Source organism: Electrona antarctica, assembly GCF_951216825.1.
Source record: "Electrona antarctica genome assembly, chromosome: 2".
NCBI classification, from domain to species: domain Eukaryota; kingdom Metazoa; phylum Chordata; class Actinopteri; order Myctophiformes; family Myctophidae; genus Electrona; species Electrona antarctica.
The window spans coordinates 43,371,798-43,432,745 of record NC_136807.1 but is presented as its reverse complement, the minus strand read 5'-3'; the positions used below and the strand labels follow the sequence as shown (position 1 = coordinate 43,432,745).

At 41.8% G+C, this 60,948-nt stretch overlaps 3 protein-coding genes and 1 long non-coding RNA gene across 5 annotated transcripts in view; all 4 read right to left on the bottom strand.

Moving 5' to 3' along the window:
• Positions 1-1,406: 1,406 nt before the first annotated feature.
• Positions 1,407-3,649, bottom strand: msmbl (microseminoprotein, beta-like). The gene is made up of 4 exons (XM_079496022.1): positions 3,521-3,649; positions 3,012-3,093; positions 2,404-2,509; positions 1,407-1,609 (listed from the first exon to the last, which is right to left on the bottom strand). Exons 1-4 carry the CDS (start codon positions 3,521-3,523, stop codon positions 1,483-1,485), a joined length of 318 nt encoding a protein of 105 aa, XP_079352148.1. The 5' UTR covers positions 3,524-3,649; the 3' UTR covers positions 1,407-1,482.
• Positions 3,650-6,224: 2,575 nt separating this feature from the next.
• On the bottom strand, positions 6,225-36,726 carry LOC306938461 (uncharacterized protein). 2 transcript variants are annotated; one of them, XM_079522652.1, is made up of 9 exons: positions 36,648-36,726; positions 31,303-31,431; positions 31,130-31,181; positions 30,470-30,568; positions 30,233-30,328; positions 16,515-16,756; positions 15,707-15,898; positions 12,484-12,550; positions 6,225-7,276 (listed from the first exon to the last, which is right to left on the bottom strand). In XM_079522652.1, the coding sequence occupies exons 2-9, from the start codon at positions 31,353-31,355 to the stop codon at positions 6,782-6,784; spliced, it is 1,296 nt and encodes a 431-aa protein (XP_079378778.1). In that variant the 5' UTR covers positions 31,356-31,431; positions 36,648-36,726; the 3' UTR covers positions 6,225-6,781. The 2 variants fall into 2 exon arrangements, with proteins under 2 accessions (XP_079378778.1, XP_079378777.1); XM_079522651.1 differs by lacking the exon at positions 36,648-36,726 and adding an exon at positions 35,552-35,716.
• A 10,370-nt stretch (positions 36,727-47,096) lies between these two features.
• On the bottom strand, positions 47,097-50,556 carry LOC306916742. Its single transcript, XR_013789021.1, has 4 exons — positions 50,414-50,556; positions 49,696-49,783; positions 49,412-49,517; positions 47,097-47,123 (listed from the first exon to the last, which is right to left on the bottom strand). It is a non-coding gene; the product is annotated as an uncharacterized lncRNA (long non-coding RNA).
• Positions 50,557-60,596: 10,040 nt separating this feature from the next.
• Positions 60,597-60,948, bottom strand: part of LOC306933392 (nicotinamide/nicotinic acid mononucleotide adenylyltransferase 1-like) — an 11,576-nt gene continuing 11,224 nt past the window's right edge. Inside the window, exon 9 of the mRNA XM_079515606.1 lies at positions 60,597-60,799. Coding sequence (XP_079371732.1) covers positions 60,743-60,799 — 57 coding nt within the window. The 3' untranslated portion in view covers positions 60,597-60,742. The remainder of the gene's footprint in view (positions 60,800-60,948) is intronic.

The following is a 60,948-nucleotide window of genomic DNA, read 5'->3' as shown; positions in this document are numbered from 1 at the left end:
GTATTCACGTGACATCATCATCATATCCGGACGTTAACGCCCACTGAGTGGCAAAAACTACTTTCTGGCCTTGACAGTCCATACATCCAAACAGAACAATCTTACTGCAATAAACAACGTTAAACTCACTTTGCCACTCGATTTGCCACGCACTTTATGCATGCATGCGCATATCCTCTACTACATTTTCTAATGTTAACATAGGGATTGCAGGTATTAGCCCTACCCTCTGGATCTGAAAGAATGTGTCAAGAAGAAGGATGACCCCTCTGTAGTCTGTGCCATGCACGATTTATTATTCTGTATAGGGAATTAATATAATTACAATTCTGTTTGTCAGGCTTATACTAGGCTGACATTGTCTGAAATTCAGAATTCTACTATATATATACTATATTTCTAAAATGACCCAACACGTTTGCCTCATGTTTGTCATTATTACAATAGATATTAAATTACTATTACGCTATAGACGTTAAAGCCACATATTCCTCAAAATGACTCAATAGTTAACACAATGTGTCAAATTGTCTATGTATTACTTGCATAGGACCTATATGGAAACAAGACCGCAAGCCTTGCGGTCTTGTCTTGCGGTCTTGTCTTGCGACACTTATTTCAAAAGGGATAGCACCAAAAAAGGTCCTTGCGGTGCAAGGACCTTTTTTGGTGCTATCCCTTTTGGAATAAGTGTTTGACTGTACTCTGTTGCTGTTTTTACATTCATGTCTAATAAACTATTCATGTGGCAATTCAATGGCAATGAATGATTCATTGTTCATTGATGAATGAAACCCGTCTCTTTAATTACTGGTAAATAATACAATAATTGGTCAAATGTGCTACTCTCCCTCATAAACTCTTGAACTAAAGATTGGTTAATATTTGTGGCCGTGGCCCTGAGATATTGTGGTCCCCTGGGATGGTTCTATTGGCTGTTGCAGTAATACTTCTTTCCTGTATAATGTACAATACAATCGTTGCTGTCAGGAGGAAACCATGCACCTATAACTCAATCAATGCTATTGAACACCCTTACGTCTGTGTGTTTGTTCAAAAAATATTCTGATCTGATAAAACAGCTAACTCGACAACCTCTCCCCCTCTCATGCAAGTAATTACAATACTGTATATAAAGTCACAGCACCAACTTTTTCAACGTTTTCTTAATTTCCTGAAAAAAATATATTTTCCATTTTCTGAAATGAACATTTTCTAGTTAGGTAGTTTCTTCCCGGCACAGCATGGTCTTACTCTGAATGTATGTGACTTTTTGATGCATGGTTGCCACTTAGTGGCATCTGGCAAGCATAACCTGTTTAACTTAAAAATATGACAACAAACATTTTGTTTCACAGAAGACATTCAGTACGGCATATATTGTTATGGAATTTATTTGTGTCCTCATCCTCTTTACTGAGAATTGTCATGGAAAAGTCTACAAAAGACTATAGGCAAATATAACAGACAGTAGTGATATTACTACCCCACGGAAGCATAAATTGGGCATTCTACAGAGGGGTCATCCTTCTTGTGCACTCTGTAGACACACGCTTTCCAATCCATCTCTGCCACACAGTCATCCGGAAATTTCCTGGGTTCTGAATACCTGCAATCACAGAGTGAACATTAGAAAATGAAATGGCTTCTGTTCTGACTTCTGACTTCACAAGTTCATCAATTAACCCCAACCCTAACCGTAACCCTATACCAATTGGTTAGTTAGCAGTGTGGAAAGTACATTTGCTTAATTACTGTAGGCTACTTAAGTACAATTTTGAGGTATTTGTACTTAACTTATTTTTGTGGACAAAGAAATACTATCTGAAAAATGGTTGTATAATATGATTGTGGATGTCCTTAAATAAAGAATAAAAGAAAAAAGAAAATAGCCGATCTACAAGCTCACAATGTGTCCCATCATGACAAATTGTGAGCTTGTAGATCTGTTATTTTCAAAAGATTTGTATACATTTGAAACTTGAAACGGGACATTTCTGCATAATGAGTACTTTCTACTTTTGATACTTTAAGTACATTTTGATACCAATACTTTTGTACTTTTACCCAAGTCCATTTTGAATTCCGGAGTATTTCTACATATTGATACTTTTACTTTATCCATTGAGACCTGGAACGCATCCATGTCACGTTAGCGTTAGCGTTTTAAACATTATGTTATAATTTAGCTATTGAAAAATAGCAGATCTACAAGCTCATAGCGCGCCACCGAGTGGCGCGCTATGAACTTGTAGGTCTGCTATTTTTGAAAAATCGTTAAAATGTGCCTCAAATCTTTCCGAAAATTGTCATGATTTAGAAAACTTTTTTTTTAAATTTCGACGTCAGGCCTGAATGGGTTAAATAAACAATGTGAGTACTTTTTCCACCACTGGTACTTACGCGTCACAGCATCCACCGCAGCCACAGTCCCTGCAGCGACTGTTCCTCCAGCTGGATCCGACTGCATGCCATGTGCCATCAGTATCATCCACACAATGAGTCATATCTACAGTATATGGTTAGATTATAAATTCAAGTTAATACGCACTCTCACTCCGTGTGTGTGTGTGTGTGTGTGTGTGTGTGTGTGTGTGTGTGTGTGTGTGTGTGTGTGTGTGTGTGTGTGTGTGTGTAGATCATCTCTCCTCCTCCTTAGCCGGACAGGGCACTGTTTTTTTGGCAAACTGTTTCGCATTAGACAAAAATAAATCAGCTGGACCATGTCCGACCAGCGACCAACGTTAATGCATGTGACGTAGGACCGCCACACTGTCACAACTGTAGAAAACATTATTTTGTTTTGAGTGATAGTTGCAGTTTGACCGGATAGCTAGATTAGCTACACTAGTAGGCAGCGTGTGGGCTAAATGCCCTCTGTTTACTCTGTCAGTGCATGCGTGTATGTGTGGCGCGGAGGAGGAGGCGTGCGGGTGTGTGTGTGTGTGTGTGTGTGTGTGTAAGCGCGCGCGCGTAATGTTTTACTTTGTTACTGTTCTGTTGGCCTTTACCTGACTTGATTTCCTTTGCATAACAGGCAGTATGAATCACTGAAGGCAGGGCACACAACAGTAAGGCTACAGCCAAGTGTTTCTTCAAGGGAAAAAGAAAAATACAGATTAAAATTGAATATGCCGGCTTTAATGAATTGCTTCCTTTACATAATGTTATACTGAAAAACACAGGAACTCAATGGAAATCTTTTTAACATTCTTTTGTATAGGTCTGTGCCACCATGCCTTTTTTGCAAACTGTCGATAAAGTAATCAATCATTCAAAATGGTCTATTTTGAAATCAGAAAACGAACTAACAACATTGATGTGTTTAATCAGAAATAAGTGGATGAGTCATTATGCAATTTTTTTTTTTTAAACAATCTGTTCATAATTGTGTAGCTTTACGTATGTAGACTATAAACCATTGAATGATATTCTAGAGTTAAAATCATCTGTAGTTATATGTTTCAATCTACACTACCAACTAAAATGACTATTATTTTCCATGCAAAACAAAACTCACCATGGTGGCAGCTGAACCGTGACTCCTTTTGAAAAGATGTTTGTTCTTGATGTTTGCTAGCCTCCTGTTTTAAACCAGTGAGTCCTCAGAGACTTTGGAATTAAACAAAGGGAGGAGGCGTGTCCTAAGTCCATGGGGCATGTGTAGGAGTCAAATCAAGTCAATTATATTTATAAAGCACATTTATAAACAGCCAACGGCCGACCAAAGTGCAGTACAGCAAGAGAAAAAACAAAACACATACACATTGCACAAAATATAAACACATTGCGCAAAACATCACATATTACACCACATCAAGGTTAAAACACACAAAAAGAAAGGGCAACAAATACAATAAAAAGGCGTCAAGCAGTGGTTCTCAACCTTTCCTGGCCCCACAGAAAAATCAAATTTGAACTGGAGACCCCCCCCCACACACCCTGATAAGTACATTAGTGCATTACATTGAGTTTGACTCGGTTCCACAGACATAGCATTGTGAGCTTGTCGACTATTTTTTTTTTTTGCCTCTTACATTATTTGACAATCTGGCCAATGTTTGACCAGTTTTTATAGTATGGGTTGTTGATTACTTTTGATGCAGTCAGTGTGACATTGTCTGATAAGACATCTATTTGATTGATGAATGGCCCAAAAACAACAGTTTTACAGAGACCACCCGTCCCCCATATGATGACGTCGTCAACGCTCTGTCTGATAGACAGAGCGTCATTCAACTAATAGCCTAGTTGAATGATTAGATCATTAGAAACTCTGCAATGAAAATAAAAATGAATAGGTTAATAACAATTGCTATGTCTCTGAAACAGTGTTGAAAGGAGTTAAATGTTATTTAAAACTGCAGTTTTTTATTACAAGCCTGCCCTAGTAATTCTAGTAATTGCTTTGTTTTCAAAACATAAGGTTTTCTTAATTTCCTGAAAACTTTATATATATATATTTTTGTTTCATTTTGGAGTTAGGTGGTTTCTTCCAGACAGCAGATGTGTAGGCCTTACTCTACATGTATGTGACTTTTTGATTCATGTTATATTTAATAGGACTTAGTGGCATCTGGCACAGACCAGGATTTAACAAGCCTGGTTTTGTCTTAAATCCTGGATTAGTTCATCCAAGTTTTCGTGAAACAGGTCCCTGTGCATTCTCAATGTCCAGAGACATCACAATTCATTCATAACACACATTATAAAGTGTCACATAATACATAATATAAATTATCCACATAATGTAATTAAAGATAAGTGTTCTCTATATACAAACCCACAGTTAGTATGCTCCCTCAACTTAATCTGGCAAAATTAACCAGCTTTCATGAAACCGGTTAATCGCTGATCCAGGATATATTAAGCCAGGATATCTGTTGAATCCCGGTTTAATCTCTAATCCAAATTTCGTGAAACGGGCCCCAGGCCCATTGCAAGTGGCTGTACTCATCCTCAACCCTATACCATTCCAGCCTATCAACATGGGCATGGGTGAGGTGGGTTCTGGGAGTAAGGCCAAGTAGTAGCCTGACCAGCCTTGTTTTAAGGGCCTTTGTGGTGCTGTGTCTGTGGTAGACAGTGGTACCATAAGGTGCATGGGTTAGGGTCTTCAAGGTATTTTTGTTAGAGATTTTGTTTGGCGATCCTGTACACTGTAAAGGAATCTTGTTCTTTGGTTGACATTTTATTGAAGAATATGTCTCAATATATATTCTATGTCTCAATAGAAGAGTAGGGAGACAAAACCCCATTGTTTAGCCTAAGTTAAATTTACTTGGAGGAGGTATTGAGCATGCAAATGTGTGAATATCGGATGTCATCTAATTTCAGCTCGGTAGCATTAATATTAGTAGTAGGTGGGCTTTCAAAGCAGTTCAAACTGTAGTCATGACAACAGTTCCTATGCAGTCCCGCCCCCTTTCAGAACGACGAGGGCAACAGGAAATAATTACCTATTCATTTTTCTCATTGACGTTTCAAAAAGTATTTATTTAAAGACCTTTAAAGCCTACAGCCTACAGCCAAGTTGACAAATAATGACAATAATTTTTTTTGGAACAAATAAGAAAGAAGAAAACAAAAAAAGTGTTGTACCCTGCCCTTTTTTCGTCTTTCTAATTATCTGTTCAGCCCAAAAAATGTGCTTATTGTCACGATTTGTCAACTCGGCTGTGTCCGAGGCTTTAAAGGCCTTTAAATAAATACTTTTTGAAACATCTATGAGAAAAATTAATGGGGAATTATTTCCTGGTGCCCTCGTCGTTCTGAAAGGAGGCGGGACTGCAACACTATTTGTAACACCTGCACAGAAAACACCAAACTGACGTGCACAGAAGGGTTGCCCTATAGTCTCGTGTGGTCAGACTGTTGCATCCCACAATTTTCAAATTCTTCCTGTCTTCAGAGATTGTGGAATAGTTCTCTGGCTATACGCAAGACTAGGGCTGCCCCCATCGGTCATGATGGCTATACCAAATTGACCCCCCCCCCCCTCCCACATGGTGAATAACAACACAATAGCACAACATTAAAATGGGTACTTCCTCAACATGGGCACCCGAATGGAAAATGAAGCTGGGGGCATTAGTGGGGGGCATGGTCAGACGTTGGGCTGCTGGGCATGGCCAGACGGTCATATCACAATGTTCGCTGTGAGTTTCTATTTAAGGTAATTTCAAGCTAAAACCTGAAAGTTAGAAGAACTCATGAAAGATTGCTTTAAATAGAATAAGCCACTTTATTTAGTAATAATGAAGGCAAAAGGAAGTCAGAATAAACAACATATTAGATACACGTTAGTACATGCGAGAAACCAGTACAACAGAAGCACAACAGGAGCACAACAGAACTAGATCCGAGTAAAAATAGGCTTTGAGCTAATGTCCTAAAGCTATGTTCACACTAGCAGCCCGAATCATGTTTTTGGCCTATCCAGATTGGAATCTGATTGTTTTATATCAAGTCTGAACAGCAACACACATCTGATTTGATTCACATTCCTTAACCTTGTTTGTTCAGACAAAAAACAAAAACAAAAAATCGACTTTTAATGGAAAAATGCAAAGACTCCTATTCAAAAAAAAATCTCTTGGAAACCGCACCTTGGACAATGTTGCACCTTGAATAACGTCCTGAACCTGAAAAATGACCAGTACACAGCGCCTGCTATGATCATGCACCTGTGTGTATAATCTCAGGTAATAGGCTATATATGTTTTTCCTTGAAGAAAAGAGACCCCCTTGGCTGTAGTACGTCTGTACGGCCTGTAAATAATCAATAGTCAACGTCAAATTTAAAGTCATCGTCTGATTCTGAGGGCAAGATATCGTCATCGCCGGCGGGTTTTAAAACATCCACGTCCTCGTCTTCTGGATGGTCTCCTTCATGTTCATGCAAATTCACGCCGGTTTGGCCATCAAATTCAGCTTTCTCTACAAAGGCTACGCCGGCTATGCCGGCTATGCCGGCTACGGCGGGTACGCCATCTTCGTCATCTTCGTCATCTTCGTCAGTTCCTACCAGTTTCACCTCTGAGCCGTCTGTGTCGATCCACTTTCGGCGAAAGCTTTTGTTGATGGTATCTTCAATTTTTTTCAATTCATTGTTGCCATCTAAAATACATTCCTCTAGGGTAACATTAGACAGTTCCTTGTTCATTGTTAACCCCACAATTGCAGTTTTCAGCTCACAATTGACCTCGTCCCCGATTGTCCTCACATTGATTTTGATCTCGAACTTCCAGTGAACCCTCCGCAGCTCTTGGATCGCCTTGGGTTGAGAGAGGAAAGTGTAACATTAGTATATTTGATCGTTGATATCGTTGCAGAAAAAGATGTGTGCCCTTATACCGGATCATACTACAATGTCACACAAAAGTATAAAAAGTAGCAAATCCAAGCTCGAAACACGGCACAAGCGATTTGAGCTTGTACATCAGCTACTTTTGATAATCCTGAAAGGTAAAGGTGGTACATCTCAAGAAACTTGAATCATCATAGTTTAATTGATATAATGTATTCATGAATGAATGTCCCCCATTGAAAAATGCAAAGACTCCTATTCAAATAATTTTCTCCCGGAAACGGCACCTTGAACAATGTTGCACCTTGAATAACGTAGCACCTTGAATAACGTCCTGAACCTGAAAAATGCCCTGCACCTTATATATTGCACAGTACACAGCGGCTGCTATGCTCATGCACCACCGTGTGCATATCATCTCAGGTAATACATATGTTTTTTTCTTGTAGAAGAGACCCCCCTTGGCTGAAGTACGTCTGTACTGCCTGTAAATAAGATAAGAGAGACCCTACAGTTGTGCCGTTTGTGAAACAAGCTTGTACCGGTATATATCTGGAAAACCCTTATTTGTATTTGCATTGTAAATAAGATTAGAGAGACCCTACAGCTGTGCCGTTTTTAAATTAGCTAAGAGAAACCATACGACTGTGCTGACATTTTTCACTAGAGGGCCATCGCAGATTTGTCCCGTGGGCGTATATCTTTTCTACGTCCGAGCATAGACATGGTAACGCCCCGCCTGCCTCTGATTGGCCTACCGACACTGCCGGCCTTACCAGAGTTTCCTCCGAGGTGGAAGATCCATGCTGGATAGTCTGCCGCAAGGTTACTCCGTGGTGGGAAGTAAATAAATAATACAAGTACGATATAATACAAGAGAATGACAGCTTGGCACGCGCGACAGTAACTTTATTTTTGTAGAAGAGACAAACTAATATTGTTTATGCCGTTGGCCTGTTTATTTGTATACATGTGTAAACTTGAAACATCATTGCACTGTAAAAAGGTCTCTTTTATCTTGTACGGACAAGATAAAATATATTTTGAATGCATGGCCATTCAGGGGCTCCGTATTTCTCCCTTGATCTTTAGTATAATAGTATTAGTTTACTAGAATTAGATTAATACCTTGATCTTTATCTTTTTTAGTATAATAGTTTACTATACACTTTAATTTAGAACACAGCCAAATCAAATCATAGTACATAAGTGTTCAATCAATTATTCAATCAAAGCAAACGGCACAAACAATATTAGTTTGCCTCTTCTACAAAAATTAAAGTTACAAGTTACTGTTGCCATTCTCTTGTACTTGTATTATTTCCCACCACGGAGTAGCCTTGCATCTCGGAGGACAGGCAAGACGGGCAGTGTCTGTAGGCCAATCAGAGGCAGACGGGGCTTGTATATCCGATATTAGCAAATAGCAGATATACAAGCTCACAGCGCGTAGCATTCGTGACCTAGCAGATCTGCTATTTACTGTCTGCGCAGCAGTGCGCACGAGTCACGTCACAGGCACGCCAACACTTCGGTGTCACCGTGTCGGGTTGCATTCTGAGCAGCTGATCGATGTAAATATTATTTGAGTGCGAATGGAAGCTTGGTAGTTTGGACTTTGGAGAGATCTCTTGACTACTAGTAGCAAGTATATGCTGCGTTTTGATGACTTAATGTCATTCACACCGTGACCATGGCTACATACATACACCCCCCATCCCTCTTATTAAGTCTTACTCTGCTAGCATTTATTGAAAAATTAGGATCTAATTCACGCCAGCATTTTTTAAATTTGAGCTCTTATTTTAAAAAGCCAGTTCCAGACTTCCGGTAGGGAGCTTAACAGTTAAGTTTAACAGGTCCCGTTCAACTGTTTACAATATGGGTCCATGCCAGTGCACTTGGGGGCTCCTCATCGCCGGCTCTGTGCCGTCAAAGAAACGCTGTTTTGACCAAAATGCCATCTGGGACAAGGAATAGGAGATACAGGCGATTGAAAGAAACGGATAGAATGGATTATTATGGCGACGACGGGCGATCCAGTGCTGTGCTAACAACACAGCTAGCTAACCGGCTAACGTAAGTAGCATTATGGCTCGATCCATCGAATGAATTATAAAAGCGCAATTGCCATTAATCTTCGGCAATGACGTTAAGCGTCAGTATCAAAATTAGGCTTCAATTGACAATGATCTTCGGCAATGGCGCGATAGGAGTTAAGTGTTTTTGCAGATTCGCACTGATCTCATAAATGGCCAATATGAAGTCCTCAAGACGGAAATTCCTCCCCAGGACGGAGAACTTTAAGCCCCGAGGAATACAGTGGTACTGTTTAGATTTGTCCTGTGACCATGGCAGCCATTTTTCTAAATGGCCACCACCCACTGTTATTTTACAATAACTTGAGTTCTAGACCACCTAGGATCTTGATTCTGGTGGCTAATCATACATTTTCAAGGATGAGGAATACACTGGTACTATTTAGATTTGTCCTGTGACCATTGCAGCCATTTTTCAAAATGGCCACCACCCTGCTGTTATTTTACCAATAACTCAAATTATAGACCACTTAGGATCTTTATTCTGGTGACTAATAATACATTTAAGGACGAGGAATACAGTGGTACTATTTATATGTTCAAAAATAGTCAAAACATCAAAATGTGTAATATCGATGTAGTACTGTACATGTTTTCAAACAGACATGTGAGAGTCAAGTGAGCCCAGGATATCAGCTGGCAGACCCCCTTCCAGCTCGCAAATATGCTCTGCCCCTGAGTCACCCAGTACCCAGTCAGCTCAGAACACCAGTCTGTGTACTCCTAGCCAGACCTCCATCCAGCTCACCAACCAGCTCTGCCCCTGAACTGCCAGTATCCGGCATGGTCAGAACACCAGCCCTTGTACCCCCCACCAGATAACACAGTGGAGCAGCAACACGACCTACCATCACCGACTTCACCAACAGAGACCTGAGTGAGTTTGCCAGCCTCAAATTATCACTCGAACCTGCTGCCAAGCCTGCCATCAACGCCACCCAGTGGTTCAAGTATCAAGTCCTAGTTGAACACCTCAAGCTTGAAGAGCCTGGTGGCCGACGCTTACCTGAACTCACACACAGTGGTGCTAAAAGACAAGTTTGCACAGGCCCACCAATTAGCGTTACGGAACATAGCCAGTGTCCTGGAGGCAGCCGACATCTGTCGAGGCGATGGGGCAGCCTTTGAGAAGTTTGCGCTTCAAGTACAGTCGATGGTAGGCATGCTAAAAACCATAGGCCGTGTTCAGCTCCCTTGTAATGAGCCAAAACATTGGTTAGCTCAGAAATTGGGTGGATATGCCCATAGTTCTGCATGGTGCCGAAGACGGAGCTGAGTGCGAGGCGGCAGCCCAACCCTAAGAGACAGGGAAAGCTAATGCCTACTGTCCATTCTGTGAAAAATGGAAACTCCCTCAGTCAGTGTACTAGTAGCCTCCGAAACCCAGACGTTTTTATTTCCAGGGAGAAAAAAAAAGTCTGGGACCGAGTCCACTTCAATTCGGCATAGAATGGATTCGAACCAAGAAGTGGTGCTGGCGCTGTGGTAGATCACACCTAGCTGCCCAGTGTGATCTCTGGAAGCCATGTATAGCCTGTGCAAAGGCGAGACTCAGAGACTCGGAGAGAGACACCCAGAGATGAGACCTGTCTGGTGAACACCACTGCCAAGGTGCTCTACCTTGACAAGCAAGTTGACTGGAAAATAATCCTACTCAAAGTAGGTAGAGTTATGTTACACCACGGTGACCGTTCCCTCGACACTTATGCCCTTCTCGACAATGGGTCAGAACGCACAATGCTTCTTCTGCAGTGGAAAGACTCTACTCTACCTCAACCGAACACCTGAAGATCTGCCCTCAGAACTATCAGGCAGGATGTGCAGACACTGAAGGGGGCATCAGTGTCGTTCTCTGTCCGCCAAAGCCAGACACTTGGCCAGACTGCCGCTACAACAGTTTGAAAGGGTCAATCCTGATTGGGGCAGACCACCCCACCTAATCATCCCAAAACGAGCAAGTGAGGTTGGGGCCTCCAGGTGGGCCAGCAGCCATCTGCACAAGACTGGGCTGGACCCTGCAAGGCAGAGCCCTGGAAAGCAACCTCCAGTCAAGACAAAGTGTATCGACTATAGAGCGTCGCAGTCCCGCCCCTCGAGAGACCGGAAAAGAAATCCCCGTTCATTTTCCTCAGACTTTTCAGAAAGTATTTATTTAAAGACGTTTACGCCGTGGACAAAGCCAAATTGTCGTGACAAATCATGACAATAAACAATGTTTTGGGCCAAACAAAGAATTAGAAAGTAGAAAAAAACGGCAGGTTACACTTTTTGTTGTTTTTCTTTGTAATTATTTGTTTGGTCCATGATTTGTCACGACTCGAGTTGGCTTCGTACGATGCTTAAAAGGTCTTTAAATAAATACTTTTTGAAATGTCTATGGGAATAATGCATTGGGATTAATTTCCTGGGCCTGGCGTAGTCATGAAAGGGGGCGGGACTGCGACGCTCTATAACAGCGTATCTTGGTGGCAGGAGGCCACCAAGATACAATGCCCCAGAGAGTGCCACCGCTCGCAGTAAGGAGATCAACTGCCGCAGCAACGATGTCATGAGAGGCAAGTCTCCACCAAAAAACCCTGAACCTAATTGGGGTATCAAGAGACCAAAGTTTCTCCCCCACTGCAGTGGCCAGTGAAGTCAAACACTGTGCCTGAAAGGGACGAGTCAAAGGTCAGAAAGCCCACCTCCTGAAATGTCCTGTGGCCATTTGGAAAAATGGCTGCCATGGTCACAGTACAAATATAAATAGTACCACTGTATCCCTCATCCTTGGATTTGTCACCAGAATCAAGATCCTAGTTGGTCTAGAACTGGTACAACAGTAGATGGCGGCCATTTTGAAAAAAATATGCCTGTAGAGCCTCCGCTATGCATACTTCGTGCTCTGAAACGTCCTACAGCAAGACCAATATACGGGTTTGGCTGTCATTATTTGACGATTTTGACTATATCGCAACATCGGTATTGGCAATAATGGCTATGTGTCCCATTTTTTGACAACTTTCAACTTGACACGCCACTTTTCAAAAGTCTTAAAAAACAAAAACAATGAATGAATAAATTAATAAATAATACCTTTTTCTTCATGTTGATGGCAATTAGGAAGCTGGTGAACTGGTTTGCTTCGTAGCAACTTCTCAACCTGCAGGGCATGTACAGTAAAACAGAAATTAACTTTATTGACACATATATATATTTATTACATGGCTTGGTTGAATGCTTGATTCTGATTGGTCAATCGCTTAATTCAGCGGTGAATTATGTGTCGATAATGACCGCTCCGCTGTATAACAGACCGCTGCCTAATCAAACCCTCTGAGCACCAGCTGCGCGGCTGCGCCCCGCTTGATTTACTGCTGTTTCCAACATGACAGCCATGTAAACACACACACACTAGTGACACACGTCATTTATAGCTAAACATTGCTCTTAAAAATGTTTTTGAAAATATTTGAGCGAGAAATAGACGAAGCAGGACCCGAAAATGGATTCTATTTGATCAACTCACTTCCTTGTTTTCCGACAGTGCTGCAGCTGCAGACGCAGCCAGCGCGAACTTATGGAATACTTTTTTTGTTGTGTTTTGGGTCAATGTATTAATTTATGTTAGTTAGCCATGTAATAAGCGGGATAATATCTGGCTAGGTGGTCATTGTCGGGAGATAATTCACCGACAGGGAGTTTAACCACCGAGGCGGTTACACTCCCTGAATTACCACCTAGCCAGATATTATCCCTTACATAACTTCCCAGTAAAAGAGACGCTCAGGACAAGGTTATATTTGTCAAAGCACCTGGTGAAGCCTACACGGCGAAATGCGTCATAAAATGAAGCAGATATAACCTTGTCCTGAGTGTCTCTGGAGTGTGCAGTCCCTTCCTTTTACTGGGGAAGTTCTTTGGCCTGCATTTTACACCTTGCCTACCAGCACCTCCCCCACCTGGATGTGCACAAGCTATATATTTATATTATCGAGGGATGATAATGGTAATGTACACAAATCTATATGGGCCATTCTACCGAATTGGTTCAAATTGCAGTCCCACAATGAAAAACTATTTAGTGTTCAGACTTTTCACTGTAGTAATGTCATAGTATGGTCTAATTCAACAATACATTAATTGAGATAATGTAAAATTAAATATATGAAAAAACTGAAAATCCTTTATATGTTACTTCCTATTGGAAGGTGGCTGTCCCAACCTCTAACCCCTGAGATTTTCACTTTACTAAATGTATTTTTAATACCCCCATTTGATTTCTTTTATAGGGAAGTTGAAATAATGAAATTGCTTTTGTAGATTATTTTTTTAAATTAAAAAATGCTGTCCCATGTTTTCATGTCACTACCGAAACAGAGAGAGTTTAAGCCACACCCCCACACTCTTCACCAAGAAGTGACAGACTTCATGTTCGTCGTGGCCAAATGATGAGTAGCTAGTTTACTTCAGTCTGAAATTAATGTCTTCTGAAAATCAGTGTGTGGTTTTAGGCGTGTCACTACCGAAACACATCATTTCTCATAAATTATAAACTATTTGGGGTTTTCTGCTAAATGTCATGTTTCTATCCATGTACAATTTGTACATCAGTGCAAAGCTGTTTTTCTTAGCCATTTTTGCCTAGCATTGTAGAGTTGAGCTAAAAACTAGATACAATTGTCACTACCGAAACAGTCACTACCGAAACAATTAGTCATTAGTGACGATTGTTTCGGTAGTGACAACATTGGATGTTTATGCTTTTTAATGTACTTAATTCTGATTTCTATTTCATCATGTGGTCCAAAATACAAAAACATAACAAAAGTGTGGCAGAGAGAGACAGAGTGAGAATGCAGGCAAAGGAGATGGAGAGGTTTGTTGGGCTTCCACACGACCTGGCACCGAAGTGATCAGGCAGTAGTAGTAGCTTGAGCATCTAGTAAAGCAGAGTTAATATTTAGCAAAATAGTTAAGTGACTATGGCACCGCATTGTAAAGACAATGCTGTGGCCACTACCGAAACAGAGCAGTCACTACCGAAACACCGGTTGTTTTGTCTAAAATCAAAGATAGTGAGTTATCAACCAATATTTTAAGATCATGATTGTATTTCATTGATACACTTCAGCTCAGATTGACCATAGACCATTTATTGCAAAGCTATTGCATGTTAGTACGGCGGTGTGGCTCTGCTCATGTGATATCAGATGATCTGTATGGTATTCATATCATTGATAACCTGTGAAGTTTCGTGGAAATATCCCTCAGTTAAAAATGTTGCCCTATTCACCTGCATTATAGGCTAATGGGGGCTAATATTGTGGCGGCCATATTGGATTTCCAGCAAAGAAATGGACCGGTGTGTCCATATAGGTTGTGATTCTATTGGGTCATAGATATTTCTGGTGGAAAACCTTTGATGTTATGGCAAATGCAGGTATGTATCCAAAAAAGGGGTGGTTTGCCCCCCTGGGTAATAGGATCTGACAGGAAATGTAATGTCTCTTTTCGTAAAGAGACAATTTATGTTGAGAGCCACTTCCTCAATTTCATGGTCTGTTTGATAAGCGTTCGAGAGGGGAATTCAGAGCATTCAGAGTGGTGACCACGGGAATCATGTGATATTGCGATTATGCAACAGTTACCCTTAAAAAAACATGTCAACTCAATTTGATTGTAAATAAGATATTTTACAGATAATCTAATTTTGAGCCCCTCCTATAAACATGTAGATTCTGTCTGAACACAAACATTAAATGCCATTGACAATGAATGGAGAATTTACGCCATGCGTGTGAGCAAATCGTCTGGGTATGTCGTGGCCACCCTCTAATCATTGTATGTCCTGACCGCTCTAATCATCGTAAAAATCAAATCAAATCAAATCGTACATCATCATCAAGAATGGTGGCCAATAAGGGACCACCATTCTTGATGTACGATGATTAGAGCGCACCTCATTTCACACCCGTGTGAAATGAGGTGCGCTTATTAAAAATTATTTAATGCTATATTTAGCCATTACGACCATTGCCGGAATTGACCTGGCTCGACCAATAGATTGATGATGAATAGTTGACCTAGCCAAGTTTGAATCTGCTGGGCAACACCTACAAAACACAGGAATTTGCATATACGACCTTTAACTTTGCCAAGCAAGCCATTACAAAATAAAGCCTTTTTTTAAAGTGATTTGGATTTTTCATAAGGGGGAGGCGTCATTAGGCATCATGTGGCACTGAGTGAGTTAAGTTCACCAGTTTTTTGCATTTGGATGTCCTACTACAAATGGAAGGAACTTAAATGTGTTAACCTTATATTTTGGTCTGGTGTCGTCTGGTTGGAAGGATCATACCAGGGGAATTTTCCCGTGATCAGGTCATGAAGTTTAATCGTGTAGAACTGCTTGCCCTTTTTCAGTTCTACAAAACTATTCGCACTAAACCAGGGCAGCTTCCCTCCATATGAGTCAAGGCAGGCCCCTTTGCTGAAATCAATGATCATCCTGTGGGCAGAGAGAGAGAGTGAGCAGAACAGATCGTCAGTGAGAGATTCACTGACAATGAACAACTACAAATAAACACTAGCGCTTCTGGTCTTCTGTCTGTCTGTCTGTCTGTCTGTCTGTCTGTGTGTTAGCGGGCAGGGTGTAATGATGCGTCAAGTGATACTGTGATACTGTTTTGTGTTTGTGTTTTTGCTTAGAAAAGCAAATCTAGCACCCCGTAATGTTTTAAAGGTTTCATGACATTCATTTTCATTTATTTTTCGTTTTTCTTTTAGGTTTTAGGACCTCAATTACACCCAAACAACCTGAACTTTGAACATTCAGTGGATTTCCGGTGGTTTGTGGTTTTCTCTGTGTGTTCTTAACCCTTTTGAGCTACAATGAAAACAGGCAAACAGGCCTCGACAGTGACATCTGCTGGCAAACCGCTATTATAAAAGGATTTGTGGAGGATTACCTCACACTCCACAGGCAAATCAGAGCACTTGTTTTATGCCAGAAAACCCCAGACCACAGAAAATCTACTGAATGTTAAAAGTTCATGTTTTTTGGGAGCAATTGAGCTCAGAAAACCTAAACATAAATAAATAAAATTAACTGCCACAACACTTACTTTCCAACATCCTTTTTATCATCGTCTTCATATGTGGCGGAATTGTTCATGTAGGAAATCCCTTGGACCCAGCCCACTTTTACATTGCTTTCATCTCCCCAGGGTTGTTCCAACTCTAGTTTAGCCAATAAATCAATGGGGCCAACACGATAAATCATTGCCTCCGCATAGCCACGACACCGCCCTTTTCTTTTAATCATTCCGGTCACCTTGACCTTCGGGTTATGGTCCAGTACTGGGGTCTGCAAAGAAGATATAAAAAAACATACATTATTGTTCAAGTATTCATCTTACTCAAGTTATATATAAATATGACTATGCTGTCTTTTCTTAGCAAGGAAAGTAAATTAGTCTGATCATTTCCTCTAAAGGTTACGGCTAGCGAGGTGGACTAGTCATGGACTAGACAAACACCTTTTACAAAGGGAAACGTTTTGGGTTTTCCAACTGAAAGCCATGGTGTTTCCAGGTCTTAAGAATTTGTTTATTATTTACCTTTTTTATTTATTTTGCAGTATATATATTTTTTGCAGTAATGTATAGGATGCTGTGCCATTGTTGATTGTTGTTGCGTGATTATCTTCTCTTCCGGTCATGTGCCGGTCATGTGATGAACCTACTATGATGTAATTTCCTACTCTGTGACAGTTTTCTTGTTTTTGTGTGATTTTAAGTGGTACAGTATAAGTTAGGTTTTCATTAGAGATGCTACGATTGATTGATCGCCAATTCACCCTTTGTCAAGTACCGCCTGTGATTGTGCCCCTCTTCGCACCCATTGGTTGCCGTTTCGTGGTTGGACAAAAATATATTTGTTTATCAGTTGCATCATATTGTAGTCCACACGGGATTTTCCGGGAGGAAAAACGGGTCGCGGAGCGTCCGTATATAACATGACAGTTACTTATTATTACCAGTAGGTAGTAAGAAGTAGGTAGTCTATGTACTATAATAAGGATTTGTACATGGTGAGGTGTCTGACAACACGCGTGTGTTTTTATGTCCTGACTCAGAGGGGACATAAATAAGGCGCGGGCCGAAACGACAGTCCGCCATGGTCCAAATGGTTCCTTCTGAAACGGAATCTGTGTAAATGGTTCCTACTAAAACTGAATCCATGTCCTGGCTCCTGACAATGACAAATTGACAATGCTAAAGCAGAAAATAATAAATATTACACCCACATTAAGTATTGTGTAAACTGTAGTTACTGTGGGCAGGGTTTGAATGACAACCTTTGCAACCAAAACAAATAATTAAAACAATAATAATCAATCCCCAAAAACAATTTGAATATTATGACTCATCCATAATTACAATTAATTGTATCTATTTCATGAAAGATTTTACTTATTAAAATTACTCTTCATGTGACCACGCTCTGACTGTAGGTGCGTTACCCGTTCAAAACATATCAAATAAAACAGGGACAAACGTTTCGGCTATCCAGCATTCATCAGTGTGGAGTTTGACTGAATGTAGGTTCCTTTTAAGGGAGTGGTGACATAGTGCAGGTGCACAGAATCACTGCTAATCACCTCACATCACACCCGGTGGGTAATCACAGATTGGGACTGTGTAATAAAGTCTCTGTTAGCCATCAACAATGACTAGCAATTACATCTCAAAATATACATATATACAAAGCAAAACAATGTCGGGATTGTTTAAACACAGCTAATGTAGGTCGCTGGGGACATCAGGCTTTTTGCCGTTCATAAATCAGTTTCATACATTAGAATAGAGCATCATTCTTTTCTACCGTCAATAGCATCCACCTAATATATCATGTGTGTGGCACCGGGGAGGCAGCTATGCCCAGATATCCTTATTGCGGGATTAGATTCATTTGATTTATTTTTTAGTATTTAGAATGAATAATCAAAATGTAAGGAGATGGTCAGGCATAGTCGCCAATATCCCGATGCCATTCACAGAAACGGAGACATGTTACATTCATGCACAAAGGAAAAAAAGTTTTTAAACAGTATATCCAACAGCATTCCCTTTGTAGAAGTAATGTTTCATGGTTGCCACCTCTGCGGTTGAGCCATACCTTCTCAATGCCTATACATTTTAAGTCTTCAACTTTGTGGCCAAGTTCACAGAAGTGGCGTGCCACGGGTGACGTGTCAGCCCGTTTAATGCTGCTTCTGTGTTCGTTGAGCCTTATTTTCAGTTTACGGGATGTTTGACCAATATAATGTTTGTTGCATGGGCAAACCAAAAGATAAATTACATGTGTCGTGTTGCAGGTTATTAAAGATATTATTCGATACTCTGTGTGTGAATTATGAAAAGTATCCGTTTATCATATTGGCACAGGAGGTACATGATCTACAGGGGAAACTGCCTATCATTATTGGTTAAATTATGAAAACAAAATGGCTTGATAACTGGTCATTTTAGGTCAAATAAGTTAATGTCCGCGGAATATTAACTAAGCCAGGGAATCAAGGAATGTTCTCCACTGAATTAGGAATGTTCTCCGCGGAATCTTTCTCAGTGGATTCCTGTGGGGACTAATATTGATATTCTGTGCACTCAATTCTTATTTTAAACTTGGTGTCAGTAAAAAGGAACATCACAGATGCAGCATGGTGACTGTGCATATCATGTTTGTTTTTAGTTTTTTCCAAAAAATATGTTTTAGCAAATTCAACATAAACACGGCAGAACCAGGGTGGAACAAGGCAGAAAGAGCCTGCTGGTTAGTCATTCAGGCCTCAGGTAAAACCTTGCAAGTTAATGTGTAAGAAAGGTGGAACTGTACTGTGAAAGGAAGCGTGGTTTGTTTCCATAATATTACCCTGTACTTTCACTGTAATTGTAGATTCTAAACATCCAAAATTGACCATCAGGATGTTACAGTAATTAGACATTTTCACCACGTACATTTCCAAAAGAAAGGTGGAACTGTACTGTGAAAGGAAGCATTGTTTGTTTCCATGGCATTACCATGTTCTTTCCCCATAATTGTAAAATTACCAGGTATTTACCCAGTATTTAGTAGATTATTACCCAATAATCTGGTGTTTACCCATGGGTGTGTAAAATTATATCAGGGAGTGATAACCACTAACACAAAATGGTCAGTGTCATAGCTGGGATTCCTCTCCGCTCCAACACGTGTCCATAAGTCTGCTTCTCCCCCTGAACAGCACACTGTACACACTACACTACCCCACCATTACCAGCCATCAACTACATAAAGATAAAATGCATTATTATTACACCCCGACCCGGTGACAAATACGCAAAAACAGGATAACTGTCAAAGACATCAACTATATTACCTGCACTCTCACCCGTTTCTTTGTCTGAAACAGAACCACAGGAAACATCTTGCCCTATGTAAGCTGTATGCCTTATGACGATTATAATTACAATTGCCAGGTATATGGTAATATCGAAATAGAGCACGCTTCATTTTACAGTACAGTTCCTCCTTCCTTACTGGGTACCTATCAAGTAATTACATGGTAGTTGTCAGGAAATTACCTAGTAACTAGAAAAAGTGCCCTTCTGGGCACAGGTCTCCACCAGGAGGATAGGAGTGTGTGTGTGATGTTTGGCAAAATGTTTAGGAGCAATATAGACGACGCGGCTTGGCCTGTTGTAGCGCCACCATGAGGCTGATTTGAAAACTGTCAAGTGGCATTTCTTCCAAAGCCTAGTGGGAATATGCATGCACAGTTTCACCACAATCGGACACTGCGTTGAGTAGTTGTGGCGATTTGTACAAAACGGGTACAAAGCGGGCTACTCCTGAAAAGTTTAGAAGCCAATTGTAGCCAATGAGGGTGGATTATGAGAAATCAAACAAACCCGTCTTGATCACATGACTATGGAGAGCATGTGTACCGATTTGCGGGAAATTTGGATAAAATCTGAAGGAGTAATATTAGAAAATGTGTTTTACATATGTCGGCCTCCTGGTGGCGCTATAAAGAGCAGATGTGAAAAATTCCAGGCAAAGGTTTTTCCTTGGCCTCTAGGGAGTTGGCATACAAAGTTATCCACAGATCCGTGCAGTTAGAGGTAAAAACACCTTTCGGCCAGTTATAGCGCCACCATGAGGCTGAGTTGAAAATGTTCATGTGGCATTTCTTCCTCAGCCTAGTGGGAATGTGCGTGCACAATTTCACGGAAATCACACGATGTGTTAATGATTTGCAGCATTTTGTTTGAAACTAAGCACTCCTGCGAACTTTGGAAGCCAATCTTAGCCAATCAGGATGGAGTCTGAGAAATCTGAAAGACCCGTTTGGTTGAATGGCTCTAGAGAGACTGTGTACCAATTTGCGTGATGTTTGGACAAAATATGTAGGTGTACTGTCCAAAAACTTGTTTTGCACAAAGCGGCCTCCTGGTGGCGCTATAACAGGCCGTTCTGGAAATTTTGGGGCAGAGTGCAAAACATACTCTCTCCCCATGCCTTCGGCCTGGTGGAGACAACAACTGGTAATTTCCTGGTAGGCTACTACCCATGTGTTTCATGGGTAGTACCCATGTAAACAGTGATAAACTAGAAAGGTCGCAATTTTTCAAAATTGCAAAGTGTGGTTGCCGCAGTCGCTTACATATGCCCCTCCCACTAATATTGCCAGCCAATTACAATGTCACCTCAACCTTGTGATCATGCGTAAGTAATTCGGAGGGGATTTATCCCCCAAAAATCATGTTTTTGCACCATATGGTTACATTTTTGGCATTTGCGGCACCCCCTATGGATGAAAATAGAATTGCTTTTGGCTTTTGGTTGATTGAACCACCCGCGACAAGTGATTCAAATTTATGATGGATCGGACATTCCGTTCGTGATTTTTGGCGTTTTTTGGAAAGTAGGCCCCTCCTGCTAACTTCGGAAGACGATTACGGCCGAACGATACGCACTATCAAAATTCCGCCGTTCGAGTTTATTGGAAAGGTCCGGAGATCATGTGTACAGATTTGTGAGATTTGGACAAAATCTGTAGGAGGAAAAGCAAAAAGTGTGTTTTGGATAAAATTCAAAATGGCGGAAAATCTATCATGACGCGGCCGTCATGATATGATAGATCTCCCCATATAGGCGTGGCCGTGGCATTTTCCCATTCATGTCAATGGGGAGATTTAATGCACGAATAAATTAATATCAATTAAACTATACAACATTTCTCTTAGCAAAGTACAAGCACACCATTCTGATTTTTTCCGGTCGATTTGACATATGGCTCAAGTGCGTACAGTCAAAACTGTAGTGATCGGCCACGGCCGATTATCGGCTTCGATATTCATGATTTTAATTAATATCAGTATCGGTGCTAAAAACAAATAATCGGAAAAAAAACGGCCGATTAAATTTCTCATAAATGCGCAAACATGGTGAAACAACCACTTTCATTGAAAATCCGGTAGAGTACGGTTGTAAGGAGATGTATAGCTGCGTGTCTGACTCTCCCAGTGCTCCGCCTCCACCAAGGGGCCAGTGAGGCTATTCAACGTTGAAGGTCTGGGCCCTAGTGGTAGGAGGAGGGACTACAGGCGGACCCGTGGATTCATGACCGGGAAACCCTGTGCAGCTGGGCTTTAACATTGAGCGCTCGGTTGCATACGTCACCCCGGACCTCAAAGTTGAGGTCCGGAGGAGGGACTTCCGGCAGTCTTCCGGGTGCTTCAAAACGCCACTGAGCAACTTCCACTGACATGAATAGCTGGGGGGGCGGAGCTTCGCGCCAGTTCAGTCTCTATCCTTTTATATACTCTATGGCCTCCACCCCCTGGAGTAGACAGACACTCTGACGCTCTACAGACAGTCAGACACACACTCTGCACTGACGTCTCCTCTCTCACACACACACACACACACACGGAGTCAGAGAGAGGGGAAAGGATTATAGGCTACTAACCTTGTAACCAACTAACCATAAAAAGCTTTGCTGTTTTCATCTTCAATTAACCAAAATAACTACGTTAGCCAAGCTAGCTGCTGGCTGCTAACGCTGCAAACAGCTGTAACACGTTGTCTATTGATTGCCTGTCGTGTGTGTGTGTGTGTGTGTGTGTGTGTGTGCCAGCCAACTGAAGGACAACTTTTTCCCCCCATCCTGACCAGCCTAATATGATTATTGCATTTTGGCTATATGCAATAACTAACTGCAAGCTAATGAAGAATGAACCAATCATTAGCATTGTCAGTCTTAATTTCTAATTCATATTAATTTAGTTGCCAATAATTTTACTGTTGGCCAGTGTTTTGAGACATAGTCTTTTATTGCTATAAAATGAATGGTAAAAACAAATTCTACATGCATTAAAAAAGATCACTATCTTGAAAGTGGAAAATTTCAGTGGTGGAGTAAAAACAACAAGGTCACATGGCTTTGGAGAGTTTGGGCAGCAGATCTACAAGCTTGTCATTGGCTAGCAAAATTACTGGGAGGGGCCTATATTAGCGAGTGAGGCAACCACACTTTGCAATTCCCCAGAATTGCTTCTTTCTAGTTAGTGTGGTTTCCCATATGTGGTTGCCTATGGGCAACCATACTATTGTTCCCCTTACCTTTTCTTTCTGTATAAACTTTATTTTGTCATGCTACTCCTCCCACAGTTTTTGCCGCACACACTCGAGCCATATGTCAAAACGACCGGCTTCATCGGGAATCGTGTGCTATCTCCTTGCTAAGACATCCGTTCTATAGTTTAATTGATATTAATTAATTAGTGAATTAATTTCCCCCATTCACTTGAATGGGAAAATGCCAAAACTCACATTCAACCATTTGTTTCTCTGAGACCTTAGGGGCTGTAGTTACAACATTTTGAGGGGAGGTTCATAATAATTACGAAAATTAATTAACTTATGATTACATCGGTCGGCCTCATGGTGGCGCTATAACAGCCCACTTTACGTTTTGCATTATAACTCTTGAACGGTAGGTCATAAAAACAAAATTATTATTGTCCCCTGGATTCCTTGGGTCATGACGCATCTCCCCATATAGGCCACGCCCATTTGCGTCTAGATAGATTTTCCGCCATTTTGAATTTTCTTCAAAACACACTTTTGGATCCTCCAGCTACAGATTTTGGCCAAATCTCACAAGAATTGGTACACATGATCTCCGGACCTATCCGATTAAAACAGCAAAGTCAGAACTTTGATAGTCCATATCGTTCGTCCGTAATCAGCTTCTAAAGTTAGTGGGAGGGGCCTATTTTACAAAAACCGGCACAAATCACGAACGGAATGTCCGATCCATCCAAAATTTTAATCACATGTCGAGGGTGGCTTAATAAACACAGAGCCAAATTCTATTTGAGGTTTCCCCCATTCAGATCTACAAGCTCTCAACATGTCATTTCATTTCATTTCATTTCAATCATTTCATTTCATGCTGCAATGTGCTGTGGGCTTGTAGATCACCAATTTTGATAAACTAGAACGGTGCCCGTAGGGCCTCTACAGCCCATTGGGCACTGACCTACTTGGAACGATGCAAGTTGGAAATGAATGCCCCACCCAGATATTATGTCTGTCTCCCTTTTATGCCCAAATATGGAGTTCTTTGTAAGGCATGCCCAAATAGGGAGTATATGCAGCCAGCTTGTGGAGTTCTGTCTTCTGTGTCAGGCATGCCCAAATATGGAGTGCTGTGAGGTCAGAACAGGCCAGCTCAAATATTCTCCAATGCATTTAAATGAATTCTTGTGTTGGAATTTATGTTACTGTAAAAAAAAGTTTTTTAACTTAAATTAATATCGGTTCATAATTTGATTGTCCACTAATCGGTGATCGGATATATCGGCCAAAACCCATATCGGTCGATCACTACAAAACTGTGGGACAAAGTTTTGTCTTACTCCAGTAAAATAATAACTAGAAAGAAGCAATTCTGGGAAATTGCAAAGTGTGGTTGCCTCACTCTCCCGGAAATTTTGCTAGCCAATTACAACGTCAAGTCACCCTTGTGATCATGTGTAAGTAATTCGGAGGGGTTTTTCCCCCCCAAAAAAATCATGTTTTACAACAAACGGGTAAGTGTTTTTGCAATTGTGGCGCCCCCCCTATGGATGAAAATGGAATTGCTTTTGGCTCTGCGTTTATTATGCCCCCCTCAGATTTGGGATGGATTGGACATTCCATGCGTGAATTGTGGCATTTTTTGTAAAATAGGCCCATCCCACTAACTTCGGAAGACGATTACGGCCGAACGATACAGAAGATCAAAATTCGGACTTGGCTGTTTTAATCGGATAGGTCCGGAGATCATGTGTACCGATTTTTGTGAGATTTGGACAAAATGTGTAGCTGGAGGATCCAAAAGTGTGTTTTAAACAAAATTCAAAATGGCGGCAAATCTATCTAGACGCAAATGGGCGTGGCCTATATGGGAAGATGCGTCATGACCCAAGGAATCCAGGGAAAACGTTATTTTGTTTTTATGACCTACGGGTCAAGAGTTATAAGGCAAAACGTAAAGTGGGCTGTTATAGCGCCACCATGAGGCTGACCGATGTAATCATAAGTTAATTAATTTTTGTAATTATTATGAACCTCCCCTCTAAATGTTGTAACTACAGCCCTTAAGGTCTCAGAGAAACAAATGGTTGAATGTGAGTTTTGGCATTTTCCCATTCAAGTGAATGGGGGAAATTAATTCACTAATTAATTAATATCAATTAAACTATAGAACGGATGTCTTAGCAAGGAGATAGCACACGATTCCCGATGAAGCCGGTCGTTTTGACATATGGCTCGAGTGTGTGCGGCAAAAACTGTGGGAGGAGTAGCACGACAAAATAAAGTTTATACAGAAAGAAAAGAAAAGGTAAGGGGAACAATAGTATGGTTGCCCATAGGCAACCACACTAACTAGAAAGAAGCAATTCTGGGAAATTGCAAAGTGTGGTTGCCTCACTCGCTAATATAGGCCCCTCCCAGTAATTTTGCTAGCCAATGACAACGTCAAGTCACCCTTGTGATCATGTGTAAGTAATTCAGAGTGTTTTTCCCCCCTGAAATCATGTTTTTGCAACAAACGGGTAAGGGTTTTTGCAATTGCGGTGCCCCCTAAGGATGAAAATGGAATCGCTTTTGGAACTTGGTTGATTGAACCACCCGTGACATGCGATTCAAATTTGGGATGAATTGGACATTGCGTTCGTGATTTGTGGAATGTTTGGTCAAATAGGCCCCTCCTACTAACTTCGGAAGCTGATTACGGCCGAACGATACGCACTAAATTCCGCTTGTGGCGTTTATCGGAAAGGTCCAGAGATCATGTGTACCGATTTTTGTGAGATTTGGACAAAATCTGTAGGAGGAGCAAAAAGTGTGTTTTGGAGAAAATTCAAAATGGCGGAAAATCTATCATGACGCATATAGGCCTATATGGGTAGATGCGTCATGACCCAAGGAATCCAGGGAAAAAATAGTTTTACGACCTACGGTTCAAGAGTTAAGCCTAAACCTAAAGTGGGCTGTTATAGCGCCACCATGAGTCCGACCGATAACATTATAAGTTGATTAATTTTTTTAATTATTATGAACCTACCCTCCAAGTTTTGTAACTAACTGAATGTGAGTTTTTGCACATTCCCATTCATGTCAATGGGTACTATATCATATCACTATATCATAACAATTTAATGCACAAATAAATTAATATCAATTAAACTATACAACATTTCTCTTAGCAAAATAAAAGAACACGATTCCCGATTTTTTCGGTCAATTTGACATATGGCTCAAGTGCGTACAGTCAAAACTGTGGGAGCAGTAGTGATACAAAGTTTGTCTTACTCCAGTAAATGAAATAACTAGAAAGCAGTTCCTGTAGAAACTGCGTGGGCTCGCTAAAAACGCAATGTATAAAGTTATAGCTGTGTCTGTGGGACCACCCACCAAGTCTGAACACTGGAAAAAAGTACAAAAAGTTAAAAAGTATAAAACTTTGTAAAAAATAATAATATAAGCATAAATAACTGCATAAAGCGGAACATGTTGAAGTTTGAACTACATTTCTAGCATAAAGTATGTGGAAGTAGTATGATGCCCAAAAAGTGGCAGAATAAAGTAAGTAAAGTTATAACTGTCTACTAATGATTTGTAATGTATGAATAATGCTTTACAATGTATTATTGATTAATTAAGAAAAGGTAAAAAGAAAAAATACAACATCAATGGATATGAAAGCATTAATGAGCAGAAATTGTATTAAATAGCATACTTTTACATGTAAATAAAAAGGGTCAAATAGCATATAGGCCTATCTTAAAAAGCATAAACACAATGATTATTGACAATGGTCTAAGATTTTTCATTTGTGTTTTTAAAAGTTTTTTTAAGTTTTTGTTTTAAGTTTATTTTTTTAAGTTTTTAAGTATTTAAGTTTTTCTTTAAATGTTTTTTTTTTTAGTTTTTCATTTTGAAGTTATTTAAGTTTTTTTAAAGTTTTTTTTAAAAGTTAAAGTTTTTTTTTTTAGTTTTTTTTAGTTTTTTTTTAAAGTTTTTTATAAAGTTTTTTTTTTAAAGTTTATATTAGAGTGTTCCTATTGGTGGTGTAAGTCCATAAACAAATGTTCAGGACTGTATCATGCTGCAAACAAGAGTTATAGCTGTGTAAAGGCCAGCCAATAGGAATACAGAGGGGCGGGGCTTAAGCAATTAAGCCATTGCAGCTTGTTCCTCTTGAGTCTTGATGGTCTACGTCCATGTAACAAAGTTTGAGGCTGTAGCATGTTGTGAACAAAAGTTAGAGCTGTGTAAAGGCCAGCCAATGGGAAGACAGAGGGGCCCGCCAAGTTTGAACTAAATTTCTAGCATAAAGTGTGTGAAAGTAGTAGGAGTCCGAAAAAAGTGGCGGAATAAATATAAACTGGCAATAACTAGTGTGTGCTCGCTGTTGCGAGCCCACAATAATAATAAAGTGTTACAATTACAATAGTCTGGTTGCCCTTTGGGCAACCACACTAACTAGAAAGAAGCAATTCTGGGAAATTGCAAAGTGTGGTTGCCTCACTCGCTAATATAGGCCCCTCCCAGTAATTTTGCTAGCCAATTACAATGTCAAGTCACCCTTGTGATCATGTGTAAGTAATTCGGAGGGTTTTTTCTCCCCCGAAATCATGTTTTTGCAACAAACAAGTGTTTTTTCAATTGTGGTGCCCCCTATGGATGAACATGGAATTGCTTTGGGCTCTGTGTTGATTAAGCCACCCTCGACATGTGATTCAATTTTGTGGTGGATTGGACATTCCGTTCGTGATTTGTGCCGTTTTTTGTAAAATAGGCCCCTCCCAATTACTTTGGAAGCTGATTACGGACGAACGATATGGACGATCACATTTCTGACTATGCTGTTTTAATCGGATAGGTCCAGAGATCATGGGTACCGATTCTTGTGAGATTTGGACAAAATCTGTAGGTGGAGGATCCAAAAGTGTGTTTTGAAGAAAATTCAAAACGGCGGAAAATCTTTCCTGACGCAAATGGGCGTGGCCTATATGGGGAGATGTGTCATGACCCAAGGAATCCAGCGAAAAAAATATTTTGATTTTACGACCTACGGTTCAAGAGTTACAATGCAAAACGTAAAGTGGGCTGTTATAGCGCCACCATGAGGCCGACCGATATAATTATAAGTTAATTAATTTTCGTAATTATTATGAACCTCCCCTCCAAGTGTTGTAACTACAGCCCTTAAGGTCTCAGAGAAACAAATGGTTGAATGTGAGTTTTGGCATTTTCCCATTCAAGTGAATGGGGAAACTTCATTCACTAATTAATTAATATCAATTAAACTATACAACGGATGTCTTAGCAAGGAGATAGCACACAATTCCCGATGAAGCCGGTCGTTTTGACATATGGCTCGAGTGTGTGCGGCAAAAACTGTGGGAAGCGGAGCTTCGCGCCAGTTCAGTCTCTATCCTTCTTTATACTCTATGGCCCTCATTTATCAACCGTGCGTACGCCAAAATATGGGTGTACGCCGAAATTACCGCAATTTTCGGCATTTACGATTAGCGCCAAAGCTTGAAAATGATCTTGTGCCAAGACAAAACTCACGTCTGGTCGGGAGCTGTCGTACGCTTTGTCCTCACCTTTTGTTTGTCGTAGAACAGCGGAGCAGCATTGTTTGACCAGCTGAGAGGCTGTCACAGGCATCGAAACATATGTATTCACTCCTAAAACTGTATAGGTATGTATATGGGCTAAATGTAAAAAAAAAAAAAGAAAAAAAAAAGGAAAGGAATACATCAACGATGTGTCTTTGTGTCATATGAAATTAGTAGGAGATTTCCAACTTTACAAGCAAGCAATTAAAATCGCGCATTTAAAAACAATGTTGCAAGTTAGATGCGTAAGCCATTTAAACAGTGTTTTGCATGATGAGCGCATACATGCGAGGATTTGGGCTGTCTGTGCTGAAATATTTCCATGACGGGACGTTGGAGAGTATAGTGCAGTGCTGCAGCGCGGAGAGTCCCAACATGGGTAGCCTACTGTAGCCTAATCTACAGCAGGCCGATGTCTTTCTGGAGTTACAGTATGTGCAATCTCCTCGTTTAATAAACCCGACGCGTCGCTCAAATGCCAAATGTGTCGTGCCAGCGCAAGTGGGAACGCATCGGAGATAGTATAGGCTAAGCCAGCCTGCAGCCCACCATACCACCACCACTGTCCAGTGCCACATAAGGCTACGGTTTTGGCTGCAATATTCATATAATTGACAGTTGACAGCGAGGCAATTTAAATAGACTGAACGCGCATGGTCAATTGGTCACGGTGTCACGGACGGACCACAGTGATAGAGAGACAGACAGGACAGGAGATGCACCTTGCAAAACAGCAGCGTGTTTGCGCGCCTATTTGTTATATAATTCATGGTTCACAGGTTCAGGTTTTCGTTCACTAATATATCTTGTTGTATATTAAATGAATAAAGACTTTAATAATTGAATATACAACTAACAACACAGTGACAGTTGCTTGCAAATTGCGATATGTGCGTGCGTGCGGGGGGTGAGGCGGGCAGCAAGGGATGCGAAGCGAGAGGAGAAACAGACAGGGTAGTCCTACAGCTTTATTTAATTCATGCAGGTTTATTTATTTAAGATACAAGTTGCGTGTGCGTGCGTGCGTCTGTGTGTGTGTATGGGAGTGGCAGCAAGGCAACTTAGGCAAGCGAGTGAAACTTTTTTTTCTTCCTGTAACCATGGTTTCCAGGTCGTATTGCAGTTGTTCATGTCGCAAAAACGAGGGCGAGGCTTGATTTCATAGGGCGTGCCAGATTGATTTCAGCCGTCACATTTATTACTGCTAGGAATGAAATTAGGAAGGATCAGCTGTCTGCGATCACTTTATAAATGCCGACCTGACGTGGGTGTACTACGAATCCTACACTCGAATTTGGGGCAGAATTTACACTCAATTGATAAATGAGGGCCTATGCCCCCAACCCACACCTTGGGACGATGGGGTCTATTCTGTTCTCGCTCTGCTCAAACCACAACAGCAGTACAGCTACCATGCAGTACAGCTACAAACACATGTACCTCTCCCATTTGGAAAACATTTGAAAGAGTAACATTTATAACGTTTTATAACAAGCCATTACAAAAAAAATCAAATAAAAAAGAATTTATTAACGATTTTTCGACTCATACGTTTTTGAGTCGCGGTGAGCATGAGTCGAAAATCGACTTTTTCCCACATCCCTAGTTCTTACCTCTTTGAACGGGCCAAGAAAATCGTCATCGGAAGCATCGCTCTCGGACTTCCAGCCACTTGCGAGAGAACTTCCCTTCAAAGAGAGCCATTTGGGCTGTGGGTAGAAAGAAGTTAAGTTAATTTGGAGGATTTCTCAATCACATTCCAACATCACATCAACAATGTGTCAAAACAGGAATATCCCTCTTTAATTCCCCAAAAAACCTTGACATTTTGTGTCAACGTGTGGACTGACCGTTTTCTTTTCTTTTTGTAGCCTAATCCATCGCTTCGCAGGTTTGGTTTTTTTTAAAATGCACAACACTGAGTTTTTTCCTTTTTCAAATGTGGATACCTGCGTGAGGGAAGAATGACATTCAATAGTAATATCTAATGAGACATAAAACAATAATAAATAAACAATTAGCCCTTCGCTAAGTCCCTCCCCAACCCGTTCTTGTCCAATAGGCACGTTAGCAGCGATTATTGCCATCACCTGGGTGGGTCAGTCGTGTAACTTTCGAAGTTAAGCTGTGTGCATGCAAAATAACACTGACAGCTATAAGGTTGCGAAAGATTGACCTGCATAGCAACAGTTGCTAAACTATTTGGATTGGTATTGGACGATCGTTTTTTGGGGTGGGATTTAGCGAAGGGCTAATTGAGTGCTGAGAATCAGCTTAACCCATTAAAAACTGATGCCGATTCTACAAATTCCTTCTAAATCATAGTTCTCAAACTTTTTCGATGATTAAAGATTTCACTTACAAGATTTTTCAAAAATACCAGATGTACAAGCTTGCAGCGCTGCACAAAGTGACGCACTGTGAGCATGTATATCTGCTTTTTTGGAATAAAGCTCATCTGTGTCAACTAAAATGACAGATGATTTCGTGGTTACAATGGGCGAACTTACCTTTTCATCAATGGTGTTTAAAAGGTTTATTGTAAGTCCTAAACCTTTACATCTGTTGGTGAAAGCATGTGACACTAAATGAACAGCTATTATTTATGCACAGGAAAAGTTCATTACCAATAGGAACCACAATGGTGGAAACAGAAAAAGACTAGTATTTGTGGGAAACCCACCTGAAGTTTAACTTTCCTGGGGTAAAAGTGACCTCGACCTTGGCCTTCACCATATCCACTGGAAAAATAAAGTCAACGTAGACAGTGTCCTTCGATTGGATCCAGGTGGCTTCTTTTTTGAATGGTTCCCTACAACACAAAGGACACAGTGACATTAACACCTTAATAAACCATGCCACAATTTTACCTTTGTGAATTGTAAAAACAAACATGACAAAAAAGTGAATTCATACATTTATACAGACTGATAGTGACAATAGCCTCTTACGCCGGGGCTCCACTGACTTGCGTCTAGGGATGGGTATCGTTTGGATTTTTGCGAATCCGGTACCGGTTCTGCTTATCGATTCCGGTTCTTAACGGTTCCCTATTTTGGTTCCAAAATGGTATAAAATAACTTAAAGAGGTCAAATGTTTATTTAACAAAAAAGCTCAATGTCAATTTAAGACATGTATCCTTTATTGAGCCATTTGTGGATAATAGTGATTCTTTTAAATATAATATCTATTCTGTATTTACCCAGGGCAATAGTGTTGTAGGCTACTTCTCATATTACCAATAACAAATAAAAGCATGTCTGAGATCTGAGAGCAACACACACACACACACACGATTGACTGGGCAAATTAGCATCGCTAATGAAGGGGGGGGGGGGGGGGGGGTGGCAGCGCATCTCCAGCCGATAGGTGAGAACGGCTGCTAATGGGGGGGATCATTGAAAACAAAGGCGGCTTGCATGCTGTGGTTTGCTACTAACAGAAATGTGCATGCACACGGGCTGCCCAAAGTAGGCTATCTTGTTGTTTTTTCGCCACCTCTCTTCGAAGTTAGACTGGCAAGCTCTAAACTGACTGGGCATCTGGACACTACGCCGTGACACACACACACACTCCTGTCCCCTCTTAAAAATTTCCTCCCATAAACTTCACTTGAAAATTACGTTTAAGAAACTTTAATAATGATGTTGCTTCAGTGCCAGGCACAGCGCATGTCACTGTCTCTAGACTCCTCGACAACTAACTCAATGCAGAGAGATAGCTCCGCCTCTGCAAGCCACAAGCCCACAACGCGTCGCTGATGCAACGCGATGTAGGCTTGTAGATCAGCTCTGTTCCCTGCACGTCTTATTAAGGGAAGAAAATAAATAAATAGTGTGACTGCGTGTCTGTGGGATCCGATCGGTTCATACTTGGTCCCGAGGTTCGGGACCCACCCCGACTTGCGTCACGTTTGGAAACGTCAAAAAATGAACCGAGCGCAACACGCAGGGTATCGTCCGCAGTGGAGCACCATTGATTAAAAAGGGAACATTCCCTGCGTTGACGGACACCCAATGGCTGCAGTGGAGTCCCAGCGTTAGTCTTTAGAAACATTTCACTTTAACCAAAATGTTACCGTCTTCGCCAAAACCAACTCAACAAAGTACAAGGTCAAAGCCATTCATAAACTCAGGTTTATGGAATTACACTGCAAGCTGTAAGATCCACAAGCTCATGGAGCATCGATTTTAACAATTAATCGGAAAATCGATGAATCGCTGTTAAGAAATTCTTCAATTAAACTCAATGGTTCTATCATTGATTGGTTGTAATACTGTCTGCGTGCGCGGCCAAGAAATGCACTTGTGGGCTGGTTTAAAAAGTCCCCCCCACCTTGGTAGCCACAGAAACGTCTCTGCTTTTGCATGTGATTTGCACTTCATTTAATTGCATTCTTCCTCATAAAAGATGCCATTGTGTAATTGTCCCTTAAGGAATATAATATGCCTTTTGTATTCTTTCTGTATATCAGCAAAATGTATGTGTATTGAGGAATATTAAGATTCTCCTATTTTCTTAAGTTTTTAACCCGTTCTGGACGGAGACCCTTTTTGGCGTTTTAAGCATTATGTTATACTTTAGCTATTGAAAAATAGCAGATCTACAAGCTTGTAGATCTGCTATTTTTGAAAAATCGTGAAAATGTGGCAGGAATCTTTGCATATATATTCTTTCAAAGCAAACATTTTTAACTCAAATGTTCGCTTCTGGGGGGAGTTCCTAGCCTGGCTCCAGCCCTGAATCGATAGCCATGCCCATTAAGAAAATATGTTCTGGGGATTCAGGTCTGGAGTCTCTCTGCCTACGGCTGCGTCGGTGTCGTTCGGAAATCCGGTCGTAGCAGCTGATTCACCTGATTGGCCATCAGCCCCCCCCCCCCCCCCCCCCCCCCCCCCATACACCTGTACAGGACAGGTGGGCTGGTCTAAAGGCTCATTCATAGTCTGGATCTTCGGTGGTGAGGTGACCACCGGAGCTGAAATAACGTTGAGCGGTGGTGAGTAAAAACGGAGAGAAGGGCTGGGGCGGTGGTACTGGTTTGCTCTTCACCACGGCTCGTGATGTCATGTTGTAGTTCGGTGGTCACCTCACCACCAAAAATCCAGACTATGAATGACCCTTAAGTTAGACAATGCCATGGCATCAAAAACCATAGGTATCAGGTAGCTTAGCCCGTCTCCGGACCCCCCGGGTTGAGCTCCTTTGGACCTACCACGTAGGGTCCGGTCTCACCGGCGTCAAGCGACATGGGATGCCATCTGATTTCCCCTGACTTAGCCCTGTGCTGCGGTGTGGGTGTCACGCTGACATATTCCAAACGAAGCATATGAACGCTATAGGAGACAACGAACCATCTGACCCCCCCCGCGAACGGCTCAGAAGCCGTTAAGTATTTTTAATGTTTGTACGACCGTTTTGCCAGCTCTGAAATTCTCTCTTCGGTCCCTCCTTGTTGACATCTCGGTTGGCTAGCTGCGCCTACGAGGCGCGTAGGGAGGCGCTGCTAGCCAACCGAGATGCCGAGAGGCGGTACAATGGGATGTCAACAAGAGAGAATTTCAGAGCTGCCAAAACGGTCGTACAAACATTAAAAATACTTAACGGCTTCTGAGCCGTTCGCGGGGGGGGTCAGATGGTTCGTTGTCTCCTATAGCGTTCATATGCTTCGTTTGGAATATGTCAGCGTGACACCCACACCGCAGCACAGGGCTAAGTCAGGGGAAATCAGATGGCATCCCATGTCGCTTGAATCCGGTGAGAAGGAACCCTACATAGTCATCAAAATGTCAGAAACTTTAACGTAGGGTTCCGAAAGGAGCTACAGGTAGCTATACAACAGCATCCAATTACACAGACTGCTCTGATGACAAGATGGCACCAAAAATTCTATAAAGCAAAAGATCTTTGCATTTTCAACTGCAAACCACTTCAATGTGAACAGTAAACAGACCTCACACTTCACATTTCTCACACCTATGTCATGGTCAAATAGCTAACATTACCTGCAGAGGAGCATGTTTCACTTTCAATACTGTACAACATGATTCAAGGACACCTCAGTCTTTTACTGAATGTTGGCCCTCTGCATTGGATCTCTTAATAAGTAAAAAATATTAGTCTATCACTTAATATAAATGCACAGTGAATATTAATTAATATACTATTTCAATATAACATAATATCTATCATCACCAGTGAATATGCAGACTACTGTGCACATACTAGGCTATCCATTCTTACAATCATTGCTATTTATTCAACAAGGAACATGTATAAATGGCAATATTGATGATTATATATACATACAGATTATATGCTCCAGATGATTCAGCGATCTAAATTGTACTCTGTAGCCTTACTAGCTAGAGCAGACAAATTATCTTAGAAGATATAGCACGCATGAAGCAATCAGGGCCACACACACGCCACCACACACACACCACTACATAGTCATATACACCCCCCCCCCCCCCCCCCCTTGCAGATGTAACGTTATATAGCAGTTAAAATGTAAAACCTATGGGCGGCTTCCCACACTCCTAACGTTAGTTGTGGACACCGAAGTGTCTAACCTGAAAAGGGATGAAGAAAGAAGCCCAATGAATGAATGAATATGAGCCATGCGGTTGCACCTGATCATCCATACCAAAGTCACGTTAGCAGCAATATTGATCAACTTAACGTTATACTCACATCTGTCTGGCTAACGTCAAGACGTGAACTACAATAATACATACACGCGTTCAATGGCAATTAATTACCAGAACAGAAAGGGCCAGGCGGTTCTTCCGTGTCTTTGGTGCTTTGTTAAAAGCTAACCGTTAGCTTACATTGGACTAGCTAGCTAGGGGCAACAGGGCCATTACATCCCGCGAGTTCCGCCTTTGGTCAAATAACATTACGCCAAAACAAACAAAAACATGCTTACATCATGAGGTCTCGGGTTGTGCGTAAATCTTATTTTTTCCCCCTACAGACACAACAACAAGGCTTCTTTCTTTCGGACTTTGTTCAATTTCAGTTCCACGTTATTCGGCGCTGTGTGTGTGAGCTGGAGTGATCAGTGTTTTTTTGGAGAAGGGAACTATTTTTTTGGCAAATCTAAGACTTCCGGTGGACGATCTCTTCAAAATAAGAGTACCCTCTAGAGTATTGAAAAAAAGATGAATTTGCACATTAAAACGATAAATTAAGCATTTAAACGATGTTATAGGACACACATTATGTTTCTGTGTAAAAATAAGTAATAAGTAATGTTTCTGTGTAAAGATAAGTAATTAAAAAGTTATCTAAATGGATAAATGCTATTCACTGGAGAGCATGGACTTTATAAAGTGGACGCTGGACAAAAATCCCTGCTATGTTTCGACTAGTGTGACATACGCACGCGTCCGGGGAGACCTCCTCTACAACACCACACTGTCCGCTAAGCAGCAGAGGTGTAAAACAAAAATTGGCACCAGGTCAGAGGTTAAAAAAAAATCCCATTTCCAGACTACAGTGGAATAAAGTGGACACTACAAAAATCCCTGCTATGTTTCGACTGGTGTGACATACGCACGCGTCCGGGGAGACCTCCTCTACAACACCACACCGTCCGCTAAGCAGCAGAGGTGTAAAAAATAAATTGGCACCAGGTCAGAGGTCAAAAAACTTCCCATTTCCAGACTACAGTGGAATAAAGTGGACACTGGACAAAAATCCCTGCTATGTTTCGACTAGTGTGACATACGCACGGATCCGGGGAGACCTCCTCTACAACACCACACCGTCCGCTAAGCAGCAGAGGTGTAAAACAAAAATTGGCACCAGGTCAGAGGTCAAAAAACTTCCCATTTCCAGACTACAGTGGAATAAAGTGGACACTGGACAAAAATCCCTGCTATGTTTCGACTAGTGTGACATACGCACGCGTCCGGGGAGACCTCCTCTACAACACCACACCGTCCGCTAAGCAAGGGTCGTTGGCGGTGCCCAGATTTGAACCCATGACCTTGTGTTGCAAAGGCAAGAGCTCTACCTACCGAGCTAACAAGCAAAATCATTCAGCTTAACTAATAACAGCAACAAAAAGGGAACACAACTGTTCAGTTTGGGTGTTTGGGAGACAATGAGCTCCTGGCCACAGGTCCACTTATATAGCCTGCAACTAATCAAGAACAGCTGACTAAGGGTGTGGTAGCCAGATCTCTCAGGTGATTGACAGGTGAGGCACGTTAGACCAGCAGAGGTCAGCAAAGCCACAGGCACTACAACAGAACAAAGTAAAGACAAAATTTCACAAAACAGCAATTTTCATTGGCTCATAAAACCTTCATTTTTTCACTTAAAAAAAACCCTCTACCATATCTCCAAATTTCACGAAAACCGACTGCACGGTTCAGCCAGAACTGCTATTTGTGGCGGAAGAAAATAAATAGCAATTCCAAAAAAGGACCAAGTGCTTTCAGAACTGCTTGGTCCTTTAATAAAGATAAAAAGAATAATCAAGCATACACTGACACCACACTAGACAGGAACGCCCAAAAACGTCACATCCGGTTTTAGCCTGGGGTAAGAATTTTCTATGGCTGCCAATGCAACTTGGTCCAATCCATAATCACATACGGACAAATATCTATGCCGATGCTATCTAACTTGCGGAGGTAGCGTGCCTTGTCCACGGGCAACAGATCTTTCAATGTATGGCATTGCAAATACGTTTGATAATCGCTACTCTGCTCAATATTGTTTTGAAAATGCCGCAAATTGCATTGCAGTGAACGAGCGCAAATCACAACTTCCCCCGGTTGTGGGCGGAGTCACAGTTTGAGGCGCTGTTTACGCGCCGTGGTGTCAGTGTATTAAAGTACACACAAAAAAAAATTATCAAAAAATCAAAAACAAGTACAAATGGGTTGTTCCAATCAGATGGAGCTTTAAACTGAAAAGCACGTCTCCCTCTAATGCAGTTTCAAGTTATTTTTCACAAGATCAGTCTGTCAGGCTTTTTGCGTTCTCTTGTGGATCTCAAGTAGCCTGGTTAATAAACCAGACCGAATCAGCCGTTGGCAAAAAAAATTGCCTACCAGCGGATTACGGTCTGGCGAGGCTCAGTAGCACGCCTCTTTCCTACAACCGAGAACAGGTCGGGCCAATCGGGACACGGTATGCAATATGGGCGGGCTTTGGTACAGTGACGTTCAATGCTTGAGACCTTTGACTGACAGTAGCTCTGACCAATTGCGTCAAAGAGAAAATGTTTGAACCCGCCCCCCGGGAAATGAAATCCAAGTGGAGCCAGCCCAGACTAATATACCGCGACAGTGTTGTGTGATATTAGTCTGGCTTATTAGCCAGGCTAGATCTCAAGCACAGGAGTAGATGGTGTGGGTTGTATATGTGTTTGAGTCCATCTCTCCACCCATCACAGATACACAGACTCACTCAGTGCTTCACTGAGCTCCTCAACAGTCTCTGGTGTTTTAAGAAGACTGCAGCGATTGCGTCTGAAGATCTGTCCTTCCTCTGTCCTCACAGTGAACGATCGTGGAGCTACTTCTTGAAGAACAGTGGCTTTTGTTTTCCATCCACCAGGCTCTTCAATCCTAACAATGTCATAGCTTGACAGTGGTGGAAGCTGTTTTGCTGTTCTGTCATAGAATGACTACTGCTTTTTCTTTTGTTGTAGTATCTTCTGCTCCAGTTTCAGTTCCAGATGTTCATTTGGCTTTGAGATGCATGGCAGTGTAGTACGCAGCTTTCTGTTGTTCAGCAGCTCAGCAGGTGGCAGTCCGCATTCAAGTGGTGTTGCTCTGTAGGTGAGTAAAGCTAGGTAAGGGTCTGAGTCACTGTCAGCAGCTTTCTTCAGCAGTTGCTTTAAAATGTGGACTCCCTTTTCAGCTTTCCGATTTGACTGTGCATACAGAGGACTAGATGTCACATGCTTGAAGTCATACTGCTCTGCAAATCTCTGCCACTCCTTGCTATTGAAACAAGGTCCGTTGTCACTCTGGGCCACTTTAGGTATCCCTTGTCTGGAAAAGATGGATTTTACATGTGTTATGAGTATGACACAGCTTGATGATGTGTTTGAGAGTAATGCCATTTCAGGGAAGTTGGAGTAGTAGTCAATGACCACAATATAATCTTTGCCCTTCAGATGAAACAAGTCCATTCCTACTTTCTGCCATGGTTTTGTTGGCACATCAGCTAGCACCATAGGCTCTTTGGTTGGCTTGTTTCTATGTTTCTGGCATGTTTCACATCTGCTGATCATTCTCTCGATGTCTTTGTTAATTCCAGTGATGCATCTTTCTTACAGGGCTCTGTGGATTAATTTACCTAATTCCTTTGTTGATGTTGCTGTTGAAATGAATAGGAGATCCAAGCAGGCACATATCCTTCTTTCCATTTATTGGTCAGCTTTACATCAGGTTACAGATATCATTGTTCCATACAGTTACAGCATATTGAAGCCTTCGTCCCAGGCAGAGCGCCTAGGCTCCCCCTTGTCTCTCTCTGCTGTCTCTCACTCCCAGTTCTAACTGATTCTCCGTCCCATCTTATACATCTCTAACATGTGGGCGTCACAGCCCAGAAAGCTGGAGAATGAGAGGAGTTTGTCATAAATGTGGGACATATGGTCATTTTTCTGGACAGTGTGACCAGAAACCACAGGAAACTTTGAGGGAAGTCAAGTTGACTGGATCTCATGAACAATGAGTTGGACAGCTAAAGGAGAAGTGTCATGGCTCCTCCATGCTCTTCTTTTGACAGTTGACTTGACACGCCCCTCTCTGTGCTATTGAAAGCATGGCTTTTGATCTGTCACCTAGCTGTCACCTGACACTCTGACCTTTTCTAGATGTTGCTCTATCTAGGGAAATGTATTGTCACCCCATTTGTGCATTTGGCATGAAGGACAGACATTTTGCCTTTGACACTTTGAGGTTTAGTTTAGGGAAAGAAAGACTTTCTATTGAAAAGGGATACTTCAGTTTAGGAATGAAAAGAGCTTGATTGATTGATTGATTTGTTTTGTTTTTAGGGTTTTGATTTTATTCATTTTGTTTTGAGTTTTGTGTCGACCTGACTGTGTTTTACCTTCTCATTATCCAGGGGGGAAGAGGGTAATTACCTAATTACGAAGGGAGACAGTTTGGGGAATTTGAACATTTTGGGGATTTTTGAGAGAAAAAAGTGAAATGTTTTTGGAAAAATAATTTGTCATTTATGAAATATGAATTATGTCTGGGGAATGTTATATTCCCCAGAAGGGGGGGATGATGTATATTTTGATAGCTTATGCCTCTCAACATATGTCATAATTGTACACATAACACTTCGGCCTATAGGAAATTACATGCAGGGAAGCCTGAGTGAAGAGGCCAGCTAGAATACCAAGTCACTAAATAAGCCTAGGGACACTTTAAGATAGTCAGTTTGCACCAGCTGTGAGTTCATGCCATATATAGTGGCCAGTGACTTTTATCACTCAAGAATGCTTTCGAAATAGACCACCTGTGGTAACTTGTTGACTGAGGCAACAGAGCCTTAAGGGTCAACACACACGCACACACGCACGTACGCACACGCACACGCACACGCACACACACACACACAAGCTGTATTATGTTACTTCTGGAGATACTGATGAAATGGTTCTCTGTTTAGCATTCCAAAAACACATCCCTTGTCCTATCAGAAGCGTGGTACACAAAACCGCACATAGTTTGTGGCCTTGGTTTGGGAGAGAACCTCTGTGTCTGTCACATATTTGCAGGATACCATGGGTCGGCATGGGCCGGCATGGGCCGACCCATGGGCCGACCGGCCGACCCGTGGACCGACCGGGTGCGTGCGTGCGTGCGTGCGTGCGTGCGTGCGTGCGTGCGTTGATTACTTGATTGATCGATTGATTGAATAGTTTATTAGACAGAAATGTAATACAGCAACAGAGTACAGTAGAACACCTGGTCTAAATGTAATACAGCAACAGAGTACAGTAGAACACCTGGTCTAAATGTAATACAGCAACAGAGTATAGTAGAACACCTGGTCTTTCGGGTCCTATGCAATTCATAAATGTGACATGAAAAATAAAAATCACACCCGTGTGAAGCGAGGGGCGCTCTTCTCATCTTACAACATCAATTACAACATAATGCTTGTTTGTTTTAGTCCTCAAAACAAACATTACATTTCTCTTTATTGTCTATGGTGTTTTCTTAAACAAGCACCCTTCAACAACATAATTCAATATCATTAAAAAAATCACACCCGTGTGAACTGAGTGGTGTAAGGTCTTATATAGCCTGTCTGACGTAATGAAATCATGTCTGACGTAATGAAATCACACCCGGGTGAACATAGCAACCATGCTCATTTTTTCTGCCAGTTGTAGGAGTGGTTTACACCACTCAACACTAACAAAGCCAGTTGTTGGAGTGGTTTGCACCACTCAAAAAAAAAAGAGTGGAAGAAAGAAAGGAGAGGGTTGTAAAGAGGGGGTGATCACCTGTCTGAGGGAGAAGTGATCATTTCCTTTCCCTTCGAACGGCTGAAAGGTGGATTCTTTCAGGCCTGTTTTAAAGGGAGGGAAGAGGTCAGGGCATTCCACGCTTGTTTGGCAGTGCTGTAGAAGGAGATTTTACCTATGTTTGTTTCATAAGTAGGTGGGTGGTTCAAGTGGCAAGATGGAGGCAAGTTTTTGCGGAAGCATAGTGGAAGCTTGCCAAGCTTCTGCGTGCGTCACGGAAAAGTGCATTCGGTAGGCAATCAGACCATAGATCAGACAGGGAATGCAAGCGTGTTTGTTTTCTTATGCCAAAAAAGCTCCTTTGGATTGAATTGATAATTCCCGGAAAAGACGCGCTGTGATTGGTCAGTAGTCTTGAGTGGCAGCGACGCAGCGTACCTTCCAAGACTGCGATTCTGTCTCCTCTATTCCATTGTCCCCGCCGAGACAAGGGGGTTTCTGCTACAACCTTTCCATTTCATTTTTTCCATTTCCCATCTGATGTTGTGTGGGAGTTCTGACTGCTCCAGATTGTACTTAATAACTGCTAGCATGCATAATGTCTTCAGACTAGGCCTTAAATCTAACATGAACAGTGGAGCGCGTCGATGTTCAATCAGTGTATGTCTTCCAACCAATATCTGTCGTCCAAAGAGGATGATGCGATCTCTCACCATGCAACAGCAAATTGAACACAGGCCATTTCCTTTGTGCTTCATCAACTTCCAGGAGAAGGTCTCTGGATTGAATTTCCACAGGTCATTGAATAATGACATCCTGGTTTGGCCACCAAATATGTACAGCTCTCCATTGTAGGCAAAGGCTGAATGATACCTACGTCCTCTTAGTCCAAAGATCCGCTGTGGCCCTGTACTGCTCAGCCAGTGGTTGGTCTCTGTGTCAAACACACTCATATTATTGTGGGGGAAATGGTTTCCGTTAGTATTACCCCCAAATACAAACATCTTTGTCCCAATGATGGTGGCAGAGTGTCCGGAGGAAGCAGTTGGGGGAGTGCCTCTGGTGTTAATTAAAGACCAGACCATTGCGGTGGTGTCCAACTTATAGATGTCATTAGTAGTGTTGCTAGGCGATGTTAAGCTGTACCCTCCATGGATATATATGGCCTTCCCTAAGACAAAGGTTGAGTGGTCTTTCATCAGCTTTGGAACATTCCCAGAAACCCGGGGCTCAAACCATCTGTGGGTGTCGACATCAAATGCATAAAGAATTGTACTAAATCTATTTAATATACCTAAACGATGGAATTCCATTTGCCGATGGATCGTCATAGTCGATCCTCCTCCACAAATGTAGATGACATTTTCTATAAGCATAGCTGATCTGCACCAGCACATGGAGGGAACCTCAGGGTGACATTCTCCTCTTTCAGATGTCATAGGGGGCAACATCATCCAGCGCAGAGCCAGTGTGTTGAAGACATGCACTTCAGTCCGAACAATCGGTTCAAGGTCCTCCTGGTTCAAGTTTCCTCCAAAGCAGTAGACCTCGTGTCCAACTACCACAGTACCATGGAAGTATTTATCTTTTCTTTCATTCCGATATATCATCCAGTGAAACATTTCACTGACCAACACAAATCAGCACTGATAACTAATTTACAAGAGGAAGTTGTGGGACATGTCAGCTTAAAGGACAGTTAAATGGTTGTGTTGATGCTGTTGTGAGGTCATGATGTCATGACATGACGTATGTAGCAGCACTAACCTCTAGTCACTAGACTAGAGTCTAGTGTCTAGTCTATCTAATCTAATCCAATATATACAATTGCCAAATTGTGTCACCTTGCGCTGTGATTGGATCAGCTTTGCATAACGTTTGTGCCACATGAGCAAATAAAAGTGGCAGAGTGAGTGGGGGACAGAGAGGGGGGAGGCAGAGAGGTCCGGAGGCAGGGGATCGAGAGAGGAAGAGGGAGAAGGGGGAGAGAGACAGGATAGAAGGGATGGAGTAGAGAGAGAGAAGGGGCTATAGACGAATTCAGAAACAGGTCTCATGGCCGCAGCTTACGTATTTCCTGTAGGCGGAGCCGACATGGCTGCGGGGTAAACCCGCACCTCTTCTACTACAGTGAACTGTAGAGTGACTGATGTCAGTCTGCCTCAAACGTTACTCTTTTACCTGCTTTTTACTAACACTAACATTACAAAGATGCCCAGAACATTGGGATGAACCTGTATAGTTTATGGCTGCTCCAACAGTAGTGGCAACATAAAAAGAATATCCACCACGGTGGCTGAGACCAGAGCCATAGAGTAATGGTTGAGACAAAGCAGTGAAAGGTCCTGAAAGAACGTACTTACCATACCCAATCTTTCTGTTTTATGAAAACAAGGCTGCTATACTTTATACCTCATACTAAACATTTAAAGTATGAGATATAAAGTACAGCAGCCTTGTGTTCATAAAATAATCATATAATAATCTGGTACAGGGGCTGTGTGCATCCATTGAATTGCTAACTGTCCACCATCAACAGTTGTTGAGATCTGGTGCAGATGGGTGAGTCTGCAGAGAGAGCATCTCCATATTCAAGTCTGGTATTGGCACATTGGGCATGGAGAAATAGACATTCTCTACATGGTGGAAGTTGACTGGAATCAGCCTCCCTTCTCCTGGCACAGAAAAGCTGGTAGCGGATCTACTGTAGTTCACGTCACTGGAGGTGGTGGAAACAGGTACCAGCTACAATACAAGTGAGCTGCTGCACTTGGTCAAAGAGCTCTGTTGAAACATCCAAAGTCTGGCCAAGTTGTTTGAATGTCTCCTGAAAATCTGGGTTTTTCTTCAGTAACCTCAGTGCATTCAGATTTCCATGACCAGCAAAGGCACTCACAATGTCACATCCTGTAAATATGCGACAGACTCACAGAGGTTCTCTCCCAAACGAAGGCCACAAACCGTGTGAGGTTTTGTGTACCACGCTTCTGATAGATAGGATAAAGGATGTGTTTTTGGAATGCTAAACAGAGAACCATTTCATCAGTATCTCCAGAAGTAACATAATAATACTGTATGGTGCATTTATATAGCGCCTTTATCCAAGGCACTTTACATAGATTGTGCATTACATTCACCCATACATTCATACACCGATGGCAGCGGAAACCATGCAAGGCACCAACAAGCACATCGGGAGCAATTAGGGGTTCAGTGTCTTTCTCAAGGACACTTCGACAGTAACTCTGGGGGAGCCCGGGTTCGAACTGGCAACCTTGCGGTTGCCATCCAGGCACTCTACCCCTGAGCCACGGCCGCCCCGTACAGCCCCGTACAGCTAATACAGCTTGTGTGTGTGTGTGCGTGCGTGCGTGCGTGTGCGTGAGTGACTATCTCTAAGTTAAGTCTAGTTGTGTGGTCCTCATTTACACGTTACATTTTCCTGAGTTGTGTGTGCTGGGGTACAACCTTGAGTTTGAGAGTTCCTGACTCTTCAAAGTAATGTCTAAATGGTTTCTACATCCTCATAAACCCATAAAAAGAGGTATCACTCATGATTCTATGATATTCAGAAGTTTAAGCTGTACCCTGTTTCAGAAAGGCAGGTATTGTGGATTTTCCCGGTATGGCTACGAGAAGTATAATTCAGCATGTCTGTTGTTCTATTATGATGTTGGTCATGTCCATCCATGGTACAAACATCAGAAATGTGCATAAAAGTGAATAATTGTGGAGTTTAGATAACAATGAATTATATGGTTTTGCATAATCAGATTATACCCCTAAAATCATATTCAGCTGCCCTTCTGAAACTGCTATCACACATTTAACAAAAATAAATAGAAACGGGGCAAGTGTGTCGCCTTGGAGTATGCCAGCAAGGATGGGGAATGATGGTGTTTCTCCGTCTGAGGTATTTGTATATATAACTTTTATGGCATTGATCATTTTGTTGGGGATACTATATCATTTAAGAATTTCAAACATTTTGGCTCTGTCCACTGAATCAAAAGCTTTTGAGAAATCAACAAAGACTAGAGCGAGATCGAGGTTGCATAGCTGTGATTCCTCAATAATCCTACGTAAGCATAGGATTTGACTCAAAGTGGGAACTACAACCAAGCTGTAAAGGACCTGAGAGACAAGGCAAGAGCCTTCTATGCCATCAAGAGAAACATAAAAATAGACATCCCAATTAAAACCTGGCTTAAAATACTGGACTCTGTGATATAACCAATTTCCCTCTATGGTTGTGAGATCTGGGGACCATTAGCAAACCATGACCTCGAAAAATGGGATGAACACCAATCATTGAGACCCTACACACAGAATTCTGCAAATCCACCATCGAGACCCTACACACAGAATTCTGCAAATCCACCATCGAGACCCTACACACAGAATTCTGCAGCGAAAAACACCAAATAATGCATGCAGGGCAGAATTAGGACGATATCCAGTATCCACTCATAATCAAAATAAAAAAGGAGGCACTTAAATTCTACAAAAACCTAAAAGAAAGTGACCCAGATGCACTCCATGCTGTCTGTCTGTCTGTCTGTCTGTCTGTCTGTCGTGTCGACTGTATCGATAGATGATCAGATGATAATATATAACCTTTATTCCTTGGGTAAATCCCTGTCCTGTGTCGTACATGGTAGCTATATTAGCCCAATGTTGCTGTTAAATAGTCTATAAAACCATAACCAACTAATTTCACTTGAATAATGTTGATAAAACCTCATCAGAGCAAACTTTTGGACCTTGTGCGCTCTCTCACTCTGTGTGTGTGTGTGTGTGTGTGTGTGTGTGTGTGTGTGTGCGTGCGTGCGTGCGTGCGTGCGTGCGTGCGTGCGCCAAGAGGCATAGGCATACATAGGCAATGGGCATACACATGCAGCTTTGCCAGTAACAACAAATACAGGACAATAGTAATGGCAGACACATAACATCCGGGTTCAATCAATGATCCAGTTCAGTCTGGCCCCCAGATATGGGAGCTGGCCCTATGCAGCTCATCTAAATTAGGTGCACTAATGAGGTGGTTGTCAACCTGTGGGTCGGGACCCCCAGGTAGTGGTGGGGCAGGGGAGGAGGGTCCCAGATGACAGTAAAGTTACAATTTCAGGACTTTTTTCTTGAAATAAACAGTAATATAGTGACATCACACTATCAGCCCCTTCCCTAACCCCTCCCCCTTTAACTACAGCTGTGGGTGCGGCTTCAGTTCAGGTGGATCACCACCCATCACCACGCACCAGGCATGCCCACGTAAAAATGACATTTTAACAAATACTGTACACTTTTTTGAAAATATTATACCGTTTTGCTACAAGCTTTATGACACCATGGTTTCTTCCATTTTGTTTTATGCAGCAGGTGTGTGGGGCTTTGAGGAGGCCAGGCCACTGAATGTAAAAACATTCAAAGTAGAGCTTTGAGGTGTTTTCTCGGGGTATGACATATGACAATGACAACATACATTGTTTCACAGAAGACATTCAGTACGGCATATAGGGCTATGGACTTTATTTGTGTCTTCATCCTCTTTACTGAGAATTTGCACAGACATGGAAAATTTACTGAGAAAAAGAAAAGTCTACAAAAGACTATAGGCAAATATAGCTTGATAATAATGTCATTGGAAATAAACGTCTCATAAGAGAGATTGATTGCTCAATCCTCACGCGTTGAAGGAGCTCAGTTCGGGGCTCTCCCTAGGTTGGCAGAGGGAGAGTATAGCACCCAGGATTACAGCTTAGGCTTTAGGCTTAGGCAATTGGTACCGGGTGAAAGAGACCATGATGAACCATGAAAGAGAAAAGAAAAAAAAGAAAAAAAAGAAGATAATAGAGTTTGAGGAAGAACATAGGATTTCAGACAATGTAAGTTTGACAGACAGTAGTGATATTACTACCCCACGGCTGCATAAATTGGGCATTCTACAGAGGGGTCATCCTTCTTGTGCACTCTGTAGACACACGCTTTCCAATCCATCTCTGCCACACAGTCATCCGGAAATTTCCTGGGTTGTGAATACCTGCAATCACAGAGTGAACATTAGAAAAGGCAATGGCTTCTGTTCTGACTTCAAAAGTTCATCAATAAACCTTTTTTTTAACGTTCTGTTTATTACATTTTATATATTTTTTATAATAAACATAAACACAGGCTGAGAAGGATACACAGAGTAACAAAAACAAAAAAATACAAAAAACCAACAACACACAACACACACGCAAGAAGAAGAAGAAATAAAATCTCCAATACAATCAATATAGAAATCATCTCATGGTCACAAACATCATCCAGGCAATACAGGCAGACTAGTCAGGTAACAGCTAATCAGGTTCAGTCGGGGGTACGAGTGTAAGGCGAATTTGGAGATGGACCCACGCAGTGTATATTACATTTATATTACTGTATACTGTATATTACAGTATAGTACTGTATCAGAGATGTGAATGTGAGGGATGGTATGTTCTTTTTCCAGTGGATCAGAATAAGTTACGTCTTGCCAGAAGAGTCATAAAAGCGACAAGGTCTGATTGATATTTAGGCAGGCCCAGCAAGCACGGTCAGGACCTGGACGAATCAGTGACGTCTCGATTGGGGCCAGATCAAGTCAAACCAAGACTAGTCAGATCTGGCCCAGAATATCACCTGATTTCAACCAACATAAATTTTACCCACTAAGACGGACGTCCCTGGATGAATCAGAGAGAGTCTGATCGAGGCCATCATAACTAGTCAGATCTGGCCCAGAATAAACTATATTATTTAATCTGGTGAAGACGTCCTGGAAATGACGTAAAGATCATCCCCATATGGGCTGTGATCTGGCCTTGTCCTGAACGTCACCGGAGTCACTGGAGGACGTCATCATTACGTTATCATGACGTAATTTGGCTTGCTGGGGGGGGGGGGTGGTTTCAGGAAGAACACCAAATAAGGAAATAATAGGGGATGGATCTATGGGCAACTGTAATACATCCGAAATAGTATCAAATTTGGATGACCAATGAACCTTGAACATATGAACAAGATTAGCTGGAGCCTGATGGCAAATCTATCGCACGGTGGATCTACATGTGTGTGACCCTGGACGATCAACTGACGTTCTCGGCAAACATCGCATCAGTGACAAGGTCCTGCAGATTCCTCCTCTACAACATCAGGAGGATTCGCCCCTTCCTCACGGAGAAGGCAGCCCAGGTGCTCATCCAGGCTCTCGTCATCTCCCGCCTGGACTACTGCAACTCCCTCCTTGCTGGTGCTCCGGCATCTGCCATCAGACCTCTGGAGCTTGTTCAGAAAGCTGCGGCTCGTCTGGTGTTCAACCGCCCCAAGTTCTCCCACACAACCATCCTTCTCCGTTCTCTACACTGGCTCCCCGTAGCGGCCCGCATCCAGTTCAAAACCCTGGTGTTAGCCTATAGGGCAGTGAAAGGAACAGCTCCTTCCTACCTCCGGGCTATGGTCGATGCCTACACCCCTGCCCGACCACTTCGGTCTGCCACCTCGGGGCGACTGATTGCCTCGTCACTCAAGGGTCCTTCTGGCCGATCCACACGGTCACGACTCTTTTCTGTTCTGGCCCCACAGTGGTGGAATGAACTCCCCACTGATGTTAGGACAGCAGAGTCACTGCCCATATTTCGCCGCAGGTTGAAAACCCACCTCTTCAGGAAACACTACCCTTCCTCTCTGCCTGACCTACTTGTTGTTAACTAGTTGTACGAACGCTTGTTTTCTATTGTTGTATTGTTTATTGGATCTTGTTTAGTCGATACACTTAATTGTTTTAGCTCATGCTCATTTGATTTAGCTATTTTGTCTCATCTGGTTAAGGAAATAGGTAGCTGATATATTGCACTTTTACCTTAGCGCTAGGTATACTCTTGGTTGCTTGTTTTTGCAGAAAATGCACTAAAGACTTCTGGTGATTAGTAGTTTTTGTTCCCTACCTATGTTGAATACACTTATTGTAAGTCGCTTTGGATAAAAGCGTCTGCTAAATGACTGTAATGTAATGTAATGTACATCATCATAAATCCTGGCCAACCTAACCTTGGTCCAGTACACCTGGTGGAGAAATTTACATTGCACAACACCCCATGTTTCGCACATATTGATGATTGCTGGTTAGCAGTGTGGAAAGTAACTAAGTACATTTGCTTAATTACTGTACTTAAGTACAATTTTGTGGTATTTGTACTTAACATGAGTAATTCCAACATCTCAGAGGCAAATATTGTACTTTTACTCCACTGCAATTATTTGAAAACTTTAGTTACTACTAGTACTTTTTCCACCACTGGTACTCACGCGTCACAGCATCCACCGCAGTGACAGTTCCTGCACAGACTGTTCTTCCAGCTGGATCCGACTGCATGCCATGTGCCATCAGTATCATCGACACAATGAGTCATATCTATGGTTACATAATAAATGCGAGTTTACACACACACACACACACACTTTCACTCTGTATGTGTGTGCGTGCGTGCGTGCGTGCGTGCGTGCGTGCGTGCGTGCGTGAGTGCGTGCGTGCGTGCGTGCGTGTGTGTGTGTGTGATGTTTTACTTTGTTACTGTTCTGTTGGCTTTTACCTGTACCTGGCTTGATTCCCTTAACATAACAGGCAGTATGAATCACTGAAGGCAGGGCACACAACAGTAAGGCTACAGCCAAGTGTTTCTTCAAGGGAAAAAGAACAATACAGAGTAAGATTGAATATGCCGGCTTTAATGAATTGCTTCCTTTACCTAATGTTATACTGAAAAATCAGACCAATCTGAAGTGAGTGGTACCCTGTTGGTACCCTAAACACAGGGACACAGGGACACCACCAGGGACGGACAAAGCTGGGCATTGGAGAGGCTGCACCCTATGGTTGCACCACTCAAAAACAATGGAAATCTTTTTAACATTCTTTTGTATAGGTCTGTCTGTGCCACCATGCCTTTTTTGCAAACCGTACCGTAACAAACGTAAGTTCGTAGCATAACGTATTGTAACTGTAAAGTATTCAATCAATCAATCAAAATGGTCTATTTTTAAATCAGATGAGCAAACAACAGCGCCCCCTGTTTGTACCCTAAACATAGGGACACAGGGACACCACCAGGGACGGACAAAGCTGGGCATTGGAGAGGCTGCACCCTATGGTTGCACCACTCAAAAATAAAAAATAAAATATGTTCAAAATTGTGTAGCTTTATGTAGGTAGACTATACAATCAATGAATGTATATTCTAGAGTTTAAACCATCTGTAGTTATGTTTCAATATACACTAACTAACATGACAAATGCAAAACAAAACTCACCATGGTGGCAGCTGAATCGTTGTCTCCTTTTGAAAATATGTTTGTTCTTGATGTTTGCTAGCCTCCTGTTTTAAACCAGTGAGTCCTTAGAGACTTTGGAATTAAACAAAGGGAGGAGGCGTGTCCTAAGTCCATGGGGCATGTGTAGGATCGAGCTTAGTTATAGCTGGTTGTCTGAAAAGTGAACCTAAAAGGAGTCAAGTCAAGTCAATTATATTTATGAAGCACATAAACAGCCAATGGCTGACCAAAGTGCTGTACAGCAAGAGAAAAACATAGCCTACACATTGCACAAAATATAAACACAATGCGCAAAACATCACATATTACACAACACATCAAGGTTAAAACACACAAAAAGAAAGGGCAACAAATACAATAAAAAGGCGTAACCACATTATATATTGAAACTATTTTCAGCAATGGTTATTATTTTTTCAGTGGGTAGATCTTGTTGAGCTGGTCATTTTGAAAGTAGATCTCACGTCATAAATGTGTGGGCACCCCTGTTCTAGCCCCTAGGATGACCCGAGGCCCACCACTTAAAAACCACATGCTACGGCGCCCAAATCTGAATTTAGGTGCTCAAATGAACTCAAACTGAAGCAATTCGGGGCACGGTGGCACAGTTGGTAGTGCTGTCGCCTCACAGCTAGAAGGTCCTGGGTTCGATTCCCGCTCGGGACGCTGTGGGTGCTGGCGGCGTGTTTCCTCCTCCGCGTCATCAGTGCCCATACCCGAGGCGGGGTTGGCGAAAGGGCCTTTCTGTGTGGAGTTTGCATGTTCTCCCCGTGTCCCCTAGGGTAGGTACCCTCACAAAAAACATGCAGTAATCCTGGTCTCTAAACCGCCTCCCCCTGGCCAGCCAGGGCTCCTGATGGAGGGGAAAGGAACTGGTTGGAATAACGTGTTCCTTCCACGTGGTACGTCCAACCAGGGAAACTCCCCCCTGTCAGGTGTAAAGGAGCAACTTGGACACTCAGGCATGAAGGAAGCATGAGTTCAAGTCCGTTGCTCTCCCCATGTCCCCCATATATGGGGACTAGGTTGGCGGAGGGTGTGTAGAGCCCAGGATCACATTAGATAATTGACACAGGGGTGAAAAATGGGTTACAAAATTGTGGGATAAAAAAACATTTAAAAAAAAAAAAAAAACTGAAGCAATTCAGGAAAGGCCAAAACTTCCTCCTGGGGTCATTTTAGGGGCTGGGACCTCCAGTAAAAGGCCTAAACTCTCCAAGAGTTGAGGAACAACATATCAAGAGAGTGGAGTGGTAGGCCCTTGGATTGACCCAGGACCAGACGACCAGTGATTAAATGTACCCCACTGAAAAATAGCAGATCTACAAGCTCGTAGCGTGGCACTCGGTGCCGCACTACGAGCTTGTAGATCTGCCCAAAGTTGAAGGGCTTCAACCTTGGGTACTGGGTAGCTGAAGTTGAAGCTCTGCCCTTCAGCTTTGGGCACTTTTACATGTAGGCTGAACCAAAGTTGAAACAGTTGCAAGGGGGACATCTTTGGGCATGGGGTCCTCATCGTTGGATATGTTGTTCCCACAACCAAGAAGAGTATTTTACCCTTTACTGGAGGTCCTAGGCCCTAAAATGACCCCATGAGGAAGCGTTGACCTTTACTGAATTGCTTCAGTTTCAGTTCATTTGACCACCTAACTTCAGATTTGGGCACCCTAACATGTGGTCTTTAAGTGGTGGGCCTGTGGTCATCTTAGTGGCTAGGAGGTCCAGTGAAAGGCCTACATACTCTCCCAAGATGGAGGAACAACATTTTACAATCTGGGAACCCTATGCTTTTGTATGGCTACAGTGCGACTGGTTCAATCCTACCCTAAATCTAGGCCTAAGACGTGACACCTCAAAGTGGGGTACATTGCATCCACTGGTGAATCCAAGGGCCTACCACTCCACTCTCTTGATATGTTCTTTCCCAACTCTTGGAGAGTATGTAGGCCTTTCCCTGGACCTTCTAGCGGCTAGAAGGTCCAGGGAAAGTCCTACATTGTAGGACTAGTAGCATGCCAAAGTTTGTGCTATTGCCATTGAGAATGCATTGGGCGTTTAAGTTAAATAACTCAGAAACTACAAATCATTTCAAAGTAAAACGTTCCAGCATGTGTCTCCACAGTAAGCTGAATTATAAAATGTGTGAATAGAGTTTCTAGGTGAAAGAATTTTTTGACGTGCCATAGAGCTGCCATTGAGCCCCATTATACATTTCTCAAATTTGAAAGCACTATATTTCTAAAACTATGAAACATTTCAAAGATTTCTTTTCAGGCAAACATGTCCACCGTAAGATGAACCTAAATAGGTTTGATTCTTCCCCGCATGAAACATCAGTGAACCCTCGCTATGAGTCTGGCAGATTACGGTCTGGAGAGGCTCAATTGTACGCCCATTTCCTACACCAGAGAACTGGTGTGGCCAATCGGGACACGGTATGAAATATGGGCGGGCTTTGGTACAGTGACGTTCAATGCTTGAGACCTTTGACTGACAGTAGCTCTGACCAATTGCGTCAAAGAGAAATTGCCCCCCGGGAAACAAGATCCATACACAGCATCTCCAGACTCAAATACCCCACGACAGTGTGATTTGAGTCTGGCTTATTAGCCAGGCTATCAGGGTCGAGCATTCACTGCTGGATAGCCAGGAGAACAGACTCTACCGTTGCCTAGAAGAAGCTGAGTTTGAGTTGACGGGGGAGATTTACTCCAGGACCTGGCTAAGATATGTATGCACTTCATTTAGCGGAGAATATCTCAACTGTTCTTGGCTAATATAACCGCTGCGAACAACTTAGGAACTGTGAAAAATTCTCTATCCGGGGCGAAATACCGAAAAATGACCACGCCCTTTTAAAAATAACCGCCACTTAAAACATGCCTCTATCTTCTAAACCGTTGGAGCTACAGATGTTCTGAGATGCTCAAAATGTTCAGAATACTCATGTTTGAATGCTCAATAGACCATATGCACACGGCGGTCATCTTTCCATAAGTTAATGGCAGGGTGGAAACTAGCCACAATTTGCCAATGACTGCCCATACATCTAAACAGACAAAGTCCTCTAATTGTATTTAATTATGTCAAACCCACCCAACATTGCAGCTGTACGAAAAGCTTTAATTATCTCTTTCTATCTGCAAAGTGTTTGTTTCATAAAAGTCCACGGTAGACATGTTATGAGCTACTTTATGTCAAGATATTCCTTGCAGGTGATTTTTTTTGAGTGGTGCAAACCACTCCAACAACCAGCTTTGTCTGTATGTTTGTGTACCTGTGTACGTACGTGTCCGTGCACAGGTGAGCATGGTTACCATGGTCACTGACATTACGTCAGACCACAGCTGATCAGGCTATATAAGACCTTGCACCACTCAGTTCACACGGGTGTGATTTTTTCTAAGTATTGGAGTTTGGAAGCGCTCGTTGATTAATCACTCAGCCCTGTGTACCACCTGTTTTGAATAATGCAGGAGGCAGCAGGATGCTGCATTACTGAAAGGGAGCACTTCCAACAATCACCTGCAAGGAATTTCTTGACATAAAGTAGCTCATAACATGTCTATGGTGGATTGTTATGAAACAAACACTTTGCAGATAGAAAGAGCATCATTCAAGCTTTTCGTACAGCTACAATTTTAGTGAGTTTGACATAATTTAATACAATTAGATAGGACTTTGTCTGTTTAGATGTATGGGCAGTCATTGGCAAATTGCGGCTAGTTTCCACCCTGCCATTAACTTGTGGAAAGATGACCGCCGTGTGCATATGGTCTATTGAGTATTCAAACATGAGTATTCTGAACATTTTGAGCATCTCAGGAAATCTGTCGCACAAACATTTTAGAAGATAGAGCCATAAAGTAGCTGTCTGGTCATTTCCGGGTATTTCCGGGGATAGAGATTTTTTCACAGTTCCTAAGTTGTTCGCAGTGGTCATATTAGCCAAGAACAGTTGAGATATTCTCCGCTAAATGAAGTGCATACATATCTTAGCCAGGTCCTGAAGTAATTGGAGTAGGCTATGGAGTTCCATACGCTGGCCATGCCGTTCAGTGTCCCTCCATGCAAGTGCCTTCCTCACTCTAATGGTAAGGTAATGTTAATTAGAGTCATGAGTGGACATTACTTTTCAAGGGGTTTGTTTAGCTTGCCGCACGCTGGTATACAACTGCGTCATTTCCTGGTACTTTAATGTATTTATTTAAAAAAAAGAAATTAGGTATTGAAAAGGTTTTAAGTCCCTAAACTAATAGCACAATAGAGCCCCATTTTGAAATCACAGATAAGCAGTTAAAGTGATGATGGATGTTTGCTCCAATGGTTGTCGTTTTGTGTCATCCCTTCTCCTATAAAGGAGGCCACCACTGTCGCAGCATGAGCTTGTAGAGCTTGTAGATCTGCTATTTTCAGAGCACAACACCCGAGCAGCACAACCAAACATAAAATTAGTTTGTATTTGTTGACAAAATTGTCAATATATTTAGTCAAATTTTAGTCATAATAGCTTAGTTCTTATTTAGTTTTAGTGAAAAAAGGTAGTTGACTAAAAACATTTCGTCGTAGTTTTAGTCAAACAGAATCAACACTGGTCCAAGCTTCTCCCTTGCCCAATGCAAAGAGGAGTGTGTGAGCCATGTCTCACCAACCAATGCATGCAGCTGGCATGAACGCTATGCGAGTCAATGACATCAGTAATGGGTTCCAGCCCACCAGTGGCTACTTAACACCAGCTATCACTTTACACATTCAAACAGCTGGGCCTAATGTAACTCAACCCTTGGCAGCAGCAAGATGATATAGGAGTCAAGCTGGATTCTAAGAAATGCTAAGCTCCGTTGTACAGACAGAGGTTCTGGTCAGGCCTCTGGTCAGCTCTTGACCCTGCGTGGGTGTCCCTGCCCCTCAGGCTATGCCACTCTACATGTATGGTGCCAGTGTTTGTAACGCCAACCTTCAGATGGTGCAGGCGTATAGCCTATGAAACTAAAGGCCTATTCATACATACTCCAGTTTTAGGTGATAAGGTGACCACTGAAAACAGACTACAACATGACGTCACACAGCAGTGATAAGCGACTCACCGCTCACATCTGTTTTTAATATAGCCACCGTTTCGGTGGTCACCTTATCACCTAAAAGTGGAGTATGAATAGGCCTTCACACACAGCCACCGTCCTAAAGTCGGCTCTTCGGTGCTACTGAAAATTTCTGACGAGCCGAAATCATTTCGCCACTACAGTGCCGAAACAGCGGTAAAATAGGAGTATGAATCGGCCCTTATTCAGACCATGCATGCCAACCTGCCTGAAATCTAGTCAAATCAAACCTCTCACCTCTGAGCTGCACATGTTGGAGTCTCCTAGGGGTGGCACGATTCACTTACTTCCCGATTTTGACACGATCTCGATACCTATAGGGTGCCGTTTTGATTCATATTGCGATTCTTAATTATATTGCGGTTCTGCGATTCAGCGATTGTTGCAATTCAATATCATGATTTTTTTTTTTGCAATAGTTTCCCCCAAGTTATTTTTTTATACTAGAACATTTGAAAACAATTAAACAATATAAACCATGAAAAGTTGAATCATGCACAATGCATCTGATTTGTTCTTATAAAATGATCTATAATTCAGTTAATAATCAGTAACCAATTATTTAGAAATATCGAATACGTCATCACTAAGTAATTTACTGAAATGTTGCCAGGTACAAACAGTACATGCTCTCTTACAAGAGATAGTTCTGAAATGTTGCCAGGTACGAACAGTACATGCCCTCTTACAAGAGATAGTTCTGAAATGTTGCCAGGTACAAACAGTACATACAGACCACAATAAAGATCTATCTATATGGATTTGACTGAAATACATATCACTTCTGTTTTTACTTCTGTGTTTTTAAGAGCTGTATGTGACAAATAAAGGTTGAATTTAATGACGAAGCAAGATCTATTTGTTTGTAATTTATTTTAGAACATAGATGCCATTTCTCTCAAAGATGATTGGACATTGATTTAAAACCTATCCCAAAACAGATCTACTGCTCAAAGACATTTACATCAGTAATACGTTGTTAATGCACACTTTATAGCTCATGCACAAGCCATTTATTTTTATTTTCCATCAACAGTATATGAACACCACAGCACAAACAGACCAGCTGTGTTTATCAATAAATAAAGGTTTCCTCAACTTAGTAGGGCAGGGGTAGGGCAGGGGTTCTCAACGTTTTTGGCCGGGGACCCCTGGAAATGCTTTGGCAATGTCTCGGGACCCCCGCCCCGCCCCCTCCCCAATATAAATTGACTGCTACAATAACCTTAACCCATTTTGGGCGGGAACCCCTTTTGGTGTTTTAAGCATTATGTTATAATTTAGCTATTGAAAAATAGCAGATCTACAAGCTCATAGCGCGCCACCGAGTGGCGCGCTACGAGCTTGTAGGTCTGCTATTTTTGAAAGATCGTGAAAATAAAATTTAAAAAAAAATCTTTTTTTTTTTTTTTATAATTTGGGGACCCCCTAAAATTATTTGGCGACCCCCCGAGGGGTCGCGACCCACGGGTTGAGAACCCCTGGGGTAGGGTATAGGCAACATTTGGCACCGGTGCCAACATTGGCACAAAGGAGGGTGATCACTGGCACACTACTGGCATATGTGTGAGAGAGAGATGACTTCTGGTTTAAAATAAAATATTTAAAAAAATGTAGTCAAATAAATGAAGTCCCTCACACATGTGTATGTAAATGACATCCTGCACATATAATTCTACATTCATTAAACCTCTGAACTGAACTCTGACTGCATGGGGTTGGAGTCTGGGAGATATAGGTAGATTATTGCTCTTGAGTCTAATGATCATTATAACAATGTGAAAGAACTGTTTAAAAAGACAGGGAAAGGGGAAATATTCATGGACAATCAAAATCTGTTGGATTTATTCATGTGGCGTAATTCAATTTATGCTACACTGACGTATCTAGAAAATACAAACATGCCACTTCATTTCGAAAAGGTTGCAGACCCCTGTAGTACGGGACACTGGTGTAAATTGTAACACAGCGTTACAATTGCCCACAGGCTACCCTGCAGGCTCAAAACAATAAATCTAACATTATGACAGAGATATCAAATGTTAGACAACAGAATGATCATCAAACCTAAACAGATCTAGACATTAAAGTTAAGACAGTATGAGAAACTGGAGATGAAAATGATTTACTTTAATGCCTCAAATAGGAGTCTTGGCAACAAAAAATAAAATAAAAATAAGAAATAAAATAAAAATAAACTAGGAAAAACATCACGAAAAGTAAGATACATCAGTTTGGCTTTTGGCAGACAGAAAGTGGTCAAAGTGGTGCAATTTGAGATGTTACAATATCTCTAGTCTCCCCTGTTAGAGGCATATAAACATGTTGAATATGTGCAACATCAATTAGTGATAGGTACTACTACATAACATTGTACTATCCGTTTAAATCATTAAATGTTTTTGATGAATTGAGTACAAAGGAAAGGACCCCAATGGAAACAAGCCATAGTGCTTTCTTCGGTGTTTAATCCTATTAGCAGACCTTGTATTGAACTGTAGTTTCCTGTGCTTATCTTTGCAAATACCGGTAATCAATAAATAGTTGGTGTCTGTGACTATCTGGTCAAGTTAAAGGGATATTTCACTTTTTAAAAAACGTACACGAACACCCCTGGCAGTTTTTAAGTTGCTTCAGTCAGTATTTAGATATGTGATATTCATTTTAGCTGCCCCACCCCCTTCCTATACAAACCCATTATAACTTAAAACTCCATTTTAACCATGATAGATTCATCGAAAACACCCAACCTATTTTCTGTTGACTGATAATGTCCTTATAATATGTGAGGGGGCTGTCATTTACTGGATTGTCATTTACTGTTTTCATTTATTTTGAATAACTATTTTTAATTTTGTGAGGAGCTGGGCAACTGAAGCTGCAGGGCAGCAGGAGGTTATTTACCAAAATAGTAGTTAAAATGAATATCAAATATCTAATTACTGAATCAAGCAACTTAAGAACTGCCAGGGGTGTTCACATACGCCTGAGTAGACGTTAAAATTACCAAAAGTTTTTTTGAAAGTGAAATATCCCTTTAAGCCAATAATGCTACCTAGTGGTCTAAATCCTCATAGCATCAAGTGCCCCCCTCAATGCTTCCTAGACCTAGAACTCTAGAACTTAGAACCTAGTTCTCAAGGTGGAGTCTGGGGACCGGCAGCTCCAGGTGTCCTTGAGGGAGTTCCAGGGGGTCCCCAGCTAAATGATTGATAGTTAGTCACTGTATATGTTTATTTTCCCTTTTTACCTCCTTTATGATGAATTCCTGTTCTGTTCTTTGACTATATAGAAGTGTCTATTTGTACGTCTCTAAATGTTTTGATGAATTGAACAAGGTGGACCCTCTTGTAAACAAGTGTAATGCTTAATTGGGTTGTCCACTCACAGTTAACAGTCTTTGTATTGAGTTTGTGCTTGAAATGTACTGTAATTCTGCAAACTGTTAATACATATTTCAATCAATCAATCAATCAAGGATTAAGGAACCAAATGGCCCCATATGAGTCTGTAACTCAGATTGTACAAATGGAACCAAATTGACCAATTTGTACACTCTTAGAGTTAAATTAACATTCATTTTACAATATAAATTGGGGTCCTCGAGATAAATATGGGCCCCATTTAATGGGGACCCGTAGGCTAATGCATGTCAAACTGGGGGTCCTTGAAATTGAAATGTTTGAGAATCACTGCTAGAGCCGTACAAATCTTCTCTTATGGGGGTCTCTGGCATATCTTTTTAAATGGGGGTCCACAGGCTAATATGTGTCAATTTGGGGGTCCTTGACTTGAAAATGTTTGAGAACCACAGGCCTAGAAAATGGGGCTTCCAGACTGCCTCAATGAGCCCACAACCAGTCCATAGCATAAGCCTACCCTGCATGACAAAACAATGACACATACTTTTTGATTAGTCAAGTCAAGTCAATTTTATTTATATAGCACATTTAAAAACAACAGCAGTTGACCCAAAGTGCTTTCCAGAATAGGTAGACCGTAGTCTATCACAGTGCAATAACAAAACATGTAATACAAGCAAACTAAATAATCAAGAAAACTAAAACAATGAACAACAATAAACACTAAAATTCACACTGTATTAAAAGCCAGACTGAAAAGGTGTGTTTTCAGGTTAGATTTAAAAATCTCCAGGGTGGGGCTAACCTTGATGTGGATTGGGAGATTATTCCAAAGTGTGGGACCGGCTACAGAGAAAGCCCGATCACCTTTGGTTTTCAGGTTTGAAGGGGGGACTGCAATGAGTTTGAGAGTGGAGGATCTGAGTGTCCTGGTGGTAGGGGGAGCTGTTATTAGATCAGAAATGTAGGAAGGGGCAAGGCCGTTTAGGGATTTAAATACAAAGAGGAGTGATTTGAATTGAATGCGGAATTTAACAGGTAGCCAGTGTAGTTTTGCCAATGCAGGGGTGATATGATCTCGTTTTTTCGTTCCAGTTATCAGTCTGGCAGCAGCATTTTGGACCCTCTGTAGGCGGGAGATGGCGGAGTGGGGCAGACCCAAATATAGAGAGTTGCAGTAGTCTAACCGGGAGGTGATAAATGCATGAGTTAGAATGGGTTTTAGTTTGGCTATGGTTCTGAGCTGGTAAAAACTGCCTTTTACGACATTACTGATTTGTTTGTTAAAATGTTGTGCTGTGTCAAAAAAGACTCCCAGGTTTTTAACGGAGCTTTTGGAGTTTGACTGCAGGGGGCCGAGTGAGTGGGATAGACGGGCGGTTGAGGTTTTGGAGTTTGACTGCAGGGGGCCGAGTGAGTGGGATAGACGGGCGGCTGAGGTATTTGGGCCAAAGATGATTACCTCTGTTTTATTTTTATTTAACTGTAGGAAATTTAGTGCCATCCAGCTTTTGATGTCTTCCAAACAGGTAAGAAGGTTGGTTATGGAGCTGCTACTGTTGTGTGTGGCTGGTATATAGAATTGTGTGCCGTCGGCATAACAGTGATAGGTGATGTTATGTTTTTGGAGAATGGCGCCAAGGGGGAGCATGTACAGGGAGAAAAGCAAAGGCCCTAAAATTGACACTACACAAAGTGCAGTCAAGTCACCTTGCAAGGAAAATACTAGACCTCTCAGTGTTCTTTAAGCTCATCTTCTCACTGACATTGAGTGAGCACAATGTGTTAATTTCCTCTAGAGAACAATTTCTCTTATCCAGAGATTAGACTTCCATTGATCTTCATTAGTTCACATTCTTCTTGAAAACCTGCTTGCAAACTTGGCCTTCGCAATACAGCTCCTAAAAAGAGGAAATCACTGATATTATATTCAACCAAACATAGTTTTTCCAAAATGTCTTTCTGGCTGTTGGTAGAGATCATAATAACCTAAATGTTATTTCAATTCAATGGAGCTTTATTGGCATGAGAAAACATATGTTTACATTAC

Excerpts from the sequence above, each read along its gene's own strand:
- LOC306938461 (XM_079522651.1), bottom strand. Across the intron at positions 30,569-31,129 it reads TAAACACCATTGATGAAAAG|GTATCCACATTTGAAAAAGG; the intron begins GTAAGTTCGCCC and ends TCCCTCACGCAG. Across the intron at positions 12,551-15,706 it reads ACACCAGACCAAAATATAAG|GTTGAGAAGTTGCTACGAAG; the intron begins GTTAACACATTT and ends CATGCCCTGCAG.
- msmbl (XM_079496022.1), bottom strand. Across the intron at positions 2,510-3,011 it reads TGCAAAGGAAATCAAGTCAG|ATATGACTCATTGTGTGGAT; the intron begins GTAAAGGCCAAC and ends CATATACTGTAG. Across the intron at positions 1,610-2,403 it reads TGCGGTGGATGCTGTGACGC|GTATTCAGAACCCAGGAAAT; the intron begins GTAAGTACCAGT and ends CTGTGATTGCAG.